This window comes from Plectropomus leopardus, chromosome 7 (genome assembly GCF_026936395.1).
Source record: "Plectropomus leopardus strain MGB_pleo_1.0 chromosome 7, ASM2693639v1, whole genome shotgun sequence".
Classification (NCBI taxonomy): Eukaryota; Metazoa; Chordata; class Actinopteri; order Perciformes; family Serranidae; genus Plectropomus; species Plectropomus leopardus.
In genome coordinates, this window is record NC_142182.1 from 21,065,683 (window position 1) to 21,137,771 (window position 72,089).

The window sequence follows — 72,089 nt, forward strand, 5'->3', positions numbered from 1 at the left end:
GACACTCTGCACACCAAAAAAAAAAACAGCGAAGTGTTTATAGGAAACAGATTATCCACAGATTACACTGCCAACAGTTTTCATTGGAATTACTTAAGAAAACCGCCAACAATGAAAAACTTCGGATTGTGATTTGAGTAAACTGGCCCTTTGATTGTTCAACAATGTTTAGGATGGGTTTAAAAGTCTGCCTGCAGTTTAATAGGTCAGATACGTCATCCTCCCTTTAGAGAGCTGGTAATTCCAGAAGAATTTTATTCATCTGTGTTGCAGATGAAAGTGTCAGTGTTCTCCACGGCCCTAAATAGTGTTTCAGATGTTTTTCTGCTTCTGTAGAAAAATGTGTATTTCTGCTTTCAGAAACCAATAATTGGCCACAATGTTTCTGTGTACGCCATAATTTTACCCCACATGGAAAAGTTGTTTCCCCATAGCCGGCACAAGACGGAAGGCAAACATTATCTTTAGCTCCCAACTGAATCAACAGACCCTCTTCTCCTCTTCTTCCTCCTCTCTTCTTTTCTGCCACTTCCTGCCTGTCTCTGAAAAACAGAAGGATTATCTTTTTCGGAAATTCCCCCTTAACCCCCTCCAGGGACCGAGGCGATAAACGGAGGCCAGGGACAAAGGAGAGGGGAGTGGAAAGAGAAAGAAGAAGAGGAGGAAGACAGGCAGGAGGAGAGGAAGACCTCGCACCCACGCTTATTGAGTTACAGTGAGTGTCACCCTGAATTCAGGTTATGGACCTAACAATAATTGATTGTAGTTTATCTAATGTGCACACCTATTCACACACACACACAGTGACACCTGTTCAAATAGGTGTAGAAGGGGACAGGTAAACAGTGAAACCTGCACAGTGTGCAATTAATGGCTCCTCTGTTTGTTTTTTATGTCTCTGTTTGACTTTTCCTCGGCCGGAAAAATGCCGCCTGTTTGCCAGAAGGGTTTAACAGCCTGCTTCCGTTGCCTCGCTCATAAAAACTAAACAAAACAGGTTTTCATTTTTACATGATTGGCAGTTAAAGTTCTTACTGCGGATCTGGTAAAATAAAGTCCCTGTTTCCCCCAAGAGGACACAAGAGTGCACAGGATTGGTGGTGTGGTGTAAACAGTCAAGACAGTATTTTATGATATGCGTCAGGAACTGACCGACTGAGCAAAGTGAGAAAACGTGTAGTTGGATTTTAGCACTGTGTCCAGAAAATTCATAAAAATAATGGAAGTAGCCACTGTGATGTCACCCATTGGTTTGTTGAATCTCGTTATTTAGCCTTGAGTTTGACTATTTTAACTTTTTTTTTTTCTTCTTGTATTGGTTTTAACTTAGGTGCATTTTTTTACTTTTATTGGTTTATTGGCTTATTTATTATTTATAGTATTATTTCATGAGTTTTTATTTTCAATTGATTTGATTTGTTGGCTTTGTTTAGTGCCTGCATCTTGCACCTTGCACTTTGTAAAGCACATTATGCTTTCAGGTTAGTCATTGTTAACAGACAGCATCCCACCTGTTACTCAAAGCAGCATGCCTATAATTATGCATAGTTTCAAGCCTTAATATATTCAAACAGGAAAGTTATTTAAAAAAATCACCCCTGTCCCTCATGAATGTTGAAATTAGCTATAGAGACCCAAACTGTTTTTGTACTAGATTGTAAAGTATGATAACTAAGCACAGGGGTCTATGGGGACTGACTCTGGACGCCAGCCTCAAGTGGCTATCAGAGGAATCACAGTTTTTGGTACTTCTGCATTGGCCATTGGCTTCATTTTTCAGCCCCAGGAGACTGATGCTTGATCAGAACAGGACAGCAGTCCAATTAAGTGGCCTAATCGAGCTATGACCATAGCTCGACTGAACTGTGCATGTAAACATATTGAGTGTGAGCTCTAACAATAGTGTAGTGTTTGTTTAACCTAGGCTAATTTTGAAAGTGAAAGTTTAAAATGAAACGATGGCAAATTTCACCCAAATTTAGCCAATACTGATGCAAATCAAGTGCTCTGTGTAGTTAACATAGCTGTTGCACCCTGTAGTTGTTCTGGCTGTTTGCTGACAGGAAGGAAAGTAAAAAAGCACAAAGAAAACATTGCATGGTCACTGGACATGTTATGTAAATATCTAAAACTAAGGTATGCGAGTAAGAAAAGACACTTAATGCTTAACACAGTTAATTAGTCTTTCCTGGAAAATGACCAAGAATTGGTATTAGTAAAAAAGCACTCTATCGCCTTTTGTGGCTTATTGGACTGTAAGACGGTTATGGACTTTAGCTTGTTATATGTCATGGAAGTGAAACTATTTAGGGTCCAGTACACTTGTGTCCAGGATACAGGAAGTCTGAGAAGAATCAAATAACATTTTATTGGCACACAAAGGAAGGGAAAAGAGTAAACCTTTTGTCAGAGGCCTTGTGTACATGCATCCCTCTTTTTCCTGTGAGTGAAAGAGAGGAACAGGAAGGCAGAAAGAGAGAGAGAGAGAGACAGAAAATCAACTCCGGGATCAAATGACAACAAACAGATCATGCAGGAGCGGACGTCCCTTTGAACCTTCCCTGTGCGGAAGTCAGCTTTTTTTCCTGTGCTCGCTCTCTCTTTCCCCTCACTTTTTTTATCCACCACTCCCCCCTTTTCACCGGAGATAAGCTTTCAACACGCTAAGCCCTGTAAAAACAGGCCACGAGTGTTTTAGCTGAGACCAAAGATGTCCCAGCATGCTACACTGCATCAGGCTACTGCTGCTCAGGACCGTGTGTCCCTGAAAAAATGTGTTTCCTCTAGTTGTGTGTCCACGATTTGTCTTCTTTGCATGCCGCAGTTATGAGAGGGGAAATGCAGGACACAAAGGTGACAAATGAAGAGCCCGACGTGATGGTTACAAGATGAGAGGGTCACAAGCAGATGTTCCTGCCTGAGGAAGATACTAAGTAGTTTTAAAAAGTTCTACCAAGAGACAAATAAGCATTACAAGTTGCTATAGCCAGTCAATAAAGTCATTATTTACTTTAGTAGAGTATATAGCATAAAATATGTAACATTAGCAATAACACAACGCTACCAATATATTCTGGCAAAGCACCACAGATACAAAACCCGTAAAGGTCAGAAGTAAGGTCACAGCAGCAGAAAAAATTACATGTTTGTTTGCAAATGTTTTTTTCCGCCTTGAATTACTGGACCTACATTTAGAAGCCTCTAGAAATATTAGAATTAAACATGTAATTCGTCATAGTTTGGTTGAAGGAGGTAACAGGCCCAGAGGGTTGAGAGCAACATTTGTAGATCACTTGTATGTAGTCTATACTGCGTCTATATCACCAAAACGTATTTCTGTATGTTTTATCATCACCGAATAATGTGATATTATTGTAATAATCACTTATAATAATAATAATAATAATCACTCAAGTACTATAGCATCATTAGCATATTCATAGCAAACTGTTATGTCCATTTTTGGTTTTTTTATTATTGACAGTATGAATAGCTGGTGATGTGTTCTATATCCTCAAATTTTCATGCCAAAACAATGCCAATGATTCAGCCACCGCCAAAATACAAATAAATGTCAGTTAACAATTCCATAACCTTATTTATTATTCTGTAACAACCATGTAATGTTCTTTTTTATAAAATCAAGCATGCTGATTAAGTATGTCAGTGACTGGCAGCTGAATTTCTTACCATTTACTGCAGGAGTTATTTTGAGCTGTAATTTGATGTTTTAGTGTTAACCTGTCCCTCAACCTGTCCTGCATAGTATCTGCATTTTCTACAATGCTTTTTCTGGAGTCATGTAACAAAATTGGGGCTTTAGCAAATGCCTATTTTAATGGTTTTCAGGTAGCATTTACTAGTTAATCTGATGGCAAAATTAAAAGGATTTGTGACATATGGGCAGATGCTGCTCACAAGTTACATTCAAGTTGAACCCTCAAGAACTGAAAAATTAAGCCAACACACAAATGCCAAAAAATTCAGTTCCTCTAATGGCCACATGAGGGCAGCTCCAAAATCAAGTCAATCTGCATAGACCGCCACGTCCAAAAGTCAACTTCACAGCAGAAATAAACATGTTTACAGCATGGTACAAGAAACATTTTTTATAAAACTCACCTGCGTATATTTTATATAAGGCTTAAAGTTTTGCATAATTAAGAGCAGGCTGCTTTGAGTGACAGGTAGGTGTCTTTCCTCAACAATTACTACCATGGCAGCAACATTGGTTAGGTAACATAACCATGGCTCAGATTTCGTTATTTCTCAGTGTTTTCATTTTATGAAAGCTAATTGTAACATTCAGTCAGTCTTAACCAGCATTTGGTTTTACTTTAAGATCTCTGTAGAGATTGATGTTCAGTTTTTCTGTTGAATACGTTTTGTTTGAATGATTTTTTTTTTTTGTGGAATATTTGCATTACCATATTTTCATTACCATATTTGCATTACCATCACTGTGCTGATAAAGCCAGCTGCTAATGTTTGGGCTACACCCTCTTCCCAAAAACATGGTCACTTCTAGCTTTAAAAGTGGCATCACTGACGGTCAAACTACAGAATTCGAGGCCTTAAAAAGTGTCCACAAACCAATGAGTGACATCACGGTGGCTACGTCCGTTATTTTATACAGTCTGTGGTTCCAATGCCACCTGACATGCATTTTGCCTACAAAGACCTGCAGTGCTGCGAAAGAGTTCAGATAAAAAGGAACACTTGTTCTCAGAAAAAAAGGAAAAAAAAAAGTCCAACTACTCCCTTCCCATAAAAGCTGCCGGGTTCTGACATGGCTCAGTTTTCAGTTGTTTTATCTGGTTCCTTTTTCTCTGGAACAAGGGCCCAAACGTGGGAACAGCCAGTCTCCGTTCCTCAGATAAGGAAGTGGTGGACTTCCTGGCTTCTTGGCGTGTTACTGGTCCAGAGCCATGTGGGTCGAAGGTCACTCTAGTGGATCAGACATCCTTCCTTCCTGGCCGACCACAACCTGTTTGGTGAGTAGGAAGCTTGTCGAGGCCTCCAATATGTTTTTCTGTTTTTGTGGGGGTTTTTTAAGAGGCATTGGTATTTTGAAAGCCCCAATCCCTATTTTTTTTACCACACAGATGTGAAGCATGTTTACAATCAAATTCAAAGAATTTGACTTGGCCTCTGTACTGTATCAGTGTACAGCAGGGATGCTCAACTTGCTTTGCTTGGGGGCCACTTTTGCAAAATAGCAGGAGGTCAGGGGTCAGTCGCAGCAGCTCCATACATGTCTCTTGGATTTTAGGACATTTCTCTGATTTTAGGACGTTTGTTGGATTTTAGGGCATTTCTCGGCTTTAGGGACTAACGTTAAGATAACATTAAGGCCTTAGCTAGGACCTTTTTTGAGGGTGCGGGGGATACTCCACTGTCACTTTTTTTAATAAACAACCTCTATTTTGATGCAGTTACATGCAGTCTGGCGCCTTATAAATGTACAAAAACAATTCCAAGTGTGAAGCACAAAGCTTATTGTGTATTGCATGTAATGTTATTTGCTGAAGCAGTCCACTGTAAAATGCCTGTGCATAGTCTGCCACTGTTACAGATACACTTTTATCAAATGAATAAATTCTAGCCCTCAGCCTGCAACCACAGTATTTTGGGAAAACGACAGTGACGTACCATTCTGTTACTAGCAAGTTAACTAACTCTGTGGTACTATCGTATGTTAGCACATATTTACTCATTTCATCTCAACTTTAAGGATAAAAAAAATCAACAGTTTCTATGTTGTCTGTTTATTTAGTTTGTATCTCTGGTTTTCTTGCAGGCAGCATCTAGTGGCCAGTAGAGGGATTGCATTGCATTGACTTTGGACCAACTGGTGACATCAACCTGCTGCTCTAAAAAGGTGTGTGTGTGTGTGTGTGTGTGTGTGTTTTGGCCCCAGTAGATTCTAAGGAACACATTTACGGGAAGTGCCATCTGTGATGTGGGTGTTAGCTCTGACTGGCATATCCTATTTACCCTTCACACACACACACACACACACACACACACACACACACACACACACACACACACACACACACACACACTGTGCCTAATTCACACACACAGTCAACATACTACTCATCACTGCTGCTTTATGATCACCATGTCCATGTTATTCACTTTCTTAGTGATGGTCTCTTTTAGTTTGGAGTCTGCTCAACTTCTAATTTTACCTACTATACTTACGTAGGTCCAGACTGTCCATTGATACATTCGTATGCACAGTGTTGCCAATACTGCATATATATTGGGCCAAAATCTGATGCAAAACGAGAGGAAGCCAAGTCTTTAGTCACTGTTTTACCTTAAATGGAAACATTCAGATTCCAATGTTATTTCTCAGTATTCGTCATTTGGATAGCATGTTTATAATGTCTGCCAATGTCTTCTGTAACCAGCTGCACCAGTCAATTTACTTCCACCATCATGTATTCCTCTGACGTCAGTGGATGGCTGAGGAACTATATGAAGGTAAGTTTCATTTTCTTCTTTCTTTTCTCTCTTGTCTATTTAAATAAGCTATGTAAAAATTCTGCTCAGGGGCCAGTCGTGACCTCTGGACTGTGTCTTAACGGCCTGCAGCCTATTGTTCAAAATATACTATTTCTTACTCATATTATTGGTAAATCAAGCAAGATTATTTTGCATTTTTTTTCCTTTCACCTTACAATGGCAAGAATATCGCACAGTTTGTAGACATGTACCAAGTAGGAGCTACATGGGTGGAATTCATGTGTTTTAGATATTAGTATAAGAAGTATACATACTTTAAAATATGTCTGAAGGTGGACTTTAAATAATTTATCCAGCAAAAATGCCAACATATCCTCTTTCCAGTTTCTCAGATGTGAAGATAGTCTGCTGTTTAATGTTTTATTTCATGGGAAATTGAATATCTTTGTGTTTGAAACTGTTGGTCTAACAAACCAGACATCTGGACTCTTGGACTCTGCGTCACTGTGACTGGCATTATTTACTTTTTTTGACATTTTGTAGACTAATTGATTAATCAACAAATCAAACAAAATATAAAGAACTGCTATTAAAATGATCATGAGATGCAGGCCTTAACTAGTGATTCACAGACTCACTGGAATACTTTCTTTCCCTTGGCAGATGTGATAAGAAGCTTACCTTGTGAAGTAAACATGCTCATCGGCTTGCCATTGATAATCTCAAACATAATACATGCTGGTACATGTAGGTCCTGTGCCAGAAACAGAAGAGAATGCAGATTTATTTTAGTAGCCTGGAACAGACCATAGTTTTAAATAATTGTACTGACGAACATTTCTAATCCGGCTGATGATATGACGATCAGTCTTAATAATAATGGCTTGTATTTGAACGTCTTTCGCTGTGTGATTGACAGACGGCCTAATAGATCCTGAAAGTCCGATACTCTCTCTCTTCCTGTGAGTAACTGTGTCACTGGGATCATCTCTGTCCCTCTGTCTCCTCTCCGCTCCCCCCGTCCCTTCCTCCCTCTCACATCAGGCCTCCATGTGTCTGTTCAGTCATGTGTTTGGCCCCAGTCTCGAGGATCCTCTCATGGTTAATGGTTTTTCCTTAAGCCTGCTGTCACAGCCTGTCTCTGAGTGGTCCAGGGATCACGCATCCCAATCACACCGGGTTGGGTTTTTACTTTACACTCCTCAGCTTTACGTTGATCTTGAGGAATCGAAATTGCTGTAATCAACTGTGTTTGACTCTAAAGACACACAATCCACGATGATGTTGAAGGTATAAGGACAGTAAAATAGAGACAGTTTCACTCAGTGTAACTCCTTTCAAAGGGAAAGCTCATCATCCTGTTCCTGTTGCAGTATTCTTACCCGGGCACCTGTATTGTTGTTATTAGTCCAAATGTCCCGATAATAGTGTGTTATTAGAAAAAGATTCAAAACGTAACTTGCAAAATGATTGGCAGAACAAATTTAAACACAGTATATATTTTTTAAAACAACGTAGAAGCAGCTGAAACAGCATTCACTCTCATTTTAATTCCCCTTTAGTCCCCAACTCCACTGTTCACCATCTAGTAGTTGCTGATGGCGGGTAAACACAAGAATCAAGCTGATTTTGCGCCTCATTTCTCCATTTTCTACAGTAGTCAGTTTTGATGGTATTAGAGATTATTCCTCCAGATTTTTCCTGTAGTGTAAGTTATGCTAAGGGTGTTTTTTTAATCTCCCAATCTGGCCACACCAACTACAAATGTCAATATTTCAACATGTTTTTTTTATATATGTTATTTTTATGCTTTTTTTAATTTTTACAATCCCATATCTGGTTGTGAGGGGGGAACCCGTGTTTACTCGTGGTTGAAAAACCTGTGTGTGTGCACAAATTTTGGTGGAAAACGGGTATAATTTGCTTTTTCTATGAGTCAATAGGAAAACTCTCCTTAAGTAATAAAATAGAATATGACAATGCAATTTCAACTTTGAGCACTTTGGGTACAAAATAAAAGTGTTTTAGGGGACACATTCATTTTATTTACCTACTGATAAATAAACATAAATTATTAAAAAAAAAACATGAATGTGTGTATAAAATAAACAGAGTAGTGTTAAACACCACCAGCCTGCAGCTTGTAATAATTCTGAATGGATGCTGCTGTTCAGTTTGACCATTCTAGTAGTTTCAGCACAGAACTAAGCCAAACTCCTCTATTCAGCATTTTTGGGCCTCTGGGTCAGCTCCCACAATGCACCTCTGACCACTTCTGTAGAGTCTCTTGCCATCAGACTTCCCTGATCCCTGGTTTCTTTCACCCTCTCTTATCCCTCCATCCTCTTTACCTTCACTGATTGGATTGATAGGACACCTGCCTGCTTTCATTCTGTTGTTTGTGAACCATTTCCACTGATGTCCTTCACCTCTCATGTCTGATGCTGTTTCTACTCTTCTCCACACATCTCTCCTTTCCTCATTCAGTACATTTACATGGACAGTTAAGTCCTGCTACAATTACAGCTCGATTAGGCCATTTAAATGGACTACTGTCCTTGTCCCAGGATATAAGCACCTGGGGGGAATTAATTTACTGATGGAAGTATATCTGACTCCGCCATGGTAGGTGGCGATATGCATACTTTCAGCTACGGTGTGTTCATAAATCTAACCTGTCACTCTACACTAAGGCCGCATCCACATTCCGTTAATTTATGACAGAGTCTTAAAACAAAAATGATTTCAGGCGATATGAGTGTTTTAGCACCGTTGCAGTTCTAATCTCCGTCCATATTAACAAGCTATAAAGATATATCACACGACCATTCAAGTACACTGCACATGCGCGAGCTGGTGTGAACTGTTACAGGTCGCTCAATTAATAGCTAACCTACTGCTCATGTAAGCCGTAGTAGCAAGATAAAATGCAGAATTTAACTTCACAACAGCTGCTAGCAGAGACAACAAGGTCAGCAACGGCTGTAATTTGTTATCCATGTCAGAAAGTGTTTTCTTCCACCAAAAGGTCACATGACTTGGGCGTGACCAATCAGAGATAGACATGTCATGGCTTTAAACTCCCAATCAGAAAGCGAACAGGGGTGTCTGTGTCAGCATTTCCTAACCCCTCAGTTTCTGCCTGTCCACAGTAAAAAGCAGCGCTTGAGATTTCAAAATAAAATGTCATAAATTTAAAACAGATTAATGTAGATATAGCCTAAAATTAGAAAGCTGCTGTTAAAAAAAAACATCAAAGCGTTTCATTTCTCCCCGGATTAACCCCTCTGTTGCTCTGACTCCCCAAATTGAGTGCCAAGAGTTCGCTCTGCCGAGAGTCCGGTTGTCTGTCGAATGGAGCGGTATGTTACAACAGCGCACTAAATTTACGAACGGTCCAGTTTGTGCCAAAGTGCACTCTGGCACTCAGAGTGAGCATTTACGAACGCACCGCTAGTTGCTATTGGACCTTGTTCCAGTTGAATTGTTATGTCACATACCAAACAAGTTAACAAGCGGCAAAAAGGTTGCATGTTGAACGGTGAATACATGAATAACTTTTCAGCGCTGTACATTTTGTGTGTACTCTACTACTTTTTGTTGATACCTTAGTCTTGTTTTGTTTTCTTACCGCCTTTTCTTTTGTTTTTCCTGGCTTTCTTCTATGACTTTGTGGTGTTCGACTTCTGGGCCAAAGCCCGGTGTGGGGCCTGTGGAGCATACACAGAATGCCTAGGCAAGTTTGGGTCTGGTCGAAGCATATACATGAAAGAGTAAATTGACCGCAAACTGCACTATGTGGGTGTGTTAGTCTGAATTTAAAAAAATTCTGCTAAGTATGATTTCAGTTCAACATGTTAACATGTTTTTTAAAAGTCCAGTTTTAGTCGGGCTGACACAATAATTCAACTTTTTCTACTATCATGTTAACATACTAAGTGGCTTCTTTCTCCTTATATTTTATTTCTTGTCCTCTTGTCATACTCTCTCTTTTCTTTTAGCTGTAGTGTTCTGAACCATCCAGCTGTTGAAACATTTTATAAAGAAACAGTTTTCTGTTGACATTGGTCTCATTTACGTCAGCGGTGATTCAACGTACTGTGAAGTATAGTTCAAATTTGGGTTAAAGTCATTTTCTGTGGTTTTACCTACGTCAACAACCTGGCTGTGTATTACTGCCATAACCAGCAATGCAGCTGTCAGTTCCACTGTGCAATTAGATGTTTGGTTTTTTTTGTAGAGGTCAATGTGGGTGTGAATCCTTCAATTAAAATGATAAAAAGAGCACAAACATGGGTGCACTATGTGTAATGTGCTGTCTACATGGTCCAAGCAGGCTCTTTGTACACAGTGTGAACCGCGGTAAATCACTAACTGGATTGTTGGTGATACTCCCTCCACTTTCCCTCCAGTTACAGCTCATATAGCAAGTCACTAAAGTATGTAAAAGATGCAGGGAAGACACCCCATTGTGCCTGAGGAAAATACCAATTTTTACAACACGACTCATCTGCACAGAAACAGAGCTGTTACTCTCACAAAAATCTCTCTACACATTCTGCTTTAGCTTGATGCAAAATGACAGAGTTTCGTGCTCAGGGGAAAGATTTTAATAAGCAAGGCTTTGGTGTCACAGCCACTGCTGGCTTCTTCCCGTCTCCCCCAATGGTTTGTTGACCTTTCCACTGAATGTCAGGATAGCAGAGTCACTCCCAATCTCCTGCTGTAATCTGGAAGGTCTCTTCTCCCACCAAAATGACCTCATCTTCTCTCCAAATCATGCTCCTGTCAGAGTCCCTAATGTTGCTAAAATTAGACATGGAACAATGATGTGCTTCTCTATGAATCAGTAAAACCAAAATCAGACAAGAAGACCTTAATATTGGAGACTCCCATAACAGTCAGTTGAAGGTGATCTGAGCATTAATCTATGAAAGGACATGCTTTACAGTTATTTTTTAAAGAGCTATGGGGCAGTGTTAGTTGTAAGACATATCATTAATCCTTTAAAACCTGGAGTGATATAACTTTTTTGTTCTGCTTTCGTATACCTTTCAAAAGCATTTAAACCTTTGAACCCTGAGCAAATTGGTGTGATTTCTGTCAAAAACAAAAACATCGCTAAGAAGTCAACAAGCAACTTGGTATGAAATTCCACAAATTGCAAGTATTTAGTGGATTTAGATTTTTTTTTTTTTTTTTTTAAAGAGCTAGGGTTTAATGTCAGAGACAAAAAATACTAGGCGAAAATGATATTCATAATTGTCATAATTACATATTTGAAATTATTTCCAGAAATTTTTCGGCACTTTCTTCTTTATTTTGTCTTTTTTTTAATTATTATTTAAAAAAAAAGCAGCAGCAGCAGCAACAACAAGCTGGGCTAACATTATTTCTACATTATTCATTATGGGCTGGATTCATGTTTAAGCAGCCAGGGTTCCCTGTGCCTGTCCCCTGTTAACGCTTCATGGTGCGATGTTTTGTTGCATCTTTTTCTGTGAAGTTTTTTCACTACTCCTATGGAAATATTGCTAGTGACAAACTCGGGATCTCTCAACAGACAAAGATAGACTGATGTACCTGCTTCACTACTTTCTTGACTTTTCAGGCTCTTTAATTAATCCCTCATTATTTTCAGTGTGTCTCCTTTCTTTTTTTTCTTCCTTCTCTATCCTGTTTATTTCTTTCAACAGTTTATCCACACAACGATGTATTGACAGTGCTAAGTATTGCCTGTGTGTCTAAGCCTGATATATGTTATAACCCTGTGCCACTGAGCTCAATTGTTGCTTAAAAAGTAAAAACACAAAACACATCATTTAGCCACACTATTGCACTGGCATACATGTCCCTTCATTACCATCAACACACACACACACACACACACACACACACACACACACAGTGCCCAGCTGTTAAGGAAATTACGGAGCCTTTTTTTTTTTAATAAATGGAACCATCTATTGCTGTTTTTTATAGGTTTTGCAAACGACATTTAGGGCATACATTTAGCAGCAAACCACTATTTGCTGAAGATATAATGGAGTAATGGTGTCCTTTATGTCCTTTACTTTATGTGTGTGTTGTAATGTGAGCTTTCCCTGTGGTTTATTGCAGTAAACTGGTTCAACCGTGCATGCATGGTAGTGCATATTTGTATCCCACTGGTCACTTTGCAATGCGCTCATATGGTGGTTAACGCTGATATTGGGACGGGACTTCATTGCTGAAGTGTAGCGTCCACTTTTTGCGTCCTCCCTGTTCAAGACCATTACCTCCGTCAGCACTTCTTTTGTTCATTAGCACAGTTTACAGAGTTAGCACCAGTCGCTGCTAGGTCAGCCATCTCAATTTTGAGAATTGTGTCCTCAACTCATACGCTAAAAATTCTGCAAAAGACTTACACCGTTAGCCCAAATTATCTTGCTGCTGAGTGCCACAAACAGGGTAGGTAAGTCAGAAAGTATTGACAGAAGTGTTTACACACTGTTGGTTTTGGGCTTTTCGTTAGATTTTGTTGGCAACAGAAATATAGAATAACGCTGTCCGCATCCTTTCATGACTACTTTCACTGAAATCTAAAGAAACTTTAACCTTAAATGGCAATAAATCACCTTTTTAAGACCCTGACGATTGTGTTCATGTGTGCGAGTGTTTTGGAAAAGCCCTACTTCCTCTACATCCACTCCAAGTGTAATCTAGCATCTTGCCAGAAAAGAAGAAAAAAAGTCTTTCCTCCAGAACACAACAGAACCCCCCTGCCCAACTCCCAACCATCCTTCTCCCTATAATCCCCACCAGGTGTTGAGGAACTCAAGCCCGCACGCTGCCCCCCTCCACCCTCTCAGTGCTCTGCTCCCTCAACCACTTCATCGTCCCTCCTTTCCCGGAATCAGACATCTCTCCCTCGCTCGCGTGGAGAAACACTTTGTATCTGACAACTGCTGTTGTTGCTCCCTCTCTTCTGGCTTCTTTCCCTCCAGGTCCACCCTTCTCACCCTCCTCCCCCTCTTTATGCACTCCCTCCCCACTCCTGCGTCCGGATGTCCTCGGTCCATCTGTCAGCGCGTCTATCCCCAGACTGGAGAAAGGGAGGGGAGGGAAGAGAGGAAGAAGATGACAGATGACAGAAAGCGAGAGGAGCAGCCAAAGGCCTCAGATGAGGTGGCCCTCTCTGTCAAAAATGGCTCCTATCTTCTCCCTGAAATGATAAACAGGAATTTTTATTCACTCAAGTAGTGAACGCCCCATGTCAGGTGACTTTTACGAAGGAAACGGCCCAAGCACCTTCATTCTTGCTTTGCCAATAACAAAATACCCTGAGCCTTGAGTCCTGCTTTGAAGTGCACTTTTATCTGATGCTTCGCCAGCCTTTGTACATGTAAACGGTTTTCCAAAGAGCTTTTGCGTAAGGCATGTTTTAGAGAAACTGTGCTTTTCCCATGGGAAGATGAGAGTGTCTTCCTCTTATTTTCCCCTCTGAGGCCTTGATTTCACACATCATCAATCCTGACCTGTGTAACCCAATAGGAACCCTTTGTTCTTTACATCAAAGAGGTCCCGCTGGACCGGAGATCAATCAGCGATTGACAGCGCAAAGCGGATTCCACACATTTGGAAAGCCATCAATACCATGACCAAAGAAGGGGAATCCCTCTCCAGTGAACTGATTGATTGGTTAGGTCTCTTCCTGTCTGATTCCCAAGACAACTGTTTTCTTTTAATGGTCATCCATGACTTTTTTACCAGGATATCTTCTTTTCATATGGCTGTTCTATCCTGCATGAATTCAGTCAGTACCTTGACATGCACAGTTAAGGTGAGCAACAGTTATTGCTCGTTTAGGCCATTTAATGGGACTACTGTCTTTGTCCCAGTATAAAAGCACCGTGGGAGAATCAATTTAATAATGGAATGATGTCCGACTCCACCACAGTGGGGAAGCGATATGCTTTTGAACCTTCTTCCAGTTGACCTATTACATCACATACCAAACAACTTAGCAAGCTCCAAACAGTTGAACGGTGAAAACATGCTTATCTTTTCAGAGCTGTACATTTTTTACATTCTCTACCTTTTACTTTTTACCTTTGTGTTGTTATGTTTTTCCCTTCTTTTTTTTGTTTGATTGTTTTTACTGGCTTTCTTCTACGGATTTATTCCAGGTCTAGAACACCTATGCCGGTTAATGTCCGGTAGAGGTGTATACATGAAAGAGTAAGGCAACCCCCAACCACATTATTTAGGTGTGTCAGTCTGACTTCAAGAAATTTGTCTTAGTATGATTTCATTCAGACTAACATGTTTACATACATTTTAAAAGTTAACCTGGGCTAACACAATAATTTTACTTTTTCTAACATCATGTAAACATACTGAGTGATGTTTCCAGATTTCTCTGGTTTTCCAGAGACTAATTCTGTTTTTGGCAACTTCTTGCATAACAGCAACATCTGTCTTTCTATAGTTGCTTGTAACGCAGTGGGAGAGTCTCTGCATTTTTTTCAGTGTTATCATACAAAGCATATTAAATACACATCAATGTTGTCAGCAGAAGCAAAAACATAAAAGACCAATTGATGTTGTGTGTCCAGGTAAAATGTCAACAAGGATTAGTTTGGGGAACCTTTTGTACAGACCCAGTTTCTTCCCTGTATCTATAAAGTATTTGTTATTTTCTGTCCTTGTCCTCCGATCCTGTCATACCCAGAGAGCCTTGACATGTCTCACCGTGGACTGTCCCTCTAAAAAGACTGTGACCTCATGACCTCACAGCCAGTCTTCCTGAACAGAGGAGGGAAATGGGAAAGGAGGCCTGTGTTGTGGCTTAGTCATGATCAGGCGCCAGGAAGGCAGGAAGTAAAGTTTTCACATAAACACTAAAGATTCAGCACTTTAAACCAAGAAGCAGAACTGTTTGTTCACATGAAGCACATAAACAGACAAAATAATAATGATAAGCATGAATCCACACAGCAGCGTTTATGGGCTGTAAGCACTGTGAGTACCAAGGCAAGCCCCAAACTTTATTTTAAAAGTTGCAGTCCGAGCAGTGTAGTTACGTGAACGCAGGTGAGTAAAAACATTGAAGAAAAAATGCAGCACACAGACAAAGTCCCTCAGAGGAAGCTTTAATTGTGGCTGAGGAGCATGGGCCCAGGTGCACTGAATGAAAAACCTGCCTAATTATCTGCAGACAGGCACTGAACAAACTAGTGGATGATCACAATCATTTGCAGTTAGTTGGATTTTAACAGGAAACAGGAGAACACATTTTATTAAACTGAGCTGACAAAATTTAGAATGTTTGGAGTAAAGTTTTTGTTATTGATTACATTATCAAATAAAACTAGGCGCAAATAATTTAGAGAGTGGTGCTACATGAGAGAAAACAGAAAAAAAGGACTGTGGCATTGGCTTTTGATCAAAAGGTTGTCAACCTACAACTACTGGAATGCACTGGAGCGTCTCTTGATCCAGCTCTATGCTCTTTGTGTGCATAGTGGTGGGGACCATGAAAATGCAAACGTACGTTCGAGTGACAGCCCCAAGAGCCAGGGAAACACAGACACATGATGTAAACTATGATGTAAATTACGGGATTTGATGGGAATTATGTCATTTGGAGGGGGTAGGTTGGGTATCTAGGCACTGTTTAGATAGGTGGTTACATGACTGACTGACGAGAGGGGGTCACACACTACAAAATCTTTTACTAGGACAAATCTCCAGTATGTCTGATCTTAAAGCTGCATTTTTCCATTAATCCACATTGACAAGGGAATTGACAAGGATCATTTCGTAATGGCATAGCATTTATATCCTTTGTCCTCTAGGTGCAACATCAACTTTGGTCTGTGTTGCAAATGTATCAGATAGTTTAGTTCAGTTACAGGCGATCACTTCCCTGGTCTCCCCTAAACCCATGGCACTGTCTAGCTATTTGGCTCACTTCTTTAAAAGGTTGACACATAGCGCTCAAGTAGCGTTTTGTGAGCACAGAGGCAATGCCAATTTGCCTTTGATCTGGAGCTTTTGTTTGGGAGCTCCAAAAACTGTTAAGTGGGAAATCAGGCCTAAAGTCGTGCTGTGTGTACTAGGCATTAGAGAAACAAAGCTGAAGCAGTTATCCAATAAGAATTCTTTTTGAACTTAACTCCTGAGACCAGAAAAATACAGGCAGCAGGACCTCTGATCTCATCAGCATCACATCCCATCAGCCCTCAGTCTTTGCTCTCTATCCTCCTGGCAGCCTCTTATAGCCCATATAGTCATTCTGGCTGTGATACAGTTACCCTCACCCCTCCTGTCCTGGCAGCTTGCTGTAGTATGCTGAGTGGGCAAGGGGCCAGCCAGCAAGCAGCCGGCCGTGGGACACTGACGTTTGATCTTCAGGGAGGCACCGCCAGCGCTCAGCCTTCTTGGGCTGAAGCGCTTTGTGCTTAAGTGGCATTAGTGGCAGAGAGATCCTTTAAGACACCGCAGCCGCGCACGAGACCTGTGGGCAGCTGGCCCTATGCAGGGCTGCTGGGATTGAAGGAGCCAGGGAGTGCTGGTTACGCCGGGTGTCACGTCGGACAGGGATATTGGAAGGGGAGAGTGAGGCAAGGAAGTTGGGGGTGGGGGCCTGGCAAGACTTGGTATGCTAGCACCGCCAACTCAAGCCTTGTTCAAATCCCAGATATAACCGATGCAGGGGCGGGGGTGAATGTGGTGCGCCAACACTGAGGATTAGGGGTGTTTGGCTTTTCAGCCTCAGTGGAAACAGAAATATGTGTGTGTGGAGGGAGGGGAACACACGTGTGTCCTTGGATTGGTGAATATGATGTATGGATGACTATAACAGGGTCTGTTTATGGAGTGGAATGAATGCTTGAGTACAGTGTGATATATATGTACGTAATAATAATGATGCCTGGTTTATTTTACTGGACCGCACAAATATTTGTGTGTGTGTGCCCACGTGCCAGCCCGTCCTGCGTGTGTGATGTGGTTTTAGTGCGGTGACAGTTGGTGGCCCAGGTTGCCGAGCAGTGACAGTGGTAATCACTGCATTTCGGGCATTTGGCTAACGGCTGTCCTCTCTTAGTGTAAGGCGGCCGTCTGCTCAATGTCGTTGTGTGTCACTGTCACAGCTGCTGCTGCGCTTAAAGAAAATCTGCTGTCACTGGATTTAAACACACCATGTGTGTACTGCAGCTCTCAATTGATAAAAGTGATGCAAAGCAGGGTTATTTGGCGGTCACTTAACAGTAGATTATATAGTGTACTTTTTAATGTGGTTTGAGCACGGTTGTTATGTTACAAAACTACACTTAAACAACTTTGTTATAAATGTTGCAAATTGCAATAAATTAGTAGATTTATAAAATTACTAAAACAGCTAGGGGAAAATGTCAAGGGAAAAAAAAGATGAAAGCTCTGTAATTTTCAGTTCAGTTAAATATTTGCTATATTAAGTTACAGAATTAATAGTATAATTATTTAAGCACTTTCCACAGGTCAAAAGGAAAAAAAATACAGATAGCAGTTGTTGGATGTTAAATATATTAAAATAAAATTAAGATAATAATTTAATTTTTAATGCTTTAGCATTCTCTTGATTGCTGACTTTGTGCGTCCGTTGTGTTGCGACAACTGGACTATGAGAGCCGCTTCAATTAGGTCTATCATTTACAGGTATGTTAAATGTGGAGATGTCTTGCACAATATTATGAGAAAGAGCCTAGACATTGCAAAACATTGGAGGAGACAGGAATCTGGTGTACGTTTGTGCAGCGCAGAGAGAAAATTTAAAAGCACTAAAGAACAACAGAATAAGAAGGCTGTTGACCAAAATAACACCAGCAGGGCAGACAGAAAAAATGTTCTACTGGGCCATGTATATAATCAGTTAAAGAAACACCGTCAAGTTGGTAGCCCTGTTTTATGGAGATGTAAAGTGGAGACGCCAAGTCAAACCACGTCAAGTCAAACCAGCACGTGTATAATGGAAAAAGGCTATGTGTCAATAGTAAGCAGGCCTCTTACTGCAAAAATCCAAGTGATCCCTCGATGTTTACACCGGCTGTAAAATGACAGATGAAACAGTCACATGGATTAGGCCTAAACCAGGGAAACATTTGCAAAATGACAGGGGAACAGGAACCAGATAATTATCAAACATAGGTCAGGTGCATAGAGGGCGTTTCTAGGATTTTAGGACATTTGGAGCTTAGCCTGAAGCTCTGTCAGGGGGGATCCTACCCTGGTGCTTTTTTGATAAACAAGACCATTGTTTTGATGTCTTGTGCATTCTAGCACCTTATTTACATCTGAAGTAGAAAAAACAGTTCCCAATGTGAATCACTTTATTTCCATGTGAATTAGTAAATGGTCAACAGGCCACCTGGCACCCTAATGCAAGCCAGATTTGACTTAGTAAATCAGGTATCACCGGCCTAAACATTCTGCCTTTTCTTAGTGGGCCTCTCATTTCTGTTAAAAGCAACAATGTATTAATTTTAAGTAAAAAAATTAAAATCAACATTGTTTTTAGTAGTTTTATATCAAGGACAAGAGCACTATCTATATTATAAAGACACTATAGAGCAACATTAGTAACTTCCTCTATATAAAACTATCACCAATCCAGAATTATATTTCCATATTCCAAATTTGGTAACATTTTTAAGAAACATGCGTATGTAAGAGTGTAAACATCAATCAACTGAAGTATAATAAAAATCAGTGCTGCCACTTTGACCATAAGTATTAATCAGCTCACAACAAAGTAAAATAACAGTACGATAAACTGACACTAAAGAGCAAGTTATGGTTAAACTGACAGCCTATAAAAATTAGGGTTTAGAAGACTTGCAATCTTTTGTAACAGGATTTCCTGGAGCACGTTGTTTCAAAGTTCAGCGACTCCAACTGCAAATGTTGGATTACCTTTTTGTCTTTGATCTCAACTTTGGATCAGTTAAACGGAGACCATATCCTCTTAGCTGAAGCAAATGAACCACTCTCTTCAAAATCCCTGGTTATTGTTTATCTTTAGGAGCGTGTAAGACTCATGGCTTTGTGTCCACCGGAGTTCCTTGAAGCCTGTTTCTTCCCCGCCGCTCAGTCGGTCAAAGGTCACCCCTTGCATTAATTGTTCCAAAGGGTATGGAGTGGAGTGAGGCCTGTTCCCCTGGACCAACTCCAGACAGCTCAACAATGGTGGACCACTTTGTGTGTGTGTGTGTGTGTGTGTGTGTGTGTGTGTGTGTGTGTGTGTGTGTGTGTGTGTGTGTGTGTGTGTGTGTGTGTGTGTGTGTGTGTGAGTGAGTGACAGCCTGGGTGGCCCACAGCTACACTACATAAGGAGGATAGTGGGGTCAAGTCAAGCAGAGTCAATTCTTGTTTTGCTGTGTAGAGCAGACCTCCTACCTTTTGTAGTCATAGTGATAAGCTGACAGACTGGAGACATGAATGGTGGTTTCTTTTTAAAAGTTTAATTAACTATACAGAAATCATATTAACTACGAGGTGCATTCAAAAAGTAATGCGCCCAACTTAATTATAGCCAAATTAATACAAGAAGCAACATGCGTCATTCATTAAAATGATGCCCCAAGTGTGAGGATTACATACAGTATCTACTTCTCCTTATAGTCTCCACCTTCTTTGGAGAGCAGTAGTCCATATTTAAACAAGGGCTAGTATCCAAGCATAGTAAAACTCATCCGGCTGGTGACGAAGCCAATTTTTGACGGCTGTCTTCACTTCATCATCAGTGGAGTGTCTGTCACCTCTCAGCGCTTCTTCCATAGCCCCAAATATGGTAGTCTGAGGGTGTTAATGTCTTGGAAAACTAAATTATAGGATTAAAATAGGCTTTGCCAGTTGTTATATTATAGCCGCAACATAATGCTATATGGACATATCTGGAGGAAATGTACTGTAGTTTCAATATTTCATTTCACACATACACTTCCAACTGCACTCAGTCCTCGTGCAGGTTTTCCACCTCTGGTTTGTTCCGCCAACCAGATGCTCATTGCAATAACTGCAACAGCGGCCTAATTACAGAGGCCTCCTCACTTAAGGTCACACAACAACCAGCAAATCAGCAACAAACAACCACATAATAACCCTCATCCTGCTCGCCATCCCATCATCCCTACTCTGGGGGGTCATTACCCACGCTGCCTCAGGGCCTCCTTCCTTTCCCAGTGTTTACCGCATTCCTCCCATACTTGAGCCTTACTTGCATGGGAAGCTCCAGACCATGCGATATATATGTGAGTCTATGTCTGCGTGTGGGACTGAAACAGCTGTCGAAGCGCGAGGGCTTCTTGTCTGAACTTGTACGTCTCCACTCATTTCCTGACGTGTGATTGCTGTTTTGTTGGGGGGGTTCCTAGGTTGTTATGTAGGTCTGAGGGAGGCCGCACGGCGCCGGAATGCAACAAGCTCAGACTTCATCATCTGCTATCACGCGGAGTTTGTTGTCTTCTGTTCTGACTCTCAATACAGGCACCCATTTGTCTGAATCGAGCTATCCCTAGACATCAGTTTGACGAAGTAAACAGTTGTTCATATCTACATTCTGAAACTGACTCATTTTTGTTTCTGTGCTGGACAGTAAAATCTAATTATTTGTACAAGATAAAAGAGCTGTTAAATTGCAAGTATTGCACAACCACAGCTCCCATAAAAGCTAATTTAAAGTTGTATAAAAGCTCTATGCAAGTCTTCTACACTGATGTGAGCATTCATACTTACAGACGCTGGTGTGTCTGCATAGCTCTGCAATTACACCTCCAAAACTCAAGCTGCTGGTGAAGTCTCTATGCCACTGTGTTTCTGTGCGGTGCAGTAAGGTTCTATTCATTCAACTAACAAGCCTTAAAGAAAAAACATAAAACATGGCTTAATATCAACAATGTCAAACAAAAGTACAAAATTCAGCTCCATTATAACTCACAAGGTTCACTGACAATATCTTTGTCTTTTGCTGGATGCATTTTTCCCCACAAATAAATAATGCTAACATGCCTGATATTTACATTGCATAAATTAGCCTTGTGGTTAGCAGAACATCCATCTACTCATATGAAGCCAGGATAAATCACCCGAAATAATAATTAAAATGCCATTTTGTGAAGGCTTTACTGTCTTTGCAATTTATTGTTTCTTGGTTGTGAAATAAAAGTAAACAAAAGCTTTGTTTCTACTGAGGAAAATGGTTTTGAGCTCACAAAAATAACAGGAGGTCTGTATCGCTGTGACATGCTGTTACATTTCTGGGGAGGAGTATTTCAGGCTACAACATAAGCTATGTGTATAGCATATATGTTGTTATGCCATTGACTGAAAGCAGGAGTATAAATCTTGCTTAAAGCTTCAACAGTGCTCCTGTTAAATGAAAAGACAAGTAAAAGGAAGCATATCTGACCTCAAAAAGTGGCCAAGTACATACAAAAAACAATGGCTATAATTGGACTTCTGCATTCTGTTTTAGATTAATGTTGTTTTCTGCTAAATCAGTCATAAAATATAAATAGGAAGTCATGAAAACATGATGCACAGTGATGAAAAAACAGACAGAAAGGATAGCCCCATTTGCCCTCACTGGATCTGCGTTTCATTTTTCTTAAATGTTTTGCAGGAAGGGATGAGAGAAATTCAATTACATCACATTGTGGTTGAGGTCAGATGACACTGAGCGTAGCTCCTTCTACCTTGTTTATGCTGCAGTTTGGATTACAGTGACACAATGACCCTTTGTGTTGGCTGAGGAGTTAAGGTGTGGACACACCCCTGTTGTCTGGCTATAATACATCCCAATCTGCACATTTGCACTTGTTGTCTCAGCAGTAGCAGATTAAGTCATATCAAGCAAATTCTAAAAGACAGTCTGCTAATGCTCACATTATCACAGAAAGCGAAGGACAACGTTTAAGATAAAGACAAACGGAAGCAAGATAGTAAAAGGACATGATAAACTCTTTGAGAAGTGACAGTGATAAGCACTAATGTTGGCCCCACAGGCCACCAAGCCCTTAAATCTGGTGGTCAAAGTTCAATTTTATTGGCCCAAATATAAACAAATTAACAGAATGACAACATATGGAAGCTTAACGCATTGGCTTGAGAAAAAAAAATGCTCTCATTTTTCTGAGTTAACGTGATTATCATCTCAGAATTATGAGAATATTTTTCATGGTAAAAAAATTCTGCACTGTTTGTCTAAATTAACTCAGCTGGCCACCAACGTCATTAGAAATTAAGGATTTCGCAATTATACTGATACATCAGCATCGGCAAATATTGGTTTTAAACTGGTCAGAAACAGCCAACATGCTTTTTGTTAGTTTGCAGTTGCAAAATGAATGAATATTACATACATTGAAAGGTATTGTATTACATGTTTTCATCTGCTGGTGGGCTACTTTTTTTATATAGGCACCTTGGATATTCACAAAAAATCCAAAATCCTGCATCCCTATTAGAAAGTGATAATTGGTTGAATGGTTGTAACATCTGGTGACCAAAATTCTTTGTCAAGACATCTACTGTCAGCATCAGTTTGACATACTAATACTGACAACAGATGGTGTTAATATTTTGTTGGTTTTAACATGTGTTAAGTAACACTTTTTGACCGGTGTTTCGCCCATTGCATTCACCATTAATTGTCAAATAGAAGTTGCTACACAAATAATAGCTGTCAAGAAGTAATGGTGGCAAAAAGAAATGCATTTTGGAGGCTATACTCTTAATGAAACCGAATACTGTTGTGTTGATGTTTCACACGAATAGCTTTTGAGCTGCTGGAAGACTTAAAATGTGAAACCGTTAACAATTAATTAGTGAGTGAGACAGAACTAAATAGAGAAACCCAGAGCAACAGTAAATGGTAATGTTGTTCTTCTAATGTAAATGAAGCTCAGGGAATGTAAATTACCCTAAATGTATCAAGACAATAGGGAAATGTGTTGACATAGAGGGTGGCCTACTAAAATTTGCTTAAATATGTTTGCTGCTGGATAATAAGATAAAATTAGCTCTACTTTTCAGATTAATATTTGGGAATTCACAGTCCTTGATGACACCGAGTCAATACGAACTAAAACCAGCGAGTAGTCAGGGCATCTACAGCAAGTGTGTACATGTCTGATGTGTTGTTTTGACGGTTGCCTGTACAAGGAGTCCCCTGGCTGACGTCTATACATGTCTGCACAGCTGTTTAGAAATTGAAATACACCCGCTCCCTTCTCAGTGGCCTTACAAGGAATGCCAGCAATGTTTTGCTAAGAGAAACAATCCATATGAAAGAAACTTCCTTTTTTGGACAATTGGTACTCAATTCCACACAATAGTTTCTCTCCCATTCTGTCTTTATTGTCTCCAGCAACCTTTCCCCATGTACCTATCCTCTGTTTGTGATTTGCTGTCTTTCTTATACTTGTGTCTCCTTGAAATTAAGTCACAAAAATGGTTAGAATTACCACCAAAAGCACACACCACTTAAAGTACAACACACACTTTAACAGGTCAACATTGTTAAACTCTCACCGTCCCCCTCCCCATCAGTGTTTCCTGTTTTCTTCATGCTTGTTCTGTTTGTTTGCGGACCTGCTCTCGGAGGACGCCCTTCAGTCCAACGCTTCCTGTTTTCACTAGACCACAGAAGTCGAAACTGCAGGGCATCAGGAATTTCTGTCCCCTTGAACGAGTAGCAAAACACTTCACTTTTCCATTACCTGCTCATGGAAAACACCAGAGCTTACTTAGTAGCCATTGCACTGCAAAGGAAACATCCATTTAAACTGCACTCATATACCTCCATTTTTGCCCAAGTAAAGCTGATTGATTTAAGGGATGAAACCCTTTAAATTTCGTAAACAAAATCTAAGTAGTTTAGTCTACCACAAAATGAAAGTGTTTGGGCAATTTCAGCCTTCAAAGGTTACAAACACACATTACATAATCCAGAGCGATCTGCATTATTAACATTCGTCTCTGTTTTTCAATCAAACCCGCTGACCGTAACATTTTGTCACCAAAATAAGCTGGACGACTGGATGTGGGTGCCAGTCGACTTGTTTACATTTGGATAATAGCCAGTTTATTTGAGAGAAAATTGGCATTACCCTTTAATATGTGTGATGCTGTGTTATAAACACAGTTTGAAAAATTATATTGCACCTCACCTCCAAAAATATTTCAACAGAGACAACAATTCAAATTGGGATTTTGTAATACTGCTTTTTGGATTGTATCTTTGAATAAAAGTTTTAGTAAAAGCTTTATGAAGAATTGGCAATGTAATGTGTAGCCAGTAGCTTCACTGTGACTGACAACAATATGTCTAAATTAAATACCTGAAAACTTCAGAAAGATCAGGTCCAGTGACTACAATTACTTACTGTTCTTTTACACAACAATAATCTGCCTCAGTGCCCACTGTCAATAGCACCTTTTACACAGAGATTCTGCAATGTTGCTGTTAAGAAGGTCTGCCATTTATGCCAACTTAGCTTTTTCACACAGAACCAAACAACACCTACAAATGCACCATAATTTATATATAACCAACATAATCAGGAAGGTTGGGATAACATGAACAATGCACTCACATAAGTAAAGAGGAATTTAGTATAAAGAGCGAAAGTTCATATAAGGATGCACGTTGGAATCGTGGATAGGTGTACGTGTCTTGCATGAGACCAAGTGAACTTGCATTTATTTTAAGGCATGGCATTGTCATCTTTCTTTTCCTAAACCTACCCTATATAATTTACATTAAATAGGTAACTCTCCTGGTATGTATGTGACATGACTATGCCTTTTGTTGGCTGCTAATTTGTTAAATACTATTAAAGGGGAATTTCATAATATGTTATACAAATGGTTGTATGAGAATTTTAGATAGCATGCTGACATTCCGGAAACAAGAGGTGTGACATGTAACACAACAATGTCAGCATCTAGTGTGTGTGCGCACATGTAGTCCCGCCTGCATGTGATTATGTTTAGACAAAACAAGCACATGGCAACCAATGCCAATGCTAGGACGTTAACTAAAGCACATGCTGGCACGGATGGTTATGATTAGGCAATAGAGGCACATGGTAAGATACAGAAAAATTACAAAACCAGACTCCAGCATGAAAGTCCAGGGTTTGTTTGATCCATCCACCACCACTCCCACCAGCCCCATAGTGCCCTTCCTGCTCCTTATATTACATTGTTACTAGCAGCATTTCCACCTGATGTTGTCACCAGTAGCCTATCATCTGGACACGACAGGTTCCATCCGACCACATTTTCTACTGACGCCAACCAACCGCATATCACGCTGTTGTGGCGGGTGCCGTCTGGCCGTCCGCCAGTGTGTGTAACACCAAACTATTCTGTCTGGTCATGTTCTCAGCTGATGCCATCTGGGGGAATATCATCCCGGCACGAAAGATGGCTTTTGGAGATGGGTACTCACGCCACAAGCACTGCAAAAGTGGCGGTATTTGATGACTTTGGAATTAGAACAGGCTGCTCTTTTACACAAATGCTGATTTAGCTTTTTAATATCTCTGCTGGCATCTTAACAGCAAAACAACAATAAAAATAAATAATAAAAATTTATAAAGAACAACGAGGCAGAATGATTGCACAACATTCCCAGCCTGAGCAGTCTATGTAAAAGGGGCTAATCATTCTGGCAGTGGGTGTCACTAAATATTTTTGTATATCAGTGATACTGTAGCTACTGTGATTAACATAATCTGTGGAGGTAGTTTGGTTTGAAACACGTGTTATGGTGAAATTCCTGAATTTGGCACAAAAGGAGCTACAAACATGGCTGAAGACTGAAGCTAACACGAAAATGCACCACCAGCGCTGTGGCTTCATTCTGTCTAACTATAGCTCCAAACAAATCTTATAAGGTAAAGATAGTATAAGGCAACATTATTTGCTAAACATGAAGCTGTGGAGAAAAGAGGAATTGTGAGGTGTCAGTAAACAATATGAGCTTACTGTCACTTCATCGTAAAGGCTGTTTCAGCAAACTGTTCAGTCTGAGCTGATATGTAAGTGACGTGGAGGGCTAAACACGCCGAAAGCTACAGAGTGAGAAGAAAGACGCCAGTTCTTATCTGTACACATGAATGAAAAGTGACAGACAGAAATGGGCCAAAGGCAGCCGGAAGTGGACACCCAGTGAAGGGGAAATCCTCTCTATGGGACTCAAGCACACACACTCACTCACACACAGCATGAGAGCATGACACTTTATTGAAGCTGACCAAGCCCTCCATACAATCTCCAGCCCCTCGTCTGTTGTCACACACACACACACACACACTCACAGATACAGCAGCAGGACAGCAGTGAGGCAATGCAGAGCAGAGACAGAGTGATGGAGCTGTTGATAACACTGGAGCCGCTATTGTCTTCACAGAGCTCAGACCAGGGTGTGTGTGTGTGTCTGTGTGTGGGTCTGTCACGAAAACAGCTGGCAGGAACCTCCCTTTAAGTCAGTTTCAATAAAACTGACATTGCAAAGAAAAAAATGCATATAACTAATATTAAGGTGGAAAAAAACTGCAAAATACATAATAATAATACAGAACCACTACTCTTGTGATAATAATTCATTATCTAGTTTTAAATAATACACTTTCCTATAGGAGATAATCATTAAAAATTTAAATAACTCGAAAATATTTAAATATTGAGGACATGGTCATACAAATCAGTATTTTTTTCTTTTCCTCTTTCATTTAGTTTTTCTTTAATTAATCTATTAATGATGTCATGTGACTTTCTGTCCTTTTTTTGTATGCTTTTTATTTACCTTGGATATATGTTAATGTTAAAAATTAAGTTGGAGAAAAATTCTAAAAATAAATTAATAGTAATTATAATTAGCATTATTTCTTGGTGAATGTGAGCTCAAAAAAACACAGGAACTACCCTGTACAACACAGGAGATAAGTGTGTGTGCATGCATGAGTGTGCATATGAGATCCAGACAAGTTTGCACAACACAGGAAACATGTGCGCCGTCTTGTCTGTGTGCGTGTGTGTGTGTGTCAGCCTGTGTCCTCCTGTAAAGCACTGTAAATAGTGCTTTGATTTACATGTGAAGAGTGTGTGGATGGGTGGTGGAGACGGCAGCTGACAGAGTAGCAGAGACGAGATCTCACTGTGAGCTGGAAGGGTCTGAATCTCCAACTCACTTATGTAAAAATGGGAAAAACCTTTTTACTTGTGGAAAGATTTGTTTTATATTTTCAAATCTTTGTCCTTTGTCTTTCTTTTCTTTAAGAAAATGACAATGGTTCTGTTGGTCATGCTTGTCAGTCTGTAATTACACAAGTCATACACCCGCTAAGTTGACTTCAGCTTTGGGATCATTAGTGCCATGCTTTACACATTTACAGTAGTCTCTTCCGGATGTTGTCATGTTGAGATCTTGAGATTGTAGCAGTTAACACAAATTCAGCAGATCCCTGTGAATGCTGCACGATCATGAAGTGTATTAATCCACTCAGCCCTCTTTTTTACTCACTCTCTCTCTCTCTGTTCATCACATGATTACTGCTGCGGGAGTGTGAGCTCAGTGCTTGGGAAAAAGTCTGTAGGACATTTTCAGGGTTTTAGGACATTTCTCCAATTTTAGGATGTTACTAGGATTTTAGGATGTTTCTAGATTATCAGACATTTTTAGAATTTCAGGACATTTCTTGGATTTCAGGGCTTTTTTAGGATGTAGGACATTAGGGACGTAGTAAGGCCCTCTGTAGGGGGCGCGGGGGATCCTCCACTTGCACTTTTTTTGATGAACAAGCTCTATTTTGATGCTGTTTTATGCACTCTGTGACCTTATGTGTACTAAAAGTACAAAAAAAAAATTCAGTGTGAATCACTTTATTTTTATTGTGAGTTAAAAAATGGTTAGGGGGGCACCTGGCATCCTACTGGGGACAAGATTTGGCCCATGGAACATAAGTTGAGAATCAGTGCCATAGGCTGTATAAAATGTCAGCCCCTATAACCCACAGCTGTAGTCACTGTAGCGCTAAAACCCAAAAAAGAGTGTTTGCAAGAGAACAGCACGTACTGAGTGAGTTGTCAGAGGCATAGCGTGCTGTTCACCTGAGTGTGTTTGCGTGTGTTGCTCTGGTCTCGCCCCTGTGCAGATTGAATCAGTGTGATAAAAGAAGGAAGCTTGTTATCAGTGAGCAGGAGCCTAGCAGCTCCTTCTGTTTTGTCTCCACTGATCTTAAGCTCTGCTGCATGTGAGAGCTCCTCTAAGGAATCCGTCTTCATCACTTACGTCTCCTGTCTTCATACTGCATGGACATACTGCTTTTTGAATCACGTTGTTTGGCTTTCACATTGCATTGTCTTTGTCTATTCCAACCTTTACACCTAGTGTCCAGGCTGCTGCTATGTATCTGAAGCAGGCCCACAGGAAGCACACCAGGTTTTGAAGTCAATTTTACGAGGCCAGACTGTGGAATTACAACTTCTGGGTCGTTATGTGATGCCATGGTGCCCAAAAAGCCCTTTTCTCGTAGACTTACATTGTAAGAAAGACGTCTGTAAACCAGTGGATACCTTTTTTTGAGCGTCACAATCCCCGCAAAATGAATAATTTTACTATCAGTGCGTGATCCGTTCAGTCCCACAGTATCAAAAGTCTTGTCAATTAGCTGTTCACAAGTTCACAAAAGTGTTCAGTGCCCTTGTTCTATGGGCCCAACGATGCCCAACAATGACGATGAAGATCCAGGTAATTTTATATCCTGGAAGTCAAACTTTTCTGGCTTTGTGCACCACTGAGCAACTTTCAGAAGAATGAACATATGCAAACGTATTTGATAAGGATCACGTATATTAGGTTGTTTTAGTTGTGACCTACATGCGTACCAAGTGAGTTTAGTACAAGCTCTGTTCCTAAACTATTTCAAACATATCTTTGGCAACTTGTTGGCCAACATACACTGATAATGACATGACTTGATAAACTTAAATTGGTTGGTAATATTTGGGAATCTTATGTGGATATGTTATCTGGATAGCAGTATGCCCTGGGAATCCTAAACAGACAAAACCTTGATTGTTTTCAGAATAAGCGCTCAATTTGCTGGGCAGCTTGAACTAGCAGAGAGAAGCCAAGTTAGGTGACCTTTCACTTGTCAAGCAGATTATTTCTTCAGCATGTGGTCAGACTGTACAGATGGCATATACACCTGGCTGAGATCTGATCACATTGCATGCCAGATCATCTCCAGATGTTTTTGTCTGCGTACACTTCCATCCAGATTTTTTTCCCATCCAGATAATTCACGTACAGATCACATGTTAATACCAAGTGTAAATTGAGAACTTCTAGATGTTCAGATTCACAAAACTTTATTCCAAGTAATGATTTTTGTGTTTGGCCATGGTGTCTATCACTTCTCACACATAATATTCAGTTCCTCTTTTAAACACCACCAACTTCCTGTGCATCATGCGCTAACACTAAGATTTTGCAACATTGTGATGTACGCAGACGCTGTCTCATTGTCTGCCTCCGTCTGCCTCTCTGTCGTTCTCACACAATAAATTCCATGATAAGCCATGCTCCTATCCTGAGTATGTGTCATGTACATACACACAAATACGCAGACGGGCCTAGCTCCAGACCTGATTAGTGCATGTGGTGAGTCTTTGTTTGAGGACAAAGGATTTCCCCGTCTGAGACGAGCAGCCGGTGGCAAAGAAACAAGGAGGAGGACAAGATTAGCTGCCGAATGAGAAGTGAGGGTGGGGTAGAAAGGGTAGGGTGCAGATTGGAAAATATGGAAATTAAGTAAACTGCTCCGACATGGCTTCTCGATCCTCCAGTTTGAGTTTGAACAGAAGTCGGACGCTCCTCACCAAGGGGAACCATGTAAACGGAGGCGTCCCTGCTTTTAGTCACCTGGGAATTGAAACTCATTCTCCTCACTTGTCTTCAATCATTAAGTCAATCATTGGGTCAGTCCATATGGAAATGTGAACCGATTCAAATGTAAATGGCAGCAGAGACGGTGAAACTTTTAGGAAACAGAAGCAGTAGAGGACACACAACATTTTTAATGCTTTCTTCTCATGAACCTGTCACATATTCAGATTTTTTCTCCCAATTCTTTAGGAAACATTAGAATACAGAAAGGAAAACAAAAAAATAAAAGACCAGCAGCACAACCAGTAGGACATGAAATCCAGTATGTCTGCAGGGCTGTGGGAAATGAGGAACAAAGAGAGAAAGAAAGGGCTTTTGCAGGAGTAGAATACAAAGACAACAAGGCAGTAAACATGTCAACACATGATAGATGAGCCGACTGGAGAAAGTAACAAATACTATTGTGACACACTTGCAGTGGTGAGTAGAGTACTGAAAACCTACGCTCGAGTAAAAGTAGAATTACTTCCAAAAATAATGACTGAAGAAGCAAACAAAATCTGCCTTTGAGGACTTTGTTTCATAGGCTTACTGTTTGTTTTTACTTGTTTCATGAATAAATGTATGTTTAGTTTGTTTCCTGTTTTGTTTTGTATGTTCATTCCTCATGTGTTATGTCTGGTTTAACTTCCTGTCTTTGTGAGTTTTCCAGCCTTTGTAATTGTTGTGCCCCGCCGTGATGAGTTTCACCTGTCCCTCACTAGTCCTGCAGTCCACTCACCTGTTCTCACTTCCCCAATTAGTGTCTCACCACTCATACCTTCCCAGCTCCCTTTGTCCTTTGTCAGATTATCTGCTTGTGTTTTCTAGTGGTGTCCCTTCATTCTTGGATGGTCCTGTTGATTATGGTTGGCTATTGTTTGCCTTTTCAGTTAAAATATCCCTCTGGTCCTCCCTGCCTGTGCTGTTTCTGTCCTAACAAAGATGCTTTCCACCTCAAATATATGTAGCATAAATATTGAAGTTGGCTTTCCATGAGATTAAGTGTTCTCCAAAGCACACCAATTTAAAAGCCCAACAGACTGCTAGCTACAAGTTCTGTATATCTCATTATCATAATATCAAAGAGTAACACATGAAGACTTGAAACACCGGTACCTAACATTAGCTTGCTAAATGCAGTACAGTATATGCAACATATCCGCTAGATAATAACATGCAAAGGTAACATATCCTAAGTGCTGTCTTCCCCAACTCTCCATGTGAGTGCTCATTTTGTGCGATTGGCAATAAGGTGTTGCAAGTTATTTGAATTTCTGTATATCAGCACTGCTGTTTTCCTTTGTGAATTGGTGGCATGTATGACGAGCCACAATCAAGTCTTACCAAAATATTGTCCGTGATGCTCAAATGTGTTATTTGACAACCACAAGATCACAAATAAGATATTTTTCCTGTTTTGTCTTTGTTGTGGACGACAACTCTCTGAAAATGATCTGAAAAATGAGTGAGAGTGAGAGAGACTGAATGAGAGGATGTGAGTCGTTCCCACAGCGTGGTCAGATTTCTGTTGACACATCGTGACGCCTTAGTCAGGTTGAGCAAAGCAAGTTTGGAAATGTTGCAACAGTGTGTTGACATGCAGTAGGTCCATGCTTTCAGTCAAACCTAACTGGCTTCTGACATATTTAATTTTTTGCTTCTTTAGACGGTGATTGTAGATTTCATGACAGGGAAGCTCATTCTCACTCTGAATTTGTCAAATAGCGACGCTCTGTCTGTGCTTTTAGTGTATGAACATGATGCCATCCCAGAGCGTAAACTGCTGACGCAGAGTGACACCTGAAACATGATAAGTAGACGCGGAAGGTCACTGAGAGAGCGGCACCATGTGATGGGTTGGGATGATAATGTGTTGCACAGGGACAAAGAGAGGGAAATGAAACAGAACGGGTGAGAGAAGACGGGAAAGAGGGGGCCAAGGGCGAAAAAAGAAGGGCAGAGGCAGAATAGTAGGGCGAGCAGCAGGGAGGAGGAGGAGGCGTTGAGGGGCTAAGGGAGAGGAGGGAGCAGAATTCATTTGAAGGTGAATAGAAACAGCTTGGCTCCATTCAGAGGGACTTCTGGAGGTGGAGGGGGGACATGCTGCAGGGGCCAAAGGGCCTGCAGCAGGGCTGCTACACACTTCATATGCTAACAGAGACGCTGGCAGGGACATAACACACACAGACCACGATGGTAATAAGTGAGGAGACAGGCTGCTGTGTGAGACGGAGTCGCCTGCCATTAGTGTGTGTGTGTGTGTGTTTGAGATAGGGAAATGTAGTTATATTTGTATATTGTAGATCAGTGATATGCAATTTTCGCCTTGCGGGCAAACTCTGGCGCCCAGAATGGTGTGGGGTAATCCCCCAACTATTTTATAATTCACAAAAAAAATAAAATGATTCTCACTGGGAATTGGTTTTGTACTTTTAATATACATAAAGTGTCAAAGTGCATAAAACAGCATTGAGATAGAGCTTGTTTATCAAAAAAAAAAGGGTCAGCATTGGATCCCCCGCCATGACAAGGGCTCCTTTCATGTCATCGGGTGTACTACATTATGAGTCTGTAATGATGAATCTGCTGTGTGTTTCAGAGGATGTTGTCAGTCGATTGATAAACTCCTCCTGCTCACTGATGCTATCTGGTTACAGAGCTGTTGGTGTCCGAGGTGTGACAGACAGACAGGACGCAGCAGAGAGATAAGTCTGCTGTCACAACACGTCTATATTTGGACAGAAACCTACACAACAGGTTTTAAAAGAAATCCACACTCAGTCATGATTGTGTATTTGGTATATTGTTTACAGGACGATGGTATAGTATTTAAAGCCCCCTCCAAACATGTTTTTAAAACACTTTGCTATGATTAATATTTTGTTTAACAAATTTTTCCCATGGAAAACAAACTCTAGACACAGATCTACTCTTTCACCCTTACTGATAAACTCTATTTTATCTGACATTCACTCTGACCAACACCACTGTTTGCATAAGGTTTCACTTTCTGCTTTCTCCAGCACTGGCGAGGCACTAATAGTGCAAAGTGAAAGATCAGAATCTCTAAAACATATATGTTTTAATACAACAATGTAAACACATATAATGCTACAAAATATCTACAAAATACTAAGAAATATCAGATAAAAATAATTTGAACTATGAGATCCCTGAAATGTAATTTAAAAAGTTTTGTTATTATATTGTTATTTTATGTGAAATATCAGCGGGCTTCGTAGTCAGTTTAATGAAGATAGCGCACGGTTACGTCCACGACTAGCCACCAGCTGAGCTTTGATGGCAAGACTGTAAGCGGATGTAAACTGAATGGTTTTAAAACACTGCGATCGAGGCTCTAGAGGACAGCTATTAGGAACTGCCGCTAACAGCAGTCAACAATAAACCTGCCTTTTGAGTGAATTGTCTGTAGCTGTATGCGTGCGCTAACACTGGTTATAGTTATGGTACTTGGAGTACGTAATATTTTATAAAGTGGGACACAGTGTAAAAAGTTTGAGAATCACTGTCTTAGTCTTATGAATGTATTGATGTATTAAATCCATTTTGAAAAGATATACCTACATAACAAAACCTCATTACCTTATGCTCATTATTGTTGCAATACTAAACTGTACAAAAAAAAGGTTTTCTTTTCCTCAATCTTTCAGGCTTATATACAGGCTAATAATTACAAATCTTTTTACACGCAGCTGTATACACAATATTAAATTAAAAAGATAATGATCAACTCATTATAACATTAGTTGTTTGTTTTTTTTACATAATAGGCCTACAAATTGTCTTGCAGTATACTCTAACTCTAATTTCTGCATGAGGATCACCATGGTTCATGAGATCTAATCTGATGAAGGTGTGAAGTTATCCTAGAGTCTGCAGCTCATCAGACCTCCTGAGTCTGAACAAGTGATATAAAATCAACAGGTCATCAATTAAAAGCCTTTGTGTGTGTTTACAGTCTGTAGCAGATGGCGATAAAAACACTACCTGTGAAAATGCTCCTTTTGTTTACCGGGCAGATGCATTTAGTTTGGGTGTGAAGGCCATTCAGCGGCCCTGATGGCTCTGGATGGACCGGCGTCTGTCCGCGTTAAAAGGGTGTGAAGGACGTGGAGATGGCCTAGATCCTCCTGACTGATGTGACCACTGACGCTCACTATTGATGTGTTTACCGATGTGTCCTTACAAAAAAGAACCCTGGAAATCCCAATCCTATCGCAATGTTCCAATCGGGTTAATATAAATGCCACACTATGTGTAAGATTTTAGCATTATTTTATGGTTCAGCTGTATAACAGGATTATCAAAGTGATGTTCAGGAGTTACAGTAGTTAGTGTGTGAGTCTCATTGGAATGAAAGAGACAGAGAGAAAGAGAGAGGGCGACACGTCCACCACCCACACATCTGAGCCTCTTCAGTCCAGTGAAGGCTGCACAGACAGAAATAGCTTCAGTACTGTTGTGTGCTCAAAAAGGCGCAGATTGTTCAACTTGCTTATTTCCTGTGCTTTCCATAAAGAAGCTGCACACAAATGCAGTGAACGAAACTTGAGTAGATCTTAATTCTATACACTTCTGGTAGACTATTGTTCTACCATAATATTCCTATGGAGACTGTTGGGTTTATTCTGTTTACAAAATCTATTTGAATTATGAAGTTTTTCTTTTTCAACTTTCATCTTGTTGTGCATATGATGTAAAAATGAGCATGAATTTTGAGTCTCTGGTAGGCCTGTGTACTGGAACATGTCCAAATAGAATGCACAACATAAAGTTACAGGAACAACGAAGGTTGAACAGGACTTTTATTTGGACTAAATTAAAGATGTTGACACCATAAACTGGTGCAGTTTTCTGGCAGAGGGCCCCAAACCCCCAATGTTGCAATGAAACCTACACCCTTGGATGTTAGAGACAGTTTCTGTCAAAGACTCCGGCTGAAGTGGAAGTTGTCTCTGAGCATTCTGGCAGCAGTTGTTGTTTGGCTGACCTCTGACCCTCCAGGGTGGATGGGACAGAAAAGAGAGTTTCTCTTTCAGCAGGGTGTCTGCAGGTCCAAGACAAATAGTTAGGAGCTATGCCTTAAGAGGCACAGTGGAAGCTTTTTACTGTCTTTAAAAAAAATGTTGGTTTCCTTCATGCATTGTTATATAAAGTGAGACAGACTGAAGTATGGTATTTATTTTCATATATGAAAATCAATCTTTATTACATATTGCTTGTTGATCAAAAAAGTTTTTACTGCACTTGCTCACACAACACTTCACGTCAAAGATAATGTTTTAAAAACATCACCTATTTATTTTTTTTATTTGGTTTATTTTGAACATTTAAAAATAAATCATAATACATTTATATAAAACAAGAACAAAAAATAAATGAAGAATAATCCTAAAGCAAACTCTCAATATACATATTATCATAAACAAGTTAGATTTCTGAAAAGGATAAGAAAGAATGATACACTCATATTATATTACCCCTTCTCTGTTTTTTGTTATATTATTAATATTAGTATTTCTTTTAATTTGACAAAAGTAAAATTATATTAATAATTTTCCAATGTTTTTTTATGCAAAGCCCAAAAATCCACAAAGTTTCAATGAAGTATTAGTTAAACAATGTCCATCCTAACCCCTCCTAAACCCTGTGCCTCTCTATTGTCTCAATATTTTCTTCAGATCTGATTAACATTTAGACATTGCTCAAACTGTTAATCTAAACTTTTCCACAAATGTACCCAAATTTAATTGAACTGCTCTTCACAGTGACACAAATACCAAACTATAGATTCAATAATTAATGCAGTTTATTTTCTGGTGTTATGTTTCTGGTGGCCTTGCATTGGGAGGGCTCTCATCTTGAATTTTCTGAAAGTTCACTTAAAGTGAAACACAACATTATAGGCTTGGATTATTAAAGCCCAATACCTAGCTCTTGTATATCGCACTATCTCGCTCTCTCTTTCTCTCTCTCTCTCAGTCTGAGTAAAGGCCATTCTCCCTCCCTCCCTCCCTCCCTCTTTTCCTTCCTTCTCCCTGCAGCTCTTCTGTTTGTTTGCACTCACTTGATCCGGAGCGGAAATTCCTCTCCGTTTTTGTGAATGACAAACTCATTAACAATTCATCAACACGGGCCGCTCCATCCGGCCCCCGTTTCCAAGGCGACCGCTGCTGGGCCTCCTCTGATTGGCCGTCCGACATAATGTATCCAATGAAACGCCTCCCGATTGTAGCCATTCAGCAGCCTGGCGCCGCAGAGAGCGCATCCACAGCGAGACTGCAGAGCGGCCATTCACAGCGCAGACAGACGGAGGAACAGGCGGCATCCGCAGGCGCAAACACAGCAACACAGCCCGCATGGTTCACATCCACAGACGGCGACCCACAACACCTTTCTACCCTGGATCTCCGAGGAGGAAGACAGAGGTGGAAGAGCTTTTGCGCGTGGAGCCGTGGAGTTATATAATAGCAGAGGAAGCGTCGCCTCGTCGCAGGGCCGGTGTGACTCATTGATAAATAACACGGGCTTTCTCCGGTCAGATGCATGAATGACCGCCAGTGAAGGCAGCCCGCACCCGGGGAATCTGTGAAGGAGACCCGCGCGTTTTTAATCCTTATCTTTCCAAAGCGCACGGGGCTTTGGAGGACATTTGGAGGTTTTGATTTAGCATTTTCTGCACTTTTTTTCCACAGCATTACCCCCAGTCCCTTGTGTTGCTGTGGGCCCTGACAAAAGACACTGTTTTTTTCCGGGGTTGCTCCTTCCAGCCTCCAGCTCCTCAAACTTCGCTTCTTTAAATCATTTTTGTGCACCTGCTTATAAATGCTTGACAAGCTCAAGCCCGTCGTCCAGCTCGACTCGGTAATGGCGATCAGCAAGACGGTGGGCTGGCTCCGGGAGCAGCTGGAGACGCGCAGGGACGGCCTGCTGGTGATGGACTGCCGGGCCCAGGAGCTTTACGAGTCGTCGCACGTCGACACGGCCATCAATGTGGCCATACCGAGCCTCATGCTCCGCCGGCTCAAGAAGGGCAACTTGCCTGTGCGCTCGCTGCTCTCCGACGGGGAGGACCGGGAGAAGTTCGTGCGCCGGTGCAAGACGGACACCATCGTGCTGTACGACGAGTACAGCCGGGAGTGGAACGAGAACGTGGACGGGGGGTCGGTGTTGGGTTTGCTGCTGAGGAGGATGAAGGACGAAGGCTACAGGGCCTATTATCTGGAGGGTGAGTGCGGTTCATTCACATTTTAGGGGCCCCGCGGCGGCGGCTCATTCATAGGGCAGATTCTTGCGCAGAGACGGAGGGAGGCGCGTTAATGTGAATCATATTCCGTCTTCGTTTGAGCTCTTCCCTCGCTTGTTTACATCTGAAAACACTCATTTAAAATGTCTTGAAAGTGTACTAAAACAATGTGTGAGCAAACTCTGTAGACATCTCCAGAGATGATAAAATGGAGTACTTAAATGAGGTAATATACGCTCATAACGGCCTTATAATAGATGTACTTGTGTGACATTTTCCAGGTGGCTTCAGTAAATTCCAGGCCGAGTATCCAGCTCTGTGCGAAACCAACCTGGACGGCTCCTCCAACACCAGCTCCCCCACCGCACATGTGCTGGGCCTCGGAGGGCTGCGCATCAGCTCCGACTCGTCGGACATCGAGTCTGACATCGACCGGGACCCGAGCAGCGCCACGGACTCGGACGGCAGCCCGCTGTCCAACCCGCAGCCCTCCTTCCCAGTGGAGATCCTGCCGCACCTGTACCTGGGCTGCGCCAAGGACTCCACCAACCTGGACGTGCTGGAGGAGTACGGCATTAAGTACATCCTCAACGTGACTCCCAACCTGCCCAACCTCTTCGAGAATGCGGGGGAGTTTAAGTACAAGCAGATCCCCATCTCGGATCACTGGAGCCAGAATCTGTCTCAGTTCTTCCCTGAGGCCATCAGCTTCATTGGTGAGTGATGAAGGCACGCTGCAGCAGCTGCAGTTAAACCTCAGGCCTCTGAGTTTCAGACATGCACATTTACTTTTATGGCTGCAAATAATTATACATTTTACAGTGATTACATTGCAAATTCTGTTTTTTTTTAGTTTAGTTTGTACAAATGCCAGAAAGTGGGAGCGACTCTTGAAATTGAAATGCAAGTTGTGTTCATCTTAAAGTAAAAAAAAATCAGTAAAGTATGCACGATAATATCGTCATTCATCAGTATCAACAATATTGGCTTTAAAATTAAATACCAGAGTTTGCCAGTTTCTGCTGACATCACAAACATTTTTTTAAATTGACAAAGTGAACATGTAAAAAACATCAACCCTATGTTTAAGTATTTTTCTTATTTTGCACAATGAATGAGTATTACATATGTGAAAGAGCATTGTGTTTAATGTCTCCATCTGCTGGTGTTGTGTCATATGATAAGAGTATGCACAATACCATGTTAAATCTACTACAGAAGAGACTTGATGATCACTAAAATTAGGCAGGGATAAAAGTGGCTTTACTGATAACAGTTATCTGCCAAATTAGTTGTTATGTGTTGGAATATCGGCTTTCGACAAAAAATCCAATATGAGTTAACACTTGCACAAAAGGAGAAAAGCAGGAACCAAGTCGTCAAGTGATGACTCGAATAATCCCTTCACAGCTATTTGCTCAGTTCCTCACCTGACGATTATGTGCGATTGTTTTGCAGTCAAAGCGAAGAGGCAGGAGCAGATAGTCGTGGACATAATCTTATTAATGAGATGTGTCTTATCGCTGCCAGGAAGTTCTTAGGTTCTTATTGTGCAATTGAGATTATATGAGGTGTCCCTGGCTGTGATGTTATCAGACATTCAGGCGGGGGCACACAGAACAGGCAGATTAAGGCCATTGTGTTCAGGCAGAGGAGGCTGCCTCTAATGGCACACAGGCTAAAATGCAACTGTGTACAAATGATTTGACTTCAATGGAAGACATCCTGGCCTATCTCTTGTCCCGGGGACTTGTGTAATTGCAGCACAAAGGGCGACGTTGAAACAGGAGAAGGGGAGGGGGGGTGAACAAGGGGAGGGCGGTAATTCGAGCGCAACAGGAAGGAAGTGGCATTGAAAGTAATCTAGGACATGGCATCTCTGCCCCCCCCCCCTCTTCCACCCTCCACATTACAAAAGGAGCCATTTACAGGCCCTGTTGACATCCTGTTCGCCTTGACAGCATGCCCTCATGACTCCTACGTTTACACGCCCAAATGGCACCATTGTCGGAGTAACCCTGGCGAGCGGAAGAATGGTTTAATAGACCGTAATAGTCAATTTCCCAACTGGCTACTCCAGGCCAAAAAAAACGAAAAGAATGTCGGCTCTGTTTATGTGCGCTACCGCCGCAGCCCCTGTTTGTTGACTGACATGCCTGGGAGATAGCCAGGATAACAACTTCCGCCGCTGTCCCTATCCTGGACCCGCTCCAACTTCCAACATGGCTTGACTTAAATGTCACAGATGTTTATCACAAGTTTTGTTCTGTCTGTGTGGAAAGGGGCTTCGTTTTTCATCACTTGAAGAACTGCTGCGTTTAAAATGTGCTCGTGATGCCCCCTAAACAGCTCCTAACTTCAAAAACACAAATAAAATGAAATGAGAAGACCACAAGAGACTTCTCTGACATTTCATTGGCTAGAAATTTCATTGATTTGTCATAAAACTTGCTGCCACAAAAAAATGTTTCGACCATATATTTAACAATTCTCAAAGGCGTTGAGTTTATAAATCAAAAAATCTTTCAAAAGTCTTCAAAGTCAGAGACAGACATGCAGGATTTTGTGAATCATTATTTTCTGACACTGCCTTGTAGAATCTCAAAATAATTGGTAAAAAAATAATAAGAAAAATCCCAAATATCCCTCACTTCAGCGTCACCCAGAGTCAAGTTTTATGTTACAATAAATATTTGGGCAAAACGGTCCCCAATCCTAAAAAATCGGTGGGTTGTTTTCATCGATATTGGGTTTTAAAAGTCTTTAAAAAAAACCATCTGCCTTAACCCAGAGGAACCCTGTTATTGCTCTGAATCTGCTGTTTTCTTCTGGAAGAGGTCAATGACATTCCATTCGTTTCTCCTTCTCCCAGATGAAGCTCGAGGCCAGAAGTGCGGCGTCCTGGTCCACTGCCTGGCCGGCATCAGTCGCTCCGTGACAGTCACGGTGGCCTACCTGATGCAGAAGCTCAACCTGTCCATGAACGACGCCTACGACATCGTCAAGATGAAAAAGTCCAACATCTCCCCCAACTTTAATTTTATGGGCCAGCTCCTGGACTTTGAGCGCACGCTGGGCCTGAAGAGCCCGTGTGACAACCGCATCGCGCCGCCTAGCCAGCAGCTCTACTTCACCACCCCAACCAACCACAACGTCTTCCAGCTGGACCCCCTGGAGTCCACGTGAGGTCTGCTGTCACACCCCTCTCTGCTTTGCTGGAGGTTTCATTAGGCCTCCTGTTGGTAAAAGCTGCAAAAAGTCTCTCTTTTTTTCCGCTGTCTGCCATGGGGACCGAGCTCTTGACCTTATTGATACAGCTGGTTTGAGGCGCCTACTGCTGAGCGTGGTTACTGGAGGGCCGAAGCTGTCTGGTCAAGACGCAGCTGCTGTTGACTAAATGAGGAGAGACAGAAACGAGGAAGAGTGCAGATACTTTCTTCAATCTTGTATCCCTGTCGAACTCCTGGGGTCATATATCTCTTTTTGTCATTGTGTCTGAGGAAGTGATTTGTCGGACAGCTGGTGGGCTGGTGTGCCAAAGAGATTGTTCAAACTGGACAGATCTGAAATAAACTCTTTTTTTATGTTCGTTTTGGGGTCCAGTACTGGTTTCCCCAAGGCGTCAGGGTGCGACGTCTCCTTTGTCTTCTATGAAGACTTGCCTGTGTGGGGTTAAAGCACCCCAGCTTTAGATGGCATACTATATATTGGACTCGATTTTACACTTCTGGAGTCTTTTCAACCATTTATACATTGTGTATATATATCTTAATATAAAATACAGCAAAAGCCTTGCTCTAGTATATACCCTTTTCAACAAGTGGGTACCGAAGATTCTCTTTGTTTCATATTTTACTTTTATGTAAGCAAACAAACTGATCAGTATGTTTTAAGTTGATTATGCCAAAAATCAAGTAGGCTTTCCAAGAATTGTGCAAAAATGTGTACATGTGTAATATATTTGATAATCGCTTTATGTGTGAATTCAGCCGACAGGCCTTGTTTTTGCACCCACCCTCACAAATCAAAGTCACCTTGGTTGTTTGCCTTACATTTGTGCTCAGAAGGTTTTTATTGAGCATTAGCCTTCAGAGAGATTCACTGATTTTCTTTAATTTACATACAAAAACACCAAACTGCGAGCAGATTTTAGAGCTGTTTTTAATTTGGCACATAGACGATAGCATACGTTTGAGTCAAAACGGCCAACGTGTAATCTGGATCTCTGAAGGCTAATGTGAGTAATCTTCATCTGTGTACAAGTGGTAAAAGTCTCTGACATGTGGACAAAGTTAGGAGGCTTTGCTCACCTCGCCTCTTCAGGGAAAACTCTGTGAAATGCAGTTTTTATTTGTCAAGATGAGTGAAGAAGAATCCAGAGCTTTGGAGGGTTCTGTCGCCCCTCTGCACAGAGAAGGCCATTTTTCAGAGGAAGCCATCTTGGTGACCTCTGCCAACCCGCTCCACTTTCCTCTCTTACGAATGTAAAGAAAAGATAAGTTATTAATAAATTGCTATTTTGTCTACACTTTCTGATCTCAGTGTCTGTTTTTCCATTGCTTTGTGTTTTGTTTGTTTCCACAGTGCCGCGTTTATGTAAGTGTCTCCTCATCCTCGACACAGTTAACCAGCAGGCCAAGTCACGACAACAAAAACAGTCGCCGTGAATCATAACTGTCCACCGAGCTCATTAACCACGGTGCTCGACACATCTCACACCTAAATTTCCAGCTCAGAATTAGCATATCCTGCCTGTCACATGACGCTTGTGTGACAAAGCGTTGTGCACACTCTGTCCTCTGCGGCAATCATTCACAAAGTGCAAAATGCTACTCAACAGGTACAAAGTGATTCCAGTCACGCTGTAAACAGCCAAACTGGTTTTTCCAGGTGCAGCGAGGGCTCCGGGTTCACACAAGCACTCCCTGTGGCACTTCCTGAAGGCGGGGCCTCTGCTGTCAACCATCAAAGGGAGGTGGAAGTTGCCAGATATGGTGTTATATGATAGCGAGCGCAGTGGTATGTACCTGTAAAGACCTGGAGGCCCAGGAGAGGAGGATCCACACAATCAAGGAGCGGGGGGGCTCTGTGTTCTCACGCAAGCACAGTTCAGTTCTCACTTCACAGCTCAGCAGAGACTCGCATTCCCACACAGCAGCAGAGTGTCTCCGCACATCAAAGTTAATAGACAAATGGACGTCAGCTGATTGTAAACGAGGATTTACAAAGACGAAATGCCACGCAGCTCTCTTTGTCTGTGAAGTCCTTGATGGTTGCAACATGTATGAGCTCATCATGGTCCTTAAATTGAAGTTAAGATTGTGTCTGAGTCAACATAAACTGCCGCCTCACTGTGATTAACTGCTAAGAGTCAAGGACAGTGAATATGTATGTGAAACATTTCACAGAACTGGAGGCGTTACCCTGTCGGACGTCTGTATGTACGTACATACAACATACATGCTTCCGTCTCATTCTCGTTAGCATGATATTTCAAGAACGCCTTGAGGGAGTTTCCTCAAATTTGGTACAAACATCCACTTGGACTTAAGGATGTACTAATTAGAATTTGGTGATCAAAGGTCAAAGGTCAAGGTCACTGTGACATCACAAAACACATTTTTGGCCACAACTTAAGAATTCATATGTAATCGTGACAACATTTCACACAAATGTCTAATAGGATAAAATGAGGAAGTGATGGCATTTTATATCCAAAAGGTCAAATGTCAGCTTTGCTCTGTAATTATCTGCAAAAACACACAATCTGAACATTACTAAACATTATCGTTCAGGAACAGAAGGGAAGACGTTCGGTCAAATACTGACACCCAAGGTTAGGTGACACTAATCTTGGGTGTCAATCTTGAAATTGTGCTGCTTGTATGTATCTTCTGTGCTGCCGGGGGACGATGTCTATGAGACATCCATGTTTTCAATGAATGTAAGCTTTAACTGCACGGTGGCATATAACCGTGAGGTGGTAATTCTATTTTTTTTTCATCTTTGAAGAATCTGTTTTTTTAATTCAAAGAAATCATAATTATCTTGACAAAATAAATGGTATAATAGACTCTCTAAAGTATCTTTTTAGGTTTTATTCTTGAGACACAATCTGGCATGCAGCTGAACAAAGCCAGTGAATCATTGGCTATGTAACAAAGGCCTAAACCTGCACACTCATGTCCTGACGTAAATGATTTATAAAAAGACTCCTACATTTCAGTTGGTGCCAGCGCTCTCCCCTTTGCCCACTTTCCAGTTCAGGTGATATTTTTCCGTTTCCTGGGTAATCATTTCATAATAATATGACTCTTTTAATCCAGCTGTAACAGCAGAGTGCATGCAGTAATGAGCAAATTTTGTTCCTATGGATCATATAGTTACTAATTTCCCATTTTATCCACAAGAATTTACATAACCAAGAGCAAAAACAGGAAACTGACAGTAACAATCCCTTTGATGTATTCAGGGTTTTATATTTGTGGTTTGTGCTGTATACAGTGGTATTCATTGTACCCAATACAGACAAATCTGTCTGTGATGTTCTACTGATATTTAATGGCGTCATCATTCATTTTTTTTCTTCCTGCTTATCAGTTTAAAGTGTCATGGGGTCTGCTCCATGCATAGAATGGAAGGTCACCAGTTCCTCACAGGATTAATGCAGATATACTGTACAGGCGATGAGTGATAACATTCCTTTTACTAATCTAATCCAGTGTCCAATCCATCTAAACTGCAGAACTAAACTCAGGGGAACATTGGCTAATCATACAACCTCCATAATAAAAGGCTCTTGGATCTAAATCAAATTTAAGTTTTTTTTCACGACCATTTAAAGATATTAAAGGAAGCCACATCTTTGATCCACTGTGTTCCCACTACATGTTACCAGCTCTACTCCACTCTACTCGCCTTTTTTGGTTCTCCATTAGGAAAAAGTACCTTGTACCTGGTACAACCTTTTTTGGTACCTACTCTCCTGGGCTTCAAAAAACAAACGACCGGATACTGTGAGGTACTAAAATGTGACGTGAAACAATGCAGACCACTGATTGGTCAGACAGAATCGTCACTGTGTCACTGCATCATCAATGTGCGGCATGCATGGAGTACCCTGAAGAGCGCAAACAGCAAAGCTACTGTTGTTGCCGCAGTTTCGTATCACTTTTATTTCTTTCCTGAAATGGCAACCAGAAAGATCACGTCGTGGTTGCTCCAGGAGGTGCAAACGTTCCTCATCTTACTGGCTGACAGGCGTATCCAGCGAGTGTGGGTCTGGCTGTATGTAGTTGTTTCTTAAAGAAACTGAGCATAATACACCACATGTATGCATAGTTCGAATTACGGGGGAGCGAAGGGGAGCTCAGCTCCCCTGAAAGCCTCCCTTGAGACATTCAGGGAACTTTTGTCTTATAGAGTATATATTTTCTGCACATAAAGGTTCCTGAAATAATACAAAAAAATAGAAGTAATATGTTAATTTTGTGTGTTTATTCGCTCATTGCATTCCATTTCCGAACATCTGTCTCCCTTTTTAGCTTCCGTGTCTATCCCTGCTGCGGCCATCTGTGCGTGAAGCGGTGCTGCTACTGCAAATTAGTTTTAGGAAATAGTTGCTTCGTGGTGCTTTATTTCTTTCGACGAGGTACAAACTTGATGTCAGAAATAAACGTCTACTGCGTCCCAAAAGCAAAACGTGGATTTTAGTTGTCAAACACAAGAACTAGGCACTATTGGGAAAATCCAGGGTCTGTGGCATCCATTTCATCACCAGTAAGTATGCTTGTTTTAAGTTAACAATCGGTAGCCAACAGTCTGCAGAGGGAGAGAGGAGCTTTTGTATTTTTGTGTGCTGTGTGTTTGTTTTGTCATTTTCATTCTTCAAAAAATGCAAAACTTACTCATCTGACACCATAATGCACAACTAATTGGATGTCTACAAGCCAATAACAGTATTCCACATCATCTAAAGTGGACTTCAGCAGAGCCATGCCCCCTTCTTCAACAAGCATGGCCTAACAAGAGGCAAGAGGAGAGTGTAAGGTGCAGTTTAATCTACTAATCATAATCTTTAACTCTATAATTTCTGTTCAAATTGTGTTTAAGGTAAACATGAGGTGTTATATTACTTATACACATCAAAATATCATTCCAAAGCAATCATCCATTGTAATGAACAGGAGATCTGAATGTTACCAGAAACGAATAAGGAAATACGATACTAATTCAGTGTGCATTTAATCAAAGTCAGAATTTGCAAACCAGATGCCAGAAGAAAATGTTGCCATTGTACATTTCTGCATAACATATACAGAATATTTGTATGTTTCATACTTGTCATATCAATATTTCTAAGTGACATAGTTCAAACTACATGTATATTAGCTCAGTTTCTCATTAGGAGGATGAGGGGAAGGTGGATGGTATCAGACTTAGGTGAGATGGTTACAAAGCAGGTCGCTGAGCAGCAAAACACTACCTGAAACCAATCATTTGCAACAATAGCATGTATTTTCAAGGAGACATCAGGGTATGCTCAGGTTTTTTGGTGTTAAAAGTGGGCATTTCAAGCTAAAACATTATGTTTTCCCAACCCTAATTAAGTGGTTTTTGTGCCTAAATCTAACCACACGTCAACTAATTTTATGTAACAACAAAAAATTGTAAAGTTTCAAAATATCAGCTCCGTTAGAAATGTACAAACTTAACATGTCTATAATGCCAACATATATTCTGGCAACTGGGTTGATATTTGAGTAATTTCTTGAACAGATATTTGCATATGTGTGCAGAATCTATAGGCGACTGGACTAGATTTTCTTTTTATCAGAAGTGTTCAGGTTTTAGTTTGTAGTCTGGTTGTAGTCTGAGTAGGATTGACCAATCAGATTTGAACAGTACGTGAGGTGAGCTGGAACACAATGTGACAAAATATATTCTTGGTACTTGCTGGCTATGTCTGACAACCTTTAGCTTTTTATTTAAAATGTATCTGCATTCATTTTCAAAATGATTTAGCCAAATTGACCTGCACACAGATGCATCGGATCAGCCTGAAAAATTGGTCCTGGCCCCTAGAGGCTCATCATTGTCAGACCGAGACCTGATGGGTCCCGGAATTGTTATTTGATATTTATTTGAAATGTGTGTGAAATGTTCAGCCAGCGCTGGTGTCCTCTGAACAGGATGAAATGCATGTCTTGCTGTAGGAAACTGTGATAGATATGGGCTCACTGGCTGCTGCACGGGATCAAACCTGTGGAGCTGCAGGTGAAGGGACAGGTCTCTGCAGCCGGCCAGATGTCGTCCATCAAAACCTAAACCCAACTATAACCAAGCCTGGGAAGCTCTTATTCTTAGAATGGGCCGCTGTGATGTCATGGCAGGACTTGGACTGACAGATAGGGTTGGGGGTATGCGTGGCATGCCAAGCGCCCCAGGGGCTCTCATGGCCGTTCTTCCTGTCTGCGGCTTGGCCTTTCGTGGTTTTAAAGCCTAGGATTAAAGGGCACAGGAAACTACCAGTGCTAATTTTAGACAGGCATGTAGATGGGCTTGGCAGAACCCATCAGCGCCTCCATCACAACGCCACTGCGGCTATGACAGGACAGGCAGTGCAAGGATCTGGAAACATGTATAGCTGGGTCATAGTGAGGACTGTCAGGGGGGTCGGCATGCGGACATGTGGTCAGATGACTGATAGGGCGAGGGTTAGATGTACAGTAGTGAGGAGATAAGCAGGCGTTCAGACTAAAAATAGCTCTGCAATAAAAAAATGTACGGGTCTGCATTAGTGAGATGGAATACAATTATCCAGTTTATGGCTCATAAGATTGAATAAAAAATATGAATGGGGTTTCTCTGGACAGTTATAATGGCAGCAATCGTTTTAGCCTCTCTCTCCCTCTCTCAATAACAGCTAGGTAAATAACAGATTAACGTTAATTCAGTTTAAGTGTGCATGACACACATATGTTTTGCCATTGCATCCTGCTGTTAAGAAAGTTAAGCATTTGATCACTGCCACTCTGGTCTTATTGAAATGAATGTGGATGCAGTGCTCATGTAGGTCAAGGCATGCATTTACAGTGTTTTCGTGTTAAGATACCAATGTCAAAAGTCACCTTTTGCGTCCACAAGATACACTGCTGGACATTTGTGGTCCGATGAACAGAGAGAGTGGCATGCAACTCTACCATGAAAAACATGTAAATAAATCGACGTATTGAGAAACACTGGGTTATTGTGTTAAGGTTGTGCTTGTGCCCATGTTCATCTGGCATGATGGGCTTAGCACAGAGAGTATGGATTTTCAAATTTTGTGGCATTTTTTTTTCCTTTGCCTTTTCCAAATATTTACCTACCATGGCTTGAACACAATATATCGTTTGTTTAATCCGTGCAAAAATTTCAATACCTTGTTTTGTTGGAAGTTTTATTCCTTTAAGAATAATTTTTTAAAAAACTACATTGGCACCGTGGAAAAATAACAACTAATCCCTTGCCATCCATTAGGTGCCTGTTTGTTGTTTGGTGTAGATTTTTTTCAAAAATTGGTCTATTTTAAATTCTAATACTACAAGTTGCAGACTTATATATAAATACAAATCAAAAGCATTTCTCCTCAACAACACGTCTTTATGTGAATGGGCTGTAATACAACGCAATAAAACTACATTACAACATACATACATACTACATACAAAGTAATTACTTACAACTGGACTGGTAAGTGAGACCTACGCTGTATATCTGATGATTAATAAGTGATGCATTACTTTTCAGAGTTACAGGAAATGCTGATAACACCATGCTGCGTCACTGACACAAACTCAACTTTGACCCTTATTGTCACCAGTTGTAGTTGCAGCAACATCAATAGAACTTTTTTTTCTGTATAGACACATATTTTTTCACGACAGATTTGAGCAAAACAGCCAATTACAAGTCAGATCCAGATTATCACCAAACTGAATATTGGAATAATAACAGCTCAATTGCTATTTTGGCTGTAGATTGAGTTTCTGTTGCAGAAATGGCTCACGACTCCAGGTGCTCGCTAATAACGCCATCCTCCAGTTGGAGCAGCTAAGTTGCCAGTGCGTGGGGAGCTTTTGTTCCATAACAGCACAAGCCAAAAAGTAACTTTTGAAAGTCTGAAATCAGCACCTGGACAAGTAATTGTTGAGCTGCTGGTACAGATCAAAGATCAAATCAATCACCTTCTGTTACTTTGTGCCACAGAGCATCGAAACCCACGCTTATTTCTCCCAACACGTGTTGCAAAGTAACATCCTGTAGTGTTGAAAATGCCACATCCGTTTTCTGATTGAATACAGACATAACATCCAGCTGTGGACCCGATTTGGAGCGGCTGCTCCAGTTCCCATTGGCTTTTTGGCCATGAAAATAAAGGCAAGAGGTTGTGGGGCTAAACTTGGCGCGCCTGCTAATCCCCTGCTAACGGTTCCTGTCCCTCTTACCCTCAAGCGACAGTGTGTTGACAGCAGCCTCCACCCCCTTCATCTCTCCCTCCTCCATCCAACCCCCCCCCCACCCACCTGTCTCATGTCACATTGCTTCCCCCTCATCCACTCCAGCAATTTCCTGTTGCCCTCGCAGATCGTGTTACAAGTTCCAAAATTGCAAAGGCAGACACACACACACACACACACACACACACACACACACACACTACAAGCTCACTCTCCAAACACACAAACATAAAAGGCCGCAAACACTCTCACGCAGGCACACACTCACTCTTGCATGCCAGCCATGCTATCATTTTCACTGCCAATCCTCACAATCTCATCGCTTACACCATCACACTTTCCAACTCTCTCTCTCTCGCAAACACACACACACACACTCAAACACACACAAACTCTCTCACTAACCAGATTATTAATCCCGCTCAGGGAACAGGCTGTGACCAAAACCTCGTCGGAAGCAACAGATGGACCAGCTCACAAAAAAACAACAAAAAACCCCAGAACACTTCCTGTCGACAGATTTGTACACATACAGATTTTACACACGCGCGCGCACACACACGCACGCACTCAAACCTACCTGCCCATGACATGAATAGTTATGATGATGGGGTTGTCGAGGTTAAGAATAGTGTGTGTGTGGGATAAACTACCTCCTACAACAGTTTGTTAAGTTTTTAGTGTGTTAAGTGTTTTTATGTGTGAGATTTGGTGCAGGCGGAATTTTGTGTTACGGCGTCTGTGCCTCTGTGTGTGTAGGTGTGTGTGTGACTGGGGGACGAGGACATAGGAGGGGTGTGGTGGTGGCAAGTTTTTCATTTTCTTTTAATTGGGCAGTCTGCTAATTAAAAAGCATATTCAAGCCTGTTTCCACGGCTGAGAGCAGTGTGTATGTGTCTGTGACTGTGGGTGTGTTTGGCATCCATCCCTCTATTAATTAATGGGTGTATCAAAATTGCATTACATCTGTTGAGAATTTACATGAGTCCATCCTTTAATCCACATGTATCAATGCCAGAAATAGATGAAGTACTCCAACATTGTGGGTGCATAGCAATATACTTAGTTCCAGCATTTTTGGGGGTCCAGTTTCTTGTTGCTGGTTAGGATGATTTATGGTTGTACACTCTACACAGGGTGTACGCCGTAACTTATTCAGGTGGCCAACATCATTGTATTTAATCTATTTATGTGATGGTGCAACACATTCTCATGCAATGGTGCAACACATTCTCATCCCGACTTATCAAATATTGCCACTTTGTAGGGACTTCTGTGTCTAAATTTTTTGCTCTAGGTGTCGTGCATCAGCCATTGATATTCCAGGCTGCCGCTACCTTAATGTTAACAAATGCACATGATGCTGCACGTGGCTTTGTTTTGGCAACAAGTGCACATGGCAACCAACGCCAAGATGTCAACAAAATCAACAGCAGAGGCTCTGCATAAATGCGTAGCTTATCCTGCAGCCTGATGTTTTTGAGGTGTATTGCAGAGCGACACAGACACACCACTACACAAGTTTAACTGCTCACAACAGTGAAGGCCATACGGTGTAGGGCTAGGTATTGTCAAGAACCACAATTCACACAATCCACAATTCAATTCAATCTTGATTCTTTGGGTCACGATTCGATTCGATTTTGATTCGATTCGTTTCAATTTGTTTCGATATTGATCCAGTTGCTTTGATATCGATTCGGTTATGTGTGTTGATGTCTGAAATACCTAGATAATTCATTAGAATACCTTCTGATATGTGTTCAATAAAGCGTGCATTATCTGCATTGATTTAGAATAATATGACACCAAAACCTATTTTACCATTACATTATTCTTTACTAAATCAAAAGTTAATCTAAAATTTAAATTATAGAAAAGTGCACATTTTTGCCTGAGCCGAACTTAACAAAAGTAATAAACATTTGTGCAGGATTTGTCAAACTGCATTTGTTTGTGATCCACAGCTTTAGCGTTAGCAACAGGTTGCAAAACATCTGTGTGTTATCGGCTCAAATGGTTACGTAGGTTCGTCGTATTGTTGTAGTGTTTAAACACTGACTCGCGAGGCTAACACACAACGTAACTACTATCGACTTCATGTATCCAAACGTTGGCTTTTAATATTGTCGGCGCTGATTTTAACACACTGCTACCTTGCACCACTGTTGCCATTTTAATGAATGAACAACAGATGTTTTTTGGGGGTCAAGCGGGGCCTCAGAACAACGTCAATCACTCTCCGGCGGCACTCACACTTCCCCCATGGGAACAATGGAAATAATCGATTTCAGGATTTTATAAATCGATATTGAATTGGCAAAAAACATATTTCAATGCACTGATGAATCAATTTTTTTTTACCGAGCCCTAGTATGGTGTATGGCATCAGCCACGGTGTGTAGTAAGCGTTCATGCTGAGCCAAATTGAAATGAAGCTCAATCATATTTGTTTAACACGATGTTGGAGCAACTGTCTGTATGCTTACTGAAATTTTATGTCTGCTCAACGCCAGATGGAGGTCCGTAGGTCAATTATGAGATAGCAGGAGACTGTGTCTTTATGGTCTCGACACTCATAAATATACACTTCCTTTCACAGAATCAGCAAGTTGAGTATGTCTTGGCCTCACTGCACTGCTGTCACACTCAGCTTTCATCACTCCTCCTTTAGTCCAAACCTCCCACATGGACAGACCTCTTCCACCTATCGCCAGACACTCTCATAAGTGACAGCTGATGTCCTCTGTGTCCCCTATATGTCCGACTTCACCTCTGACTGTAAAGTGAGCTTTATCTAAGCACACTGTAAAATCTGACAAGTTGATTTTACTTAAAACATGTAGGAAATCGTTTACCTTGAAAAATGTAAGCAAATATCACTATTACTCTTAATTTATGTTAATATTATATTGTTAATTAAGAAAAAAATTCCTAAAATATGACAAATCAATCCCTCTAAGTTTTAGCAATTTCATTAAACCAAGTTTATTGTGCAAACTAATCACTCACAAACTTTTTAAAATTTATTTTCAGCTCTCTTAACTTTATCACAGGCAAAATCCTCTTAGTCATGATCAAGTTAAAACAAACTTACCTGGTTTACAGAAGTTGCTAACACTGTTTTATATATACTTATGTGTTATTAATTAACTTGTTTTTTTATTTGCTCATCTAACTATCAATTCATATATTTATTTCAATGGCAAAAGTCTGTTAAACAGCAGCGTCTAGTCTACAGATCATAAAAGTGACACAAATACATATGAAGAACATAAAATGAGAGTAAGTTTTATTTTTCTGCATGATAATCAAATATTACAACAGCTCCTGAGGAGTAGGAATGGACAGGATCCAGTTATGGAGAGGCCCTCTTCTTCAGTAACGTTGTCCATTCATCTACCAGATGCCCTTACCTTGGGCTTTCACCCTCCCTTCCCCATTACCTTACTCCCCCAACCATCTACACGCATGTTTCCACTTCCCTCATCAACTCTGCAGTTGGCCTTCCCAGCCCACCTTCTCACCTGCATCTTATTACCTCATCAGTTTCACACTTTATACACCAGCACAGCTTCAGTCGTTCCAGCTCCAAACCATCAGTGTTGCAGTGTTTTTTTCTGTCATTGAACTCTGTCTCTGACTGCAGTCCTTGTTAGTGTCCAGCTAACACACCAACTCTACAGACATTAACTGTAGTTTGCTATGTGTTGACTGTGGGTGTGTTTGTGTGGCAGCTCTAAAACTCACCAGAAAACCCACTTTTTTAAAAAAAAAAGTTGTTCATTAAGCTCTCTTCTGTTTCTTTATAAAGCTTTGGGAAAAGGGAGATTTTTTTGTTGCAGCTGAGCAGTGTTTAACCAATATAGATTTTTCTCAGCTCATCTTAACTGAACCACACATACTCTATTATACAGGGGATTATGAAACAAATTTCCATGACTTTTCAAAATTTTTAATTTTCCCAAAGGCCTGGAAATTGCTGTTTACCAATTCCATGACTTTACTAATTTTTTTTTTGACCATACAAACCCTGAGATTTATTTGTTGAGTTAAGGTCAGAATGAGATTTAGGGAAGGTTTTGGATTGTAGGCTACAGGGAATGCATTTTGTCACTGAAGGCCCTCACAAGTATAGATAGAGAACAAACATGAGTGTAGGTTTTGTTAACATGCTTCCCCACTGTTAAAATCATCACTTGTGTCGTTGGGACCTCTGACCCCACCCACACCCTCTGGAATGCTGGGAAGGAATGTCTGGAGTGGGGGACAAGTCAGAATGAAGACCTTTGTTTGGAGACTCGGTGTTGTGCTGTCATTGTGTGTGTGTGTGTGTGTGTGTGTGTGTGTGTGTGTGTGTGTGTGTGTGTGTGTGTGTACAGTGTAATACAATGTTCTCTGGCAGTCATTCAGCCCACGCAATTTCCACAGCAAGACTTTTTTTTTTCCAGTGTGATTACCACCCTACATAGACTTTGCCCTGGAACAGTCTGACATTTCAGCACAATATTTAAGCTTTAACATGATCTGAGTTTAACTCTGACACAAATTAATCTTTCCTCTTTTAATTAAAAAACATTTTCACTCATGGTAAAGCTGCAAGGTGTTTTTGAGGCTTTAATCCACAATGCTGTATTGGTTTTTTCCTAGAAATAATTATTTTTAATTTGAAAGATGTCTGCAGCACAAGAGTGATGTCAGTTCTAGTTCCCAGGTTTTACAGGCAGATGGTGTATTAAGGATGGAGGCAGGAACACACATCCAGGTTGCACATGTCAGATCAAACCTATATTTGACTCTAACCTGTATGTGGAGGGGGGGGTAAGCAAAAGCGCCTTTTAACTGTAGAATAAATTATTTTGTGGCTAGTATTAAAACTTTCAGTATTACTGAATGTTTAAAAGTGGCCCCTGTGTGTTTTTTTTTATTTCAGCCAGGTGCAAAGAGACTGCAGCTGCTGCCAAAATTGTCAAAAGGTGGAATCAAAACCTGACAAGCTGTGAAGCTTGTGACAAAAATAGTTATGGTGTTCACATTGCTTTTTTTTTTTCTCTTACAGATGTCACATGTGCCCTCAATTTCCTCAGATTCCCACTGCTACTCCATGAAACCCCCTCCCCCCCAAAAAGTCACCTGATGAGCTTTACTGCTGGTGACAAAAATAGTTTCACCATTCCCAACACTTGAAACACCTCTTCATGAATTGGAGGATGCGCTCACATTTCTTTATAACACCCACCTTCCTGTCCCTGCAGCCCCCTCATCACCCATCTCCCACAGTGATCCATGTGCGGATGTGATGGATTTGCAGGGTGCTGATATAGCTGGCTGTTGTGCTCTGCACGTGTTTCTGTGAGCTGTCTCAGATACAAGCAAAGCAACAGGGGAAACATCCAATTTTCATGGTTTATAGCGTAATAGGCTTTAACCATTATAAGCATCCGGGCAGAACCAGCTTGAATGGTGAGAAGAGCGGCTGTTTGACTGGAAAACTGTTGGTTCCGGTGCTGTGTATCCAGAGGACACAAGCTCTTTCTCAGCTACAAACAACCTGCTGTGTCATCGCATTCATACCAAGAAGATCAACCACAGTAAAATAAGTTGAGGCATTGTTCTTTTATTGTTTAACGGCTGAACATGTAGATACAGATGTAATGCAGAAAAAATATGATCAAGAGTAAGACGAAACAATGACAACATTAGCACATACTCTAGTTCCTATTTGCAAAGGAAATGTGATTTAAGATTCATAACCACCAAGTTCTCACAGAGATGAAATATCCACATCCTCTTCATACCACATTATGCAGCCCTTACATTTATACACAATTCATTTGAAACTGCAAATATGTAACGCATTTCAGTTGTTTAACACCAGAATGGACAATCCACTTGTAGTGACTACACCATTATTAGGCACAACTGTAACCTTTTTTTTTATCAACATTTAACCCAAAACATGAACCCGAGGATCGTGTTTCACAGTCCTGCACTTTGTCCTCCCCATCCTCCCCTACCACCTCCTTCTGAAGCCTGTGCAGTACCTAAATATAGTGTTTCTTTACCTGAAAGAAACATCTCTGTGGATAATCCAGGCAGTGATTGTGTTGCCACAGCAACAGTGTCATAAACGCAGTTTAATAACATACAAACGTGACTTTAAGGAGACAGATTTGCATCATGTAGTGGTGGCACACAATGTAGCACGCAATGTATTGAAATTGAATGAAATTGAAAGTGCCGACCACACAGAATCAACGGAAATGGAAATAATACATCAGACTTACATAGCCCATTCAACCAAAAACACTGGGTTTTTTCACCACTTTCCACAACAACCTAATGCTGTGTAAAGATGGTCATGGTCATTTCACATCATTCATTTAGATCATGTTGTTAACTGCTGATTTTAGCAGAGTCACTTTCAATAGCACCACTCTCACTTTCACAGATGTCTTTATTCAACACCTCTTTCTTATGTTCATAGTATCGATTTCGCAGTAACACTTTTGCACATGCCTGTGAACCACAAAACATATATACATGTGGTGCTGCATGTGTTACATTAATATGATGATGTTGATAAGTTTGTTGTAAAATGTTAAAATGTTACTGGTTTTCATGGTTTTATTGAGATGGCATTATAACTGAGAATCTGGTCTCAGGTCCCTGACCCAACAAGCTGACGGATGGTCATCAGCTAATGGCTTGTTACTAAGCCTCTATTGCCCTAGGTTTTACGTTGGTGCCCTCAACCTTGGCGCTAATCGGCCCTTTTTGGCCACTATTTGGTAGATTGAGCATGTTTAGACCCAGTAGAGCTCGTGGGTGAGAGAAACCCCTCTGGTTAGCAGTTAGCTCAGTCTACAAGAAGAGAAACGGAAGTGAGGAAAGCAAACCAACAATTAAAGTCAAGAGGGTGTGAGATCCAAATAAACTTGTTATATTTGGTAACAGTTTGTAATTGTTAGTGTTATCGTTCACTAGCACAAAGTGAATGTCTTTTGTTATTTTAACATCTGGTTATGTTATTAATGTGCCAACTGGCTAACTAGTGTCTTGAATGTGTCTTCCGGTTTACCTTTTTTGGATGAAAGATACAGACTACAGCTGCCTGATAGTTTGGAGAGTTATTTCCTCTCACGCAGGCAAAGGCCTACATGCTAGTTGACTGTTTGCTGTAGTCTTTGCACTGTATTCAAGTGCAACTTTTTGGCTGAGACGCAGGCGACATGAGGCAAAGAAACAGTCTGCCTTCGGCTGTCGGCAGTTCTTTGGTGTCAGATTGGTGTGTCTGGGCCTTTGGGATGATCTTTTATCAGCCTTTTAAATTTTAACAGGTCAAAAAAATATTTTAAACTTTTTTCCATGGAATGAATTCAAACTAAAGACTTGATTGTCCAGGACAATGCTACAAATAAACCTCTTTCCTTTCAATTTATTGTGAGTCAGACTGGAGACTTATGAAAGCTTTCTTTGAAAAACTATATTTAGCTCTTTAGATAAACCTTGTGTCAACGTGTCCTTCCACCCACGCAGCCTCTACCTGAAGTGATTACAGTGATCTTTCTATTATTGCTAAAAAAAGAGAGAGGGAGCAAAATTTTAAGAGATAAACAGAAAGAGAGGCTGTGGTTGACAAAAGGCGATCTCTCAGCGGCTGTGAATCATCTGCACTGTCTCCATTGAGCCCACGCAGCCAACTCAAGAGGAGTATAAATAGTCATTATCATTTAAAAGCCGTTTTTTTTTTTTTTTAAAAAAGACAAATTGAGAGAAACAAGGCAAGCAAACAGCACATCCCACCCACACACACAGACCTGCTACCAGGCCCACTTAGCCGATGCTGTTTTTTTTTTTTTCCCACTGTGCCGTCTGTTGGCCTCCATTTCTCATTTACACTTTCAGCATCGTGTCAGTTGTGTCCGACACCTGTCTGGTGTCAGTCTGACTGTGATGCAGGGTGTATATCAACAAACAATGATAATGACTGTAAGTCTCACTTAGTGATCAAGCAGGAAAAAAAAATAGCTTTTTTTGTTCTCTATTTCTATACAGCCTCTTTCACAATGTGTATGATCTTCATGTTTTAGGTCCAAATGAAAGATCACATGGTTTTCTGAAGAATGAAAAATGTATCCCAAACAATTTCACAAACATTTAATGTTTTTGGGAAATAATATAAAACCCATTCAAGTCTTTCCGATATATAATATATATGTATATATATATAACAGAGTAGAATCTTTTGAAAAACCACACCATGGAGTTTGAGTGCCTAAACCTGACAGAAGTAAAACTAAAATCTAAAGAAATTGGGACCATTTCACAACATTAGATATGCACCTTAAAATGGTAGTGATGACAACTAATAATGGCCATTTAATGTGTTGATAACATCCAAAAGAGGTGCATTCCAGTCTCTAAAAGCTTTAATTGATAAGAAAATCCTTTACATGAGTTGGTGAACCTGCGTTCCTCTGAATGTGGGTGTTCTTATCGTGTGTTGACTTCAGAACATCCGTGTTTTTCTTCCGAGTCTTCCACCCCTATATTAGTGTAACTATAATAATATCCTAGTCAAGTGCTCCCTCCTGTTTCTCACTGGTGTGGCTATGTTGTTTCCCGTCATCAGTGTCCGCCCACGGTGGGTTGCTGGTACATTGAGGAACAGGAAGTGGAAGTGGGTGATTAAGGCAGATCCAGGCCTGCCTGCCTGACCAGTGAATCCAGCCTAGGTATGAGTAATGCTGCTGACACAACTGTGCCACTTCAGCGACATAACAGGGGGAAAGAGAGCTAATATGGGAGACAGTGGGAGGAAATAGCACTTCATCACTTTCAGCATCCCTGCACACTTCACCAACTATTGGGTGATAAACAGAATACTTCATGGGATCGTTGACATCTACCAAAATAGACACAATATGTAACCCACACATGATGCTACTGCACATGGAGCCCTTTCATAATGCTACAGTAACTAGACTGGATATTTCTGGTTTATTACAATGTGGGTCTTATTTTAATTGGTGTCATCAAGGTATGAAGACTTTGAGATTTTCTTAAAAAAAAGGTAATTCTTAACAACATTTTGGCACCTATGATTAGTCTTTCCTTTGTCTTCATTATTTTGTTAATGTAAGATACTACAGCTAAAAGTACAGACTGTTTTTAGGTGGAAAACTCCAACTGCTGAAACTAAGAGCTGGCTGCTAGAAAAAAAAAAATCATTTTAACAGGAGAGGTTGCCAAATTCACTTTGTTCTTTTCATGAAATCAATGTTTTATCATCGTTTATTTTCTGGGTTTGATTTTCCAATTTTCACAGCTCAGGTATACAACATGATTCATCCAAGATGACCAATACAAGCTTTAATTTGTACTACAATGACGTGACAAGTTAATCAGATCATGATTAATACATGAAATTGACGTAACATCGTAACAACATATTACATGGTGGTCGGCATAAAATGTGTTAAAACTTCATGTTGGCAGCACAGAAACAATACCAGTGCAAAGTCTATAACAATCAGTTGCGGTTTCAAACAATTCATTGATATGGTTAATATTGTCAAACAGAAAGGAAAAAACAAATGCTTAGTAACACAGTAAACAGATTGTGGATTTGGTTATTTGGATTTGTAACTATGTATGGGATGTAACTGATGTGAACGTACATACTTTGCATAGTTTTGTGAAGTTCTCTGCATTGATAGATAAAGTCCAGTCATGTAATTCCTTTTTTTTGTCATCGTACAGGACACAAACAGCATTGTCCTGGTTGGAAGTCCATGTTTGTCCAACCCACCCTTTACAGACACTCTTTATATAATTTACATGTTTACCAGGACAAAAGATTCTCATTGACTTTGTATTCGTATTGTTTTCATGTTGTGAGCTTGTAATTGGAACACATTTCATGCCTCACCACAAAGTATGTTAAGAGTTTTTGTCCATTTCACGTAATTCTATGAGACCAGGCAGGATGTGGAAAGAAATACCTGTAGAAAAGGCTGTCAGTTTGGGTATTTCGCAGTAGGTTTAATAGGCCAGAATGCAATTGTACAAAATGTTTTTGTTTTTTGTTTTTTATTAGATTTTTTTTTCTAAAATGGAAAGACTCTTAATTTTATTATCAGCAGCCTCATCACATATATATATAACCAATTTGTTTATTCTTTTCAGGTGGTTGCAAGGCATTCAGTGAAATAAAGGCAATCCTGATCTTAAATAAAAATCTTTAAGGCAAACTGAGGGAGAGAGGTGGCGGCATCAAAAAATATATTTTATTAAATGTATTGACCAATACAGTGAGAGTTAACTGAGTGTAAATAAGAGTGTGCCTTGATTGTTGTGTAAATGAACACACCAAGGGGCAGGCAACAGGTAGACTCAGAAAAGGACAAGTGTCTTGCTGTTTTTGTGAACTCTTTTTTTCTGTCATAACTTTCAGGAAAGACTTTTATACCTGTGTTGGTTGCTTCCTCAGGAGCATCTTGACTTTGGTCCTAATGGAGTATGCAGAAATCTAGCAACATGTTCCCATTTTTTCCATTAATGTGAACTGACCCTCACTTTATACATCTTCTCCCTCTTCATCAATACCTCTCATGTTTAAAATTATCCTCATTCAGAGAAAAACACGTTAATACAGACATTCTTTTTGTCCGTTTTCTTTGAATCATCATGCATCCCTGTTTTCAGGCCAACAGTTGCGAGATGAATAAATACACATCACATTCAACCATTAGCCAGCAGAGGCTTAAAATGGAAAAAGAGACATCAAGGTACAGACAAACAGAGCCCGTCCTTGGTCTGATATTCTGAATGAACCCTCACTTGCTGCCTGTGAATGGAAAGAACGAGGTGAATAGAAGCTATTGGTAGCTTTTCTTTTTCAGAAAGAGTTTCTTGAGCTGCACAGAGATCATCTGTATTTTATGGCACTGATGTGCAGGTTTGAACAGCTTTATGCTGTACAGTGACAGCCTGCAGGTCCAGTGGGTCCTGGGTCTGGCTGTTCATGTCAGCTTGTTAGAAAATATCCCAGGTTTCATGTGTAGCAAAAAATAAAAAGTATTTATTCAAATATTGTTCTAGTTCTAGTTAGTAAGTTAAGTCCAGCAGCCTGTTCCCCTGAACTAGTAAATACCACCACTTTGACAGTGCTCTTGGCATAAAATAGCCATGGCAAAAGTTACCTTCCACATCCCTATGAAATGCCACTGGACAGCATCAGGTGAGAAAGCATCCAAACAGGACCGAATGCAGTGTTAAAATGCGCCGCCGGACAGCTGGACGGCTTCTGTTGCATTTCATGTGGATGTGACAAGTACCATCTGGTCGCGTTCTCAAGAACAGCATCATATTGAAACACAATTAGTTCCTTTTTAACTAAAACTTGAATAGTTTAATAAAATAATGTATTTGACAATCACTGCACACACATTTAGGAAGACTTAAATAGTTAAGAAAGAAAAAAAAACAGATCACCAGTTGCTTCAGAGTTCTTCACACCTACAGAAAAAATTGAGAGTTTTAACAGCTACTAAGGCACACTGAGTTTCCTTCCCTCTGGTATTTTCTAAAATAACAAAGGAAATGATATTAATTCCTTATATGGCATGACAGCATTTGTATACCCTCTAAACGCTGTATAAATAAATGTCCATCTATTTCTTTAATCCTTGTATTTATCTGTCTCTGCAGTTTCCCTTAACAGATTTTTCTTCCACTTATTGGAAACAACTCAAACAACGTCCACATAACACAAGAAACATTGTGATTTAATTATTTAAACAGCCATTTCCTTCATTTTCCTAAACCAGCCTTCAATGAAACACTTCAAAGCTGTTAATCTTCCCATGTCCTCTCTTTTGAAAAAGGCCTTGAGTGAAGAAACACAGCAGCCATCCTTCTGTAAGAGTAGAGCAGGAAGTCCATTAACAAACAGCAGGGGCCACACCGAGTGGCAGAGCCCTGGCACTTGATGAAGGCTGGAGGCTCAGGAGCCGACAGAGGCTTGTAAATATTTTAGTGTGTCTAATGAAATGTTTCCCCTACTGCACTGTAAAATCTGACAAGTTGATCTTACTTAAAATAATCTTGAAAACTGATTGCTTTGAAAAAGTAAAGTAAATATAAATATTAATGTTAAATATTATTAAATGTTAATCGTATCTAATTGTTAAGTTTTCTTTTAACTTTCTCATATTTACTTAATTTTGTGAAGTTGTTGCAACTTAAAAATGACAACTGACATTACCTTGTTTTTTGTTAGTGTTAGCAACTTCTGTAAATCAAGTAAGTCTGACTTGACTTGATCATGACAAAGGATTTGACGTTGAATAAAGTCAGGAGATCTGTGAGTTCTGCTTTCTCAACATATATACAAATATAAATTGATTGATTACTATGCAACATCTTGTACTTGGTTTACTGAACTTGCTAAAAACTAGAAAAATTGATTAATTAAACCTGTCATTTTTAAGTTGCAATAACTTCAAAAAAAGAAAGTAAATACAACTAAATTTTTGATTAAAAAAAATAGATATTAAATTAACATAAATTAAGACTAATTGTTTTAATTACTTACTTTACTTACATTTTCAGGGCAATTGTTTTCCTAGATTTTTTCTTTTTTAAGTACAACTTTTTTTTAAGTTCAACTTGTCAGATTTTGCAGTGTGCCCATGCTCTGTCTGAAGGACAGAGGTCAAAGGTCAGGGTCAGATGAACCTTTGGAGCTCGTCGGAGGTTCAGTGTCTGGCTTAAGGACATGTCAGCATGGTGCATGTTCATCAACACAGGAGATTTTAAATGGTCGTTTCACCTAGTTAAACCCATCATATGGAAGTTAAGGCCCATTTTACTTAATGGCTTCTAATGGTATTACTTAAAGATATAGCAGAATGCCAGATTAATAATTTGTTGTATAATCATTACGTGCACTACAATGACAAATCTACACTATAAAGATAAAATATGGTCTTACTTAGCCCAAAAAAAGCATCTGATGTCCTTGAGGTGGCTGGACTTCTCCTTCAAAGGTTTTGCGTATGAAGTTCAGAGTGTTAATAGCAGCAAACAACTACTTGTTATGTTATAGTGGAGTTATGGCATCCTGAGCAGAGAATGAAGACCTGCTACATCTGTGTGTGTTTTAATCATCGGAAGAGTCTGGCCGTCCTCTGGCATATAATAACACTGCGACAGGTTCTGTCTGGAGGCATTCTCAGCTGACGTCATGCAGCAACGTGTCATGCAAACACAAAAGGTGGTTTTTGGATTCTGGATCTCACCGACATCCCTGCAAAAGTAGTGGTATTTGAGGAGTTTGGAATAAGAACGGGCCAACTCTAATGCATACACAAGTGACACAACAAACAGTCCTACCAATGGTGTCACACTATTCTCCTGATATACAGGTGGAAAGGCAAGATATTCTGTGATGCGCCAACAAATGCAGAGAAGAAGACACTAAGCAAAATCATGCATGTTAAAAAAGCTGGTTTTAAAATACTTTTAAAAAATCATCTTTACAAATGTTTTTGGGGGAAGGAAATGCATTAAACATATTTGTTAGAACTAAAGGATAAATATATGCTTTTTGGTGGCACAAAGCATTTAAACAACTTTTGTTGCCACAGTGCACCTTAAAGAACTCCCTGTGCTGAACCAACAACGGGACGTGCCGGCTCCTGAGTTTCAGCAGAATAGGAACTCCACAATCCCTGACCTACTGGGGCAAAGTTTGAGGCTGAGCTCCGGCACCAAGCCCGTGGGCCTCAATCTGTCTGACTGACACTTAGGTGAAAGGTAAGATGAGGAAACGTCCTGAAATCAATATCCTCTTTGTGTCGACGGCTTGCCTCCTCCACCGGAATCCAGACATGTTAAACCTCTGAGCAAAGAGGGACTTGAGCAGATTTAGCAAACTGCTGCTAAATTATGCTGACAAAGAGAGGCCTCTGTAACATGAGTATTCAAAAGCACCTTAAAGAAACATGTTAATGGAAATGAATGCATTGAATTTATGCTTCCATCAGCTCACTCAAGTCATGCCAACTTATTTTTGTCCATTTTTAGATCTACATCAAATGGAATTCATTGACTTTAAGCAATTATCAATGCACTTTGAGCCATTAACATGCTATTGGTCACCACTTATGAACCTTTCTTAAGTTTGCCTTACTTCACAGAGGAATGAGTGATCAATTTTTCTATTGACAGTATCTACCAAACATCTAGTTCGTGTGAAATTGACAAACTGAGTCAGATGCTGTCACGGAGGACAAATGGTAATATAATAAATATCTTGTGAAAGGGAAGTAAGTGGGCTGAGCCATCTGTTACAGCAGGAACAAGCTTTGGCTCAGACATCATGTGTTTGCAACATTTACAGCCGCTTATCAAATCTACATAATGGAGAGACCCTCCACCTCCAGGTAAGCTCTGTCTGCAGTCCTCTCAATGTAACACATTATCTGGTGACATTGGGGGAGGAAAACTGCAAACACAGAAGGAAATCCATGACAACACGCACTTAAATAAACCATAATTTAGCTTGATAGTTGTAGGAAGTGTGTGTCTGTATGTGTGTTTGTTTGTGTGTGTGTGTGTGTGTGTGTGTGTGTGTGTGTGTGTTCGTTCATAATTGCCCTGGTGATTACCATGAAACCTTAGAAGGCCGGTTGTTGTATTACTTCCTTCCTTCTCTGTTCCTGGAGACTAACACTAATGACTAACATTTACTGATGAAATTACACACAGACACACACAGACACACACACACGCACGCACGCAAACTGTGGAACACATAATTACAGAGACTTGAGCATGCACACACTGAAGCACACACTGGAAATACACCGATTTCAACCTACAAACCAGTGAGTGCATCCAAATGAAACAGAGAAAAGAGCACAGTGTTGACATAGTGACATTAAGCACCCTCTAAACCTAACCTGAATCTTTTACCTTAAAATTCCAGTGTGTAGGCTATAGGGGATATATTGGCAGAGATTTTATGTAATAAGAAAGATTTATTTGGTGTAAAATTACCTAAAGATACAAATCATGTTTTTTTTTTAACTTAGAATGAGCTGTTCATGGGCCTCATTTGTGTGTTTCAATAGTTTTTGGACAACAAAGACACCCCATGAATCAAAGGAATAAGCTTTTTGGGGCTTTGGCTTAGCAGAAAAATGTTGGAATTGTAGCCTACATTTCTGCAAACCCATTTACATATCTTAAAAACATTTCCATTTGTCATTGGGAGATGGAGGTGATGGTGGATGGCGAGATGTTTGCCAAGCTGCAGACACTGTTTGAGACCAACAACAACTAAAACCGTTTTAGTCATTGCTGCCTTTTCGTGGCTTTTTAGCCACCGAATGTGGGTTTTTTTCGTAACCCGTCACTGTTATTTCAGCAAGGATGATGCCATGAAAAAAATGTGTTTTTTACTTATGAAGTGGTTGGTACTTTAACAAGATCCCTGCATTTCCTGCTGGAATAGTGCCAAAAAAGTCCGTAACCAAGTGGTATTGGTACCTAAACCTATACACACATAAACCAAAGTGTTTACAACCTAAAGAAACTTTAAGTTATAACATATCCGCTACATAACAAATGTAACACATTAACACAAATTAACACATTTTTAGTAGTACAGAGCACACACACACACACACACACACACACTGGAAATGCAGACGTCCTTCACAAAACTGACCGCCACCTGCCTGGCCCTGACCCTTCCTCTCCTGCTTTACAATGCAGGAGGAGTGTTAAATTGCCTTGACCCCTCGTTCAACTCAGCCAAATTGATCCCGAGGAGTGAGATGGATAGGATGGCAGGCGAGCTGACAGACTGACGGGCGAAACAGAGTTCAGTTAACATTGTGGTTTCCTTCTGGTCAAGGTAGATCAACAAGTTAGTGGAGTAACTATCAGCCTACTGTCACCACTTTGTTTTATAGCAGAGGAAAAAACAGACTGGAAAGTGAATGGCTTGAAGTGATACAGAAAATTGGTCTATTCTTGTCAAACACACAAACAGGTGACTGTGAAAACTTTGTAATTTCTTTCTTCACATAAAAAAAGGCTGTGATCAGTCTACAGACCATCATGTAAGCTCACAGAACAACTTCCCATTTTAGAATAATGAACATTTAAGAAACACATCAAATGTTATTCAAGTTATTTTTCATCATCACTTTTTATTTAAGTTGTCAAAAATACAAACTGAGCCTAAGGCTGCAATAGCACCAATATATATATATTAGTGCTGGGCCGTTAACGCCGTTAACGTGCTGCGTTAACGCGGGATTCTTATCGCGCGATAATTTCCTTATCGCGCGATAAACTATTCACTAAGTTGGGTCTATACAGTGAGCAAGGCACCAATTTCACTTTGTTGTTTAAGCGCGGATGTATACCTGGTCGAATTACGCGGAGGGGGCGTGAACAAGGCGGAAGCTGGTCTGCCTGAGTGACTGGTGGAAAAAAGAGAAGCAGAGACTGGAGTGATTGGCTCAAGCCGTGTCACAAAGCTACTGACTGTTAATGGTCTTCTTCATGACCTCTAATGTAGGCCCACAGTTCAGTTAGGGTCATGTTATCAGAGGCTGCGCCCTCTGCTGTTCATTCCAGTTAGCAGGAAAAAGCTTTTTCCACATGGAGACAGAACCTGTGTTCCTAAATGTCTGTGTTTAACAAAATAAAAAAAAGTTAAACACCAAAGTAAATCTTATGGAACATTATTTTTCTTTACCAAATATTATAGTAGAACAGCTTTCTCAAGCAGTTTGTGATGCATTGTCATCATTTAGATAGATAGATATTATTTTGAATGTCTTTGGCAAAATTCAAATCTATAATTTTAATCTAGATTAAACATCATGACGTTTTACAGATGTTGGGTTTTGTTCGTCATATCTCATGACAAAATCTTGATGTCACTGGCATGAGACGTTGGATTTTGGTTACTTAATACAACATAAATTCTAACAAAATATCAATGTTATCTGTCATCAGTATTCTATGACAAAGTGACATTGGCATCAGCTATTGATCTGACAGTGAATTTTGGTCACCTGGCATTACAACATTAAATTCAACTGGATAGCAACGTCTAATTATGTTGTGGTTTTTTGTAAAAATATATATATATTAGTGCTGGGCATAGATTAATTTTTTTAATCTAGATTAATCTCACTGCAATCCTGTAGTTAATCTAGATTAAATCCACACAACAATACATTCTGATGTTGTTAGACATTTAAAACATTGTCAATCTAATTTGTATACCAATCAAAATCAAACATCTGTCCAACGAAAGAGTCCAATACCTTTCTGACGTCATAATGATGTCCGTTGCCAGCTGGGTTGCTTATTGTAGCCTAGCATCCACACTACCCCGGCGAATTCAACCACCTAAAATTGAGAACTTTGAAAAAATTGCTGGCGTAGATTTAGTTTGAAAACTTCAGGATGACGTTTGAGTCTAAATGCTCAAAAAACAGAATTTTGAAAATGATGACGCAGACCTCCATGTTCGTATTCTGATTAGGGTGAGCTTTTCATCAAATTAAAAAGGTGAACTCTTCCTCTTGCATTTTGTGTACCAAGAAAAACATGTCATTGTAACATTGAGCTCCAGTATGGAATCCTATTCCTGACCTTACTTGTTTATAACAAAGTCTAATTTCTCACACCTTTTTGGTGGATCTACACTAAAAGTATGATAAATATTCTAAATATTGCTTTATTTTACTGCAGGTCAAGAATGATACTCAAGCTCTTAAAAAGACTGATAAAACCCTGCAGGCACGATGCCTGGTTCTGTGATTTGTAAAATAAATGTCTGTGACACCTCTCTGGCATTTTTCTTCTTTTAAAGGAAGTGGAGGAGAGCAGAGCGGAAAAGAAACTGGAGTAACACCTGTTTGAGTAATCCATGGCTACACCCACAGTTTCCCAGAAATGCTAAAATATCATCCCATACTTTCCTCTCTTTTTTTCCCACTCCTTTCCTCCTTAGCCCCTGCCCTGCATAGCCCCTCGGGCTGGATAATAGAGAGCTGAGAGCGACAGCTGCACTTTAACTGCCCCAGGAGGGGGCATCGAGGGGCAGGACTGCTGGAGAAAGGGGCAGTGAAAAGGAAATAAAGAACTGAAAATACATTCTTTCCAAATTAGAAGGAGGGAAAGCATGTGAGTCAAAAGGTCACAGAGCTCGCACCTCACCTGCGAAGTCACCCCACCCAGTGAGCAGGATGTGAGAAAAGCAGGATAATGTTAATTACAGAGTGTGAGGAATGTGCAAGCGCCTGTGAGTGCTTTGTCAAAACACTTAACATTTATCTAAGACAACAAAAATGTCCTAATGTCTTTAAAGACCTGGTATATGAAATGAAGCAGTTTCATGTTTGGCAAGTCCTCTAGTTATTGGCTCTCTTTTAAAAAGTGACATCATTTGTTTAATTTTGTGCCATGAAACATTTAACCAGTACTGTCTACTGGATAATCTGACATAAACTGCATTAAAAAGCAATCTTTTGATTGTGAAACCACTCTTTAAAGCAGGCAGTAATGTCTTAAGAAAACATCTGACTCCCAATACAAGGAAAACAATCATAGTGTGAAATATTGTGTTTCATTCTGTTGCCTGATTAATACTTTTGATACTTTAAAGGAACATTTCACCCCAAAATCAAAAATACTTTTTTCTCTCACCTGTAGCACTATTTTATTATTATATTATTTTATTTTATTATTATTTATTATATTATTTTAATTTAATGGAATCAGATGGCCCTTGGCTTGTAGTGCTCAAATAACCAAAAAAACAACCAAAAAAACTACATTTGAAAACAGCAATGTCCCTTTTCAGAAATTGGTTACTCAAGATAATCTACAGACTATGTCAAGCTTTTGCCAAGTCCGGTCAGACAAATGGTGAAAACGTCTTTTTCTCCGAGAAACTCAGTGAGTGCATCCTCTTGTTCTCATTAAATTGTTGTTATCAACTCTATTACTGAACAGAGGGACGGTGGATGGATCAAACAAACCCAGGACTGTCATCCTGGCGATTGGTGTTGGCCTCCTGTCTGAATGTGATGTCTTTACTCTACACAGTACCATGTTCCTCTTTTGCCTAAACCATACAAGCCTGCATATGCATATGCAACATAACCATGTGGAGCATCATTCCACCATTTGCATTTGCTGACGTCACAGTAGGGGTATCCAAGATCATCAACGACCGAAGCAGAAGGATACTGAGACTAAATGATTAGGACGTGTTGGTTTATTCTTGATTTTGGTATTTTTATGGGATTTGTTTAAATTTTGAAACATATAAAGTAATGCCAGCCTTATCCTTTCAGTACAATTTGCTGCTAATATTTCTACTAAAATGACATCTTGAATACAGTTTTTACAGGACAAAATACCACAATGGAAAGTATTATTATAACTTTTGCTTAAGTAAATCATCTGAATATTTCATCTGCAACTGAGATTATGTGGCTTTTAAATGAACTTAAATGGCCACACAGGAAGCTCCGCTCTAACAGGAGATGAACAGTCAGGGATGAGAGATTTGAATATTCCCCTTCATAAAAAAAATCCCTGAAAATCCTTCATCAGTGAGTAGAGTGCACTCTGTATAACCCTACTTCCAGGCTAGCCACAGGCCATCGATCTGCACAAAGGCCTTCTGGGGCCTCAAAGTAAGGCGGAGCCATGGAGAATGGATGAAAGCGAGGAGGAAGGAAAAGCGGGGGTGTAACAGACGTGAGTCCCAACCACCAATGAAGGGCAGATTTCATGCTGTCTGAGAAGCAGAGTGGACAGAGTGAGGAAACACTTTGAATCTGCATGCGTGTGAATGTGTGCCTCCACGTTGTGTGAGTTTGTGTAACCCCTGAGTGTGTGGGAGTAACTGGAAGTGTTGAGCTGAGCCACTGAAAGGTGTCAAATGTTTTTGTGTGAAGTAGAGGAGGGATTAGCAGCAGGACAATGCAGGGCAGTAATCCCTGTTTTTCCATTCCTTCCTCCTTCTCCCTCCGTCCTCCCTTCGTTGCTCCCTGGCGAGGTTCCTTTTCTTTCTGCCATTGCTTTTGCATTTACAACCGAGAGAAAGTTGAATGACAATGACAGAGAAACTGACTTAAATTGAGGGAGGTTATCAGAGGGTGTAGGGTGCATTTGTAAATGAAAAGATAACAAGATGCTTAGCCATTATGAACCTGACAATTAGAGGCAACCGCCGATCCTCAGCTGCCGTTGAGAATCTTTGGCTGACCTTCACCTGGCACCCTTAGCACTAGTCAGAGTCCGTTAAGAGATTTAAGTGTGACAAATCAGCAGTGGAGACAGAGAAAAAAGAGAAAGACAATCAAATCCACAATTTCACCCCACTAATATATATATACATACATATATAAAGTCATTTTTATAAAATCGTTATGATTTTTAGAGGTTTTGAAGAGTTAAATGTGAGACTCTGTTACTTTTATAAAGTTTAGATAATTCCAAATGTAATATTTTGGGGTTATGGAATGTTGGTCTGACAAAAGAAGCTATTTTAAGACATCAACTTGAGTAATGAAAAAATGTATGGGCACTACCCACTACTCACTGACTTTTTATTGACTAAATGATTCATAATTTAACTAAAATCGTGATCACATAAACTAACGACAATAGTGGTAGTCCTACACTACATACATGATTAGTAATTTAAATATTTTTGCCACCATGAAAGAGATTATGTGGAGGAGACCAGTGCTGGAGTGACAACAACTTGGCATTGATCTGATAAAGCCTGAGCAGCTGGGGTTATGGGTTGCATCGTGAAAAGCGGCCTCTCAGGGAGTTTTGCTGCACACCCTTGAGTTTTGTGATTAACCTCACTAGTAGTTGTTCACTCATGCAAACTAGGAGGCAAATCATTATACTGTTTGACTGCTGGTCCACTAAAAACGTATACATATACTCTTTTAGCAAGTTTTGGATGTATGGGTGTTGGGTAACTATTCCTAAAGGTTTACTTTGAAAAGAACGTGGCCAATTACACCCTGCTAAAACACACAATGTTGTAGAAAAGTTGAGGTGTGATCTCTGCACTGCTGCTGTAGGTCTTGTGTTTGCAGAGAGATAACACAGGAGTGTTGATGAGAGTACCAGGCCAAATGTTGTGGAAAAGCATCACCTCCCAGTGCGAAGAAAAGGAGGTTGGTGGGGTTAAAGGTCAGGGGCTTCCTGCAGGCTGCGAGGCGGTGTTTTCTTGTGGTTCATTCAGTGTGCCGCTGGTAAGGGAGGCAGGGGTCACTGTGGGGTGAAGAGGGTGGCTTTTGAGCTGACTGAACAAAAAGAATTAGACAGGGAGACAGGCAAATAAAGGTGGTGGCTGCTCTGTCGAGGCTGAGAGGAGCTGAATAGAGTCTAGTCTATTTTAGTTTATGTGACAGGGATATAAATGTGCCCGCTAAGGATAATTTAAGTAAATAGAATCTAATTGTCACATTAATGTATGCAGAGAAACTCAGTGATCCTAAGCTTATTCTTTAAAAAACACTAATTAAAACACTTGTTGTTGTTGTTGCTCCTTTTAATTGGGAGTTACATGAGAAAATCTCTACCAATTTAAACTTGGTACAGATTTTATTTGAAGCAATATTTTGGTCCAGTTTGGAGAAAAACTGGAACCTGATGGACACTGCTACCCACCACTAAATAAATATGGCTTCCAATTGCTGCAAATTGATTTACATGTTTTATCTTGTTAGATATAGACCTTTTTTTACATCTACTCTTGTAAAATGTATGCAAAAAATCCTTCCAAGGCTTGTGCTGTTTATCTCATTCCAGTGCAGCAGACTTAATGAACCCAATCAGCATCATAGGACACACCTGGGTTTGGTGTGCTCCATGCCCATATCAGACGGATCAGCGGTCTGTGCTGGCAGACCTCCTCGCCACACCTTTTCTTTTGTGCATTTTGTTTCTCTTTTCTTTGTTTTTGCAGCACAGCACCCTTATAGTACATTTTTACTCATCCACTCCCAACACTACTGACTGAGAAAATCACTATCCATTTGTTTGACTTATTTGAATACTTTTGCTAAATAAATCCCTTTATTTGCTTACTCACCCATGTGTCTCCCACTTTTTGTCCAGTCTAAGAGCCAGGCTGTGACAATGTGTTAGTTGAATAAAAAGCAGATTAGTGTTGCAAAGTTTTCTTCAAAGCGCAGTAGTAGAAATACATTTCCATAGCTTTGATCATTAGACCATGATGTGTGCTGAACTCAGGTCAAAGATTCTGTTCTCTTATTTGGTCCTCAAAACAGCATTAACAAGAACTTGCGTGCAGTATCTCACATCAAACATTTAGTTTGTGTTTGAAAAAGAGGTGTAAGTGTTAAAACTAGAATATTCTGTAAATTTGCATGATGTTAGAAAAAGTCAAATTGTTGTTAATCCAACTGATCGAGCTTTTCTTTCACATGTACGCCTCAATGAGACCTGAACTGGCCTAGGCGTTCTGCACATGCCCCTAGTCACTGTGCTGGGCTTTGACCTGGAAGTTGAAAAGAATTCATTCATAAAAGAAAGCTGTGAAAAACAAAATAAAAAGAAGAATGGAAGTAAGCAAAACAGGACAAAAGTAAAAGTAGAGTATTTATGAAACATACAGTGCCAAAAAGTTCTCTCTGTTGTCACCGTTTGACATGCAACCCATTTGCCACTTGCTAGCTTGTTTGGTATGTAACATAAAAGGTCAACCAGAAGAAAGCCAAATAGCAACTAACTGAAAGGGCGCATATTGCCACTTACTGTGGGGAGTCGGACAAACTCCCGT

At 40.4% G+C, this 72,089-nt stretch overlaps 1 protein-coding gene across 1 annotated transcript; it reads left to right on the top strand.

Annotated features, from left to right (window-relative positions):
- The first annotated feature begins 561 nt into the window (after positions 1-561).
- On the top strand, positions 562-42,234 carry dusp6 (dual specificity phosphatase 6). The gene is made up of 7 exons (XM_088080183.1): positions 562-715; positions 4,840-4,994; positions 5,801-5,881; positions 6,423-6,495; positions 36,505-37,688; positions 37,988-38,422; positions 40,579-42,234. The coding sequence occupies exons 5-7, from the start codon at positions 37,286-37,288 to the stop codon at positions 40,890-40,892; spliced, it is 1,152 nt and encodes a 383-aa protein (XP_087936309.1). The 5' UTR covers positions 562-715; positions 4,840-4,994; positions 5,801-5,881; positions 6,423-6,495; positions 36,505-37,285; the 3' UTR covers positions 40,893-42,234.
- The last annotated feature ends 29,855 nt before the right edge of the window (positions 42,235-72,089 follow it).

Bases quoted from the DNA above. Each gene is read 5' to 3' on its own strand.
- dusp6 (XM_088080183.1), top strand. From the start codon at position 37,286: ATGCTTGACAAGCTCAAGCCCGTCGTCCAGCTCGACTCGGTAATGGCG. The intron at 37,689-37,987 runs GTGAGTGCGGTT...GACATTTTCCAG, and splicing joins CAGGGCCTATTATCTGGAGG to GTGGCTTCAGTAAATTCCAG. The intron at 38,423-40,578 runs GTGAGTGATGAA...TCCTTCTCCCAG, and splicing joins TGAGGCCATCAGCTTCATTG to ATGAAGCTCGAGGCCAGAAG.